At 33.7% G+C, this 64998-nt stretch overlaps 6 protein-coding genes across 10 annotated transcripts; 3 read left to right on the plus strand and 3 right to left on the minus strand.

Moving 5' to 3' along the window:
- Positions 1–232: 232 nt before the first annotated feature.
- LOC141710499 (uncharacterized) lies at positions 233–3056 on the minus strand. Of its 2 annotated transcripts, XM_074513063.1 has the most exons (6): positions 2691–3056; positions 2425–2523; positions 2294–2335; positions 2076–2205; positions 1103–1204; positions 233–969 (listed from the first exon to the last, which is right to left on the minus strand). In XM_074513063.1, the coding sequence occupies exons 1-6, from the start codon at positions 2919–2921 to the stop codon at positions 866–868; spliced, it is 708 nt and encodes a 235-aa protein (XP_074369164.1). In that variant the 5' UTR covers positions 2922–3056; the 3' UTR covers positions 233–865. The 2 variants fall into 2 exon arrangements, with proteins under 2 accessions (XP_074369164.1, XP_074369166.1); XM_074513065.1 differs by lacking the exon at positions 1103–1204.
- A 2717-nt stretch (positions 3057–5773) lies between these two features.
- Positions 5774–13054, plus strand: LOC141711353 (phosphoribosylaminoimidazole-succinocarboxamide synthase, chloroplastic). 3 transcript variants are annotated; one of them, XR_012571317.1, is made up of 13 exons: positions 5774–6140; positions 7008–7109; positions 7185–7314; positions 8775–8867; positions 8971–9059; positions 9694–9774; positions 11683–11772; positions 11901–11990; positions 12222–12272; positions 12356–12402; positions 12550–12607; positions 12676–12816; positions 12889–13054. XR_012571317.1 is itself a non-coding variant. In XM_074513752.1 (12 exons), the coding sequence occupies exons 1-12, from the start codon at positions 5844–5846 to the stop codon at positions 12733–12735; spliced, it is 1188 nt and encodes a 395-aa protein (XP_074369853.1). In that variant the 5' UTR covers positions 5774–5843; the 3' UTR covers positions 12736–13054. The 3 variants fall into 3 exon arrangements, 1 of the variants encoding a protein (XP_074369853.1); XR_012571318.1 differs by having other exon boundaries at positions 12903–13054; XM_074513752.1 differs by having other exon boundaries at positions 12676–13054.
- On the plus strand, positions 12890–16441 carry LOC141711352 (uncharacterized). 2 transcript variants are annotated; one of them, XM_074513751.1, is made up of 3 exons: positions 12890–13012; positions 13733–15831; positions 16152–16441. In XM_074513751.1, exons 2-3 carry the CDS (start codon positions 15186–15188, stop codon positions 16184–16186), a joined length of 681 nt encoding a protein of 226 aa, XP_074369852.1. In that variant the 5' UTR covers positions 12890–13012; positions 13733–15185; the 3' UTR covers positions 16187–16441. The 2 variants fall into 2 exon arrangements, with proteins under 2 accessions (XP_074369852.1, XP_074369851.1); XM_074513750.1 differs by having other exon boundaries at positions 13733–16441.
- Positions 16442–32685: 16244 nt separating this feature from the next.
- Positions 32686–34820, plus strand: LOC141711354 (uncharacterized). Its single transcript, XM_074513753.1, has 2 exons — positions 32686–32822; positions 33840–34820. Exon 2 carries the CDS (start codon positions 33852–33854, stop codon positions 34623–34625), a length of 774 nt encoding a protein of 257 aa, XP_074369854.1. The 5' UTR covers positions 32686–32822; positions 33840–33851; the 3' UTR covers positions 34626–34820.
- Positions 34821–36551: 1731 nt separating this feature from the next.
- Positions 36552–38616, minus strand: LOC141711355 (serine/threonine-protein kinase-like protein At3g51990). Its single transcript, XM_074513754.1, has one exon. The coding sequence runs from the start codon at positions 38194–38196 to the stop codon at positions 36715–36717; it is 1482 nt and encodes a 493-aa protein (XP_074369855.1). The 5' UTR covers positions 38197–38616; the 3' UTR covers positions 36552–36714.
- A 2302-nt stretch (positions 38617–40918) lies between these two features.
- On the minus strand, positions 40919–54707 carry LOC141711356 (protein ALTERED SEED GERMINATION 2). Its single transcript, XM_074513755.1, has 20 exons — positions 54512–54707; positions 53830–53898; positions 52614–52691; positions 52159–52293; positions 51952–52059; positions 51536–51664; positions 49273–49388; positions 49076–49193; positions 48345–48450; positions 47904–48049; positions 47604–47774; positions 47384–47494; positions 46777–46888; positions 45017–45366; positions 44167–44257; positions 43070–43165; positions 42905–42975; positions 42705–42832; positions 42101–42194; positions 40919–41377 (listed from the first exon to the last, which is right to left on the minus strand). The coding sequence occupies exons 1-19, from the start codon at positions 54581–54583 to the stop codon at positions 42113–42115; spliced, it is 2289 nt and encodes a 762-aa protein (XP_074369856.1). The 5' UTR covers positions 54584–54707; the 3' UTR covers positions 40919–41377; positions 42101–42112.
- Between the last annotated feature and the right edge of the window lie 10291 nt (positions 54708–64998).

The following is a 64998-nucleotide window of genomic DNA, read 5'->3' on the forward strand; positions in this document are numbered from 1 at the left end:
GAATCGTAAAAAATATTATTTTAGCGAGTTTATTATTTTTATCGATTAGTACTTCATTGAGTTTCAAATGTATTATTATTTCACTAAAAAAGATATAGTTTTTTATCTAATTATAATTATTTAAATGATTTAATTGTTAATTTTATGTGTCAATTACAGAAACAAATTTTGATAAAAAAAAATCAAAGTGCTATTTAAGAAAGAGAAAATAATTTAAATTAACGTGTAGCTTCATATGAAAAAAATTGCCCCGTTGCTGCAAAGTAAAATGGTGCTAAACTTCTTCTTTTAAAAAAAAAAAAAAAACTAAAGCAACACAAGTGCTAGTGACAGCAAAAAATGTAGGTACATTTGACAAGCCTGCACACACACTGCCTGATTCTCTGAACAGTGGAATAAGAACAAGAAGAGCAACGACATTCGACGACGGTGCTGGAGGAATTCAGTCATTTATCGACAACAGAACATATGAATTTCCATGGGCGGTTGCTGAATGTTGACATTGTCGTGGCTGATGCTAGAATAATATAAGATCCCGAAAAGGGTCATTCTCTAAGGTTTTAAAGTAACTGGTTCCTTGACATCATATTAGAGTTCAGGCTCGCAGAGTGTGAAGGTTTTTAGAGTAACCGGTTCCTTGAGAGGGTTTTAGAGTAACTGGTTCCTTGACAACTGACTCCTCTTCTTGGCAGAGACATTGATGGCCAGGTTCAGCACAAATGAGCTAATGTGTGCCTGGTGTCTCCGCCGTGATCACGGTAGTGTCTGACTTGTGTCTTGAACTCGAATTAAAATGAAATAATATATATCAGTATACAAGATATCCGTCGCAGATGGTGTAAAAGGCTTTTCAGTTGAGCTAATATCATAAAGAGCTTCTTCTAAAACTTGTTAGTTGTTTTTCCTGGCTGTTAAATTCATTATGTATCGTTTCGAGGAAGCTGAGCATCAGGTCTAATCCATTTTCATCTGAAAGAAGAAATAACCATTTGGTTAAACTAATAATTTGCTTACTCTTGACAAACAACTTTTATGAGAGACTTGAATATCTTTAGAGATCAGATTTCAGACAGCAGCTACAACACATTTTTTGAAATATTACCTAGTCTTGGTATAGTGTGCCCCTCACCATGATGAATCACTACAGGATTTACAAATGATTCTAGGAGTACAGTTCCATATGGTTTCAGGAAATCCGTCTCGCCTGAACGGAAAAAGAGACTTCTTACAGTATCAGTAGAATGCACTAAGCACAGCTAATTTTATACTTTTCTAAAAGAATGTTGAACACTTTTCGACTAATATGCATGATCAACACTTAAGACTAATGTATGCTTAAGATGATATCAGAAGTGAATTGATATGTCTGTGCAAAGGTTTACTAGATTGTGAATTGTGAATTGCTAGTTAAGGCTAAATATAACCTCTGCAGTCCATTTAAACACAGAATCTGCATATTTTTGTTTCTAAATTTCATATTCAGAAAAAGCATTAAGCTTTCGCTGAAGCACGAGAATCGACTTAATTGGAAACACTTAAACTGCTTCACGGATGCTTAAATCTCCGGAACTGCAACTTGCTAGAAGGTTAAATGACCGGTAATGCTTTTCATAAAACTGATTAAAGTTGTTTTTTGATAGTCAACACTGATTGAAATTGAGGACTTATGCTCTTGTGGTTCCATATAAATTGCTATGAACTATTCACAGGTTAAGTCTATAACAGGTGGTATCCTGACTCGTGTCTTTCATTTTCAGAATCCAGTTTATGGGGCCCTAATATACATATATCATGAAAATTCATATATATTTACTTAAAAAATTAGAAATTTTTGGGGCCCTTATGTATCGGGGGCCCTAGGCGCAAATTTTACTCGCCTATCGTCAGGTCCACCCCTACCTGAATCTACTTGCATATATTTCAGTTTAAAGGATCAGAAACATTGACTTTTTCAAGTTTTTTACATCTAGCATCAGCAATGGTGGCTAAATTATCTAGAAATTTCACATTAAACACTCAAAGTATCGAATTGTGCATAAGATAAAGTATCGAATACTAGAACAACAAAGATGTACCTAGAAAATGCAGGGACGGGCAACAAACTGCGTTAGAGAACGCTTTCTCAGCCCAAGCTTCATTCAGTAACCTAGCACCGCTGATTATGATCAAGAACTTCAGTTTTGGTACTTTTGTAAGAGCCAAACCCTACAAACAATTTCGAAAACCATAACTAATCTTCACCTTAAATCAGTGACAACAAAAAGATGGACATCAATGCAAACATATCACACACCTTGGCTTGCAATCCAGCCAATGCAGCTGCTAACATGGATCCCTTAAAATGCGCATCAAACATGTAGTTTTGGTCACAAACTAGATTTTACAAAGAAAATAAATTCCGTGATCTATAAAAAGTAAATGTACCTGCGAAAATCCAAGAAGGCCATCAATAGGTCCGTGCTTAGTTATACACTCTTGAATATACTCAACAGGCTTGTCAAAATCTACATACTCTGTGAATTCCTGCATATTTAAACATAAATAGATGATTTTCATTCTCTCGATAAAAATGTTTGAAGTAACCAGTCCATCATGTTAAGTAACCGGTCCATCTAAGGTGTTAGAGGAAGGTAACATGAATACTCTTCAATAAAATGAGCTCGGATCATATACGATACATAAATTAGTACCTTGTTAGAAGACTGGAACCACTCGTAAAAAGGAGGATCAAAGAATCCTTCAACCTGCGATTTTCCGGTAGACGTAAAAGGAGCATCTGGGAAAACCAGCTCAAGCTGATCAAGAACAGATTTCGGCCATTTTCGAAGCTGAATTTCAAGTATACAACCACTTGTTCTGAACCCATGAAGACACAACAGCTTAAGTTTTCTTTTCTGTTCGATCAAAACTCGGCTGCTCATCGTATCGAATTTTCTCGAATGCTCTGAATTTGCAGATGACTGTGTAGAGAAATCAGAGAGGAATCAGGAATGCATGATCAAGATCAAGATCATGTTTTGACTTAAATAGAAATGTTAGTGTGACTGTTAAAAACAGACAAGTAGGCCTTGTAAATCACCTAGATTGGACCATACTCAATCATGTCATGCGATAAACCCTGCTAGATACGATGGTTTAGTTCGAGATTAAGCCGTCGAAAGTCAACTTTATATTAATCTAAATTCGATTTCAACACAAGTTTAAAAAAACGTGCTAAATAATTAGTATATTTTGTACTACAGTTTAAGCTTAAAACATGGCATATTTTGAATGTAAAACGTTAATGTTACAGCCAAAAAGTAGAATATAATATTTCATATTGTGTTTGTTTACCTGCAATTTTTTTAATTTTTCCGACTTGCACATGTTTATACTCTTATTTTTTATTGCAAGTCATGTGTATACATTATATTTATTATGCTATTAGATTAAAGTATATTAATTATTTACTATAGAAATCTATCAAAACCATAATTATAATACTTATTACAAGTATCATAAAAGTTATTGTAATATTTATAATTTCTAAATTCCAGATTACTTGTAAACTTGTCAATATAAAAAATTTGAATATTCTTATTATTACCAAACAGTGATATTTATCTTTTATTTATTTTTAATTAAAATTATAAATAAAATTAATAATTTCTACGTACTTTATTTTCTCTTCCCCTATTTAATTCTGTACCTAATTCTGCACCAGACCTTATTCTATTTAAATTATAATTAAATAAAAATTTATTTGACCTTACGGTCTACTCCATTAAATATTGGGCCTACGGCCTACCATATTAAATATATAACAATATTATGACGAAAAATGATATTGACATGGCAAATAAATAAAATTGTCCGTAAATATAATTTGGACTCAGTTCGTTTAAATAAAATCAGTTCAATTTCATTAAATTAATTGATCTTGAATATAAAAATAAGTTCGGACGAGTAAACGAGCCGATCCGATTTTTTTCTATCTTTTACTCGGACTCGACTGGTGACTCGACTCGTTTAGTTCAAAATCGGCTCGGACTCGTCTCAAATGAAATTCAAATATATTACAATTAATATATTATTATTATTCACTTAAATAATTTTTTAGTAGATTTCTCTCGTCATAGATTAATAATTTAATTATTTTAGAAATTTTATTTATATATTTAAAATAAACTTTTAGTTTTTTTGTAAAGGAATTATTAAACATTATTATCACGATATATTCATTTTCAATTGTTCATATTTTCATGGCCATCATTAAATCACTTTTTTACATTGACCAAATTTAAGTTATAAATTTTCGGGATTGATGTTTTAAAAAGTAATGTACGATTTCTCAAGTTATGAATATCTTAATAATTTAAAAATAAAATTGAATATGTTCTTAAAATTCAATTTTAGAAATAAAATGATATAAATTAAGAGTGTATAGTGTAAGATTAATACTTGATCTTGATATAACTTCTAAAACTATAAAGTATATATACTTTAAGGTTAATCGAGAAAAATATATGTGTGAACTATTAACGAATAGTTCGATCGTGTTTGCACCTGACTCAATCATGTCGAACTGGTTCGAATTCAGCTCAGCTCGACTGTTTGTGAATAAACTTGTGTTTGGCTCGGTCCGGTTGGTTATAACGAGACAGAATTGAACATCACTTTCTGTTGGGTTATTAAACTCGCTTCGCTCGTTTCAAAATAAATTTCAGTTCGAGTCGTTTAAGACAAATATCGACTAGGCTATGCTGGGTTGCACCTCTAGCAAAAAGTCGTAGGGTCACGTTCGTTTCACAATTTTATAATTACACGAGAACTTGAACTTTGATAAAATTAAGATCTCGTTTGTTTCGTTAATTTTATATTTTCGTTGGGCACTTAAACTTTTTTTGTAAATAAGGTACAATTAGAGGTTCTGTGGTAAATGAAATGTTTGTGTTTATTTTGTTGCTACGTAATTATAGATTACGCAGTTAATGAATTTTTATAACTAGTTAATAATTTTATACTCAGATAATTATGTAACTTGTGGTGATATTAGTAACCAAGTTTTTATGTCACGTGATGATACAAAAATTTTGGAGCTTGAAATTTCTTTATCTAATTTAAAATACTAAAAAATAAACACCATAACTCATTTATAATTCAAAAAAATTCAAGTTTTATTGCTGGTTAGATCGAAATAAATGAGGCCTAAGTTTTTTTTTTGACAAATGCAGAAAGTTTTCATTAAATTGAATATAGTACAGCCGGGACAAACCCTCAACTGTCGATACAATCAGTTGGTAAAACAAATAACATTCTAAAAATAATTAGATAATTTATTTCCTGATCGTTTAACACATAGAATTTAAAAATTCTTGAAGCTAAAAACGAAATAAATGACATCCCAAATAATCCAAATTGCACCAGCATCTCTGCAAATAGCAATATCGCAATTGATCATATCACATAAAAACTATAGTTAACCCAATATTCAGAAACACCAAACGCATAAAATGATATTGGAGAAGCGGCACACATACCGGACACCAACTATAAACATGATGCACCCAACTATTTACGGGCTGGATATCAGAAATGAGGCTTAAGTTAATGCACTGAGAGTTTGGAAACTAACTTTCTATATTTTGCAGTAATTACAAAAACCGTTGAATTTCAATTTTCTCAATCCAATTTACAATACATCAAACAAAACATTATAATTAATTTAATATTTTATTGTTTCAAAAATAGAAACAAGAATATATTTCCTTTAATGGATACAAATTACAAATTATAGACACAAGTCATACAAGACACAAAGCCACACTCGCGTAAGAACCCAGCACAGACAGAACACAAAGCTAATGGCAACTGCAACCCCGCCTTTCTCAACAACCACAAACCCTTCAAAAACCTTAAACCCTAAAACCCTCTCATCCTTCAATTTCAACCAATCAAAACTCTCCATCTTAAAAACATCAACATCCACAAAAATCTATGCATCAACAATGTCAAACCAAGTGTGTCTCGATTCATTGAGTAACAAACAAAGAAGAGAACAAGTAATGGACGCTATTAAATCAATTGGTCTGAGTAATTGCTTGTCTGAAACTAATCTTCACTTGTCTGTTCCTTGTCTGAAATCGAAAACCCGAGGCAAGGTATATATATTCAGTTCCCTATATATATGTGTATTGTGTTATGATGTTATGAAGTTTAATTGTAGCTGCAGTTTCTTCTGATTATAATTTGTCTATGAATTTAAGCTCTGTAACATTTCGATTGTTTCATAGGACTAGATAAGATGACTAGTGCCCGATTTTATTTTATAATGTTATGTTATGTTAATGGTTAGCTTGTTCGATGTTTTAAATTTTAATGAATTTGTTGACTAGTGCCCAATTTTTTTTATAATATTATGGTATGTTAATGGTTAGGTTATTCGAGGTTTTAAATTTTAATGGATTTGTTGTTTATTTCCGTAGAATTAATGATGTCCTAGGAGAGGCTGGGAGTAATGTTTCTCTTAAAATGAAATAGGAAGTTGTCAAAAGTTATTTATGCGACTATTTCAAGGGATTGAGTGTTAGGTTTTGGGCTTATCAGAACTTATGGGTTGTAATTGCCGCCCTTTTTTTCAGAAGAAGCAATACATATCTGAAAAAGATACTTATAAATTTTAAACGCACACAAACAAAAAAAAGGTTTGAAATAGACACAGTTTGTTTTACTTATAATCAGATTTATGTATCAACATTGACCATTAGAGTACAATCTATTAATAGGAAAAAGAATTGTTAAAATAATTTTGCATGATGTGTCAAAATTATAAAATGTAACTTTAGGAAGAAATTAAATGGAAAAAGAATAACAATTAGGACGCTCGGTTCTTTAGAAGGTAGACCATGGTGTGCTTTCACTAGAATATTAAAATGTAAATTTAAAAATAAGCTGCATTTATCTCTGAATATAATAAAGCTTAATTACCTGGAGGAAGGTGAAGACGCTGACCCTGATTGATTTTGCAGGTTCGAGATATATATGATGCGGGAGATTATCTTGTTTTGGTCACAACAGATCGCCAGAGTGCATTTGATAGAGTTCTTGCTTCAATTCCCTTCAAAGGCCAGGTAATGCGATCCCTGATATCCTTTTTTTTGGGATTATGTGTGAATTCTTTCGTCAATAAACACCTAATAAATCAGGTACTCAATGAAGCAAGTTTATGGTGGTTCGGCCAAACTCAACACATAACTGCGAATGCAATAGTATCATCCCCAGATAAGAATGTCACTATTGCAAAAAAATGTTCAGTTTTTCCTGTTGAATTTGTTGGTGAGTACTTTCCATTAATTTCTTATTGTTGATTCCATAGTGATCTTTATATTGTTGTTTGTTTGCTTAAAAGAAATGCATCTTTGCATGTAAACTGCTTTTTACATTCCTTTCGTAGCTCTGATCTTCAATTTTGTAATTTCTTAGTGGTATTTTTTTAAAAGTTCAATTATTATAATGGTTTTGGCACTATATTGTCAACAATAACTGCTATTTAACTTATACGGTTTCAAGTGCAACTGTTTTTGTAGTTCAGAAATATTATGATTTGAATTTTGAAATTTATAATCTTGTGTTTTCTTCTACATTGTTAAAAGATTCAAAAGTTCTCTTACAATTGCTGATCGTATTGTATGTATCATTTGACTCTCAACTATTAGATAAGAACTTAGTAACCAGTTCTATGCTACTATGTACATCTAGACCTAACTGATGTCAATAAAGAGGAACACTTTTTCCATTTTGTAGCAAAAACTAAAACCATCTATTCTGAGGAAATGGCTTGCAAAATGTTAGGCCCGGAGCTATATGTGTAATTCGACTGCTGAAAGGACATGTCAAGACAGTTAAACAAGAGCTAGTTACACAATTTGACTCACTGGGTTGCTGTAGTCTACTACATTGATGTTAGCGTGTACTAGGCTTTTAGTTTTTCTGTAGTATATATAGCCTTGCTGAAGGTTATAATCCTCGTGGCACCAATTTTACAATAGCCATTTCAGCGATGATGTGTGATGATAAACACCTCATCATCTTCTTTATAACTTTCTTAAGCTTTATCCATCAAACCTTCTGGAGTCCGGCATTTAAAAACTAATGATACTATAAAATTAAATTCACGTTTTAATCAGTTACGTGATATATTCTTGTTGCTTCACTTTTTGTAAGCATAATCTTTTTTTCAAATTTTATTGAGCTTCCCACATCAATAATAATCAACACGAAAGTCGAAGTAGTACTCTCGTTAAACTGGAAAAGATGCCTCTGCCCTTTTGCTTTTAAAGTTGGGTACCTCTTCTATTGCTACTTCCTTAGCTGCATGAAGAGAACCCCTTTTACCGGATAAATATAATTTTTTTAATGCATGAGATACCATGTCAGCGAAAATGAGAATTATCTCACTTTCTTATGTACTTATTTTTCTGACTAAGAATTTGTGCTTGGCGAGAACCTGGAAACATGATTAGAAAGAGGAACTTGCTGGTACATCGAATCCATAATGACACGATAGATTCATTTATCACATATTGTTATGTATATTCAAATTATTAACTTCCATATCGTTGTTTTTGTCACTGTACGTGAGCAGTGTCACGTAAGTAATTGTCACGTGCATTTGATATTCACAGTTTTAGAATTTGATGATCTTGGTGTGATTTCATTAAAATTTGAGTTCTTGCATGGTTCATCAAGTTGTCAACAGTTCTGACAGTAGTCACTAAATTGCTGATAATTTGCAGTAAGAGGTTATGTGACTGGAAGTACTGATACCTCGCTATGGACGGTATACAAAAACGGAGTGAGGAATTACTGTGGAAATTTATTACCAGATGGTACACGTCATACTCACAGTGTCTTCATTTGATTATCAACTAATAATAGGATTCTGAACTAACTTTATTTTGAAGTTTAATGGCATATATTCATGTGCAACAGACTTGGTAAAAAGCCAAAGGTTACCAGCAAACATACTTACTCCGACAACTAAAGCTGCAGATCATGATGTGCCCGTTACTCCAGATGAGGTCTGCATATTTAATTGTTGTGTTGCAGTAATTTCTTTCTATTTTCCACTCATTAATGTTATTACTAATCATCATTATAAAAGAACTAAAGAAGTCTTCAGTCTTTATGCGTCTGCCAATATTAAGAAAAACATATTCCACTTGGTTTTAAACTTCTAGGCAAAGGAAATAAAAAAATAACAAGTAGAAAGGTTTGGTTGCAAGGCATGTAATATTTCGTAGATATGTTGTGTATGCACGTGTGTGTACCTAAATGTAAAAACTATCTATATGCCGACCTATGTGCTTCCGTTTAGGGCTTATTATTTTTTACTGTTAAGAGTTTTGTAGGCAACTTTCTCTATTCTGGTGATATAATCGCTGTGCTTCAGATCTTAAATGAGTCGTGTTAGTAGGGTGCACTTCTGTAAATAAATTCAAAGCAATCCCAAAATCCAAATGAGCACATAATATTTATCATCTTTTAGCTTTTCCACCACCAACTACTAGCCACTTCATACAAGTCAAAAGGGTTAGATGAAGCCAATTTTTTTATGACTTGGAATATATGGATATTTAAATGTTTATTAATCTTGTACAGGTTTTTCGTTTTTTGATGCAAACTAATGTATGTTACATATGAGCTTTCTTTCAGATAGTGAAAAGTGGGTTGATGACTCAAGACGAATATGATGAAGCCAGTAGGAAAGCATTAAGCTTGTTTGAATATGGACAGGTTAGCAGTCTTGTTTTTTTTATATTTCTCAATGCAGCTAGTGTAATACTCTAAAGACTTGGAAAGGGCAAACTTTCAGAACATCACATACCAGTATACCACCAGAGTCTTTATAATAAAGGCGTGGAACTTAAGATGGTTATATGGCTGTGTATTCTTCAAATATGGCAGACCTTGTTTACTTTATGTGTTGCGTAGTTACAGTTTAGGAGCATAAGAGTAGGCTTTACTGAAAAAATCTAATGAGCGCGATGTGATAGCTCAAGTGGTTAAGAGTTTATCTCTTGTCGTCCCAAATTCTGGGTTCGATTCTAGCTCAACCTGGAGATTTGTTAGAACGGACACTCAAATTGTAAGACATATAAGCCTAATTAGTCAAAAAAATAAAAAATCTACTTGGTCATGAGTTAGTTCGTTGAGTGGATTTATCATATATAAATATATCATTAAATCTAAACAAAGATTTAAAAATGTGAGTGGGGTCAAATAACCTCTGCCCTTAAACTTAACTGCATCCTATGAAGCATGGACTTGGATACGTCGACACGGGTACGGGGACACAGGATTCACCAATCATTGAAGAGTCTTGGATACGGGACTCGGCAAATTTTATAATAAATAAATAAACATACATATGATAGATATTCATGATAAGATTTGTATATGTAAATTGCTTAACATTTTCAATTATAAATAAAAGGTCATAACAATTAACAAGTAATGAAAGTTTAATTTTTCAAAATAAGTTGAAAACATATAAAAATCCCATTAACATTCTTTTCATCATGTGTAAAAAGAAAACACCCCATTCTTGGTTCATGTAAGTGGAGTATGTATACATAGGGGTTTCAGTTTGTATATATATAGAAATGAAGTATATATATATATATTGGCTGTCTTTAAAGTTGGGTTTAATAGATCTAGTTGGGCTGGGTTTTTTTACCTGGGCGTGGATTTTCTACGAGTTTTACATAATAACAAAAATATGTTTGGCAGTCCAAAATTTATATGAACTTGCATTCTCAGATTGTTGCTTATTATATAAATCTGTAAAATTTGTAATTCATATTAAGGAAATATACTGAAGAATATTCTAGGTTACATTTTTTTTGTTGGGTGAACAGGGTCGAGACCGTAATTGTAAAAGTAAAAGAAAAATTCCTGATATACAGGCACAGTGGACTCCCCTTGCCAAGAGAAAATCTTTTGTAAAATGCACCAAGAGTAAAAGAAATTTACAATTCGTAGAACTTTATAATTGTGAGCTAAAAAGCCTAAGGTATCCTCTGTTAAAAGTTCTCACTAATTCAAGGAAATTAGGAAACAGATCTCCTTATTTAAAACCCACCTATGTAAAAGCATACGTGACACGTCTAAATAAGAGCCCATGATACATTAGGAAGTGCAAAGCAAAAAATAGGATTAATTAGATCAAGCGAAAGTACCAACCAGCTAAGAGTCTCCGTGGGCGACTTGCCAACACATGAGCATCCAACCAAAAAGATAAGCACCAGTCTATAATAAGGGACAAAAGGTCCTATTGTCCACTTCACCAGTCACCACTGTGGCAGCGAGCGAGACTATTCTTTGCTGTATGTGGTTTCCAAATGCAGGGGCAGATGTGCTGATACAGATGCATAAGGTTGCATGGACTTAGATGGAGTGTCTAGTTAAAAATGTGTATATTGAATAGTCTGATACGGGCACCAATTAATTCTTCCTTAGTTCTGTCAATCTTGCCAATATGAGAGAGCTTTTTGGATTATTAGACTTACTTCCTTTCATTGGTAGCAAAGCTATTTGGATTTTAGTATTGTATACTTTCTCAAGTTTTCTCATGTATTTTTAGTGAAGAAAGCACAATCGTCATATTTTTGTCACCTCTATTAATATTGTTACTTGTTGCAGCGGGTGGCTTCAGAACATGGTCTAATTCTGGTAGACACGAAATACGAGTTTGGAAAGAGTAGGGATGGTACAATAATGTTGATTGATGAGGTTGGCTTACTATCTTGCTTTAGCTGTCCTTTGTCTATCTCCTCCCCTCCTGTGCTCATATTCTAGAGCATATAAAAAAATAGATAAGCGAGTTCAATGCTAAGTATACATTTCATGTTCTATATTAGGTTCATACTCCTGACTCGAGCAGATATTGGATTGCTCATTCTTATGAGGAACGCTTCAAGAATGGTCTTGAACCTGAAAATGTTGATAAGGTCTCTTAATATTATATGTGCTCCTCTTTTGTCGATTTTATTGTATTTCTTATTGTGCTTGATTTGATCTTACACTAGAAATGTCAACAACTGTAGGCATATGCCAATTTGTCCCTTCGTGTCAAGTAATATTTGTGTTAAAATCTTGCATACCCTTTTTGATAAATGATCTGTATAGACCTTGTGGCTGTTCTGCGCCTTTTTTTAACATGTTAAATATTAAAATATCAGGAATTTCTGAGGCTGTGGTTCAAGAATAATTGCAATCCCTATGAGGATGAGGTAAGTTTAAAATTGAACTTTTTATTCTTTGTGTATAAGGGTAAAGGGTTGATAAGTTTAATAATTGTTGAAATCATGTCCAGGTTCTTCCTGCTGCACCAGAAGAACTTGTTTCTGAATTGGCTTGGCGGTATGTCTCTTTAGTTTTATAACTTTTGCACATTGAAACACTCTGAAGATTGTGCTTGTTATATAGAAAAGGAAGAAAGCTATTTCTTGCTCATTTTTTTGCCTAGTATTTCTTGCTCATTTTAAATATCATCATCTCTTATTGCAGATACATTTTCTTATTTGAGACGATAACAAAAACGAAATTCCAGATTCACATGACCAAGGTAAATCCAAACGTAGGCCCCCACTTCATTTTTATATCCTGGGTCTAACATTAGTTTTACTCGTGCAGGAACCAATACATGATAGGATCTCTCGAAATGTTTCACAGGCACTGTCTTCTCTACAATAACAGCATCAAAACAAGAACTGCTGACTTTATGTGGCACATGTTGTGATTATATCAGAATGCAACTGATGACGTATTTCTCAGGTGATTAAAGCATTGCGGAATAATCTACAAGGCATCTATTGGTCGTGACGATGAAACTAATTTAAGTGGCAGAAATATTTTGTCAGGATTTATTACTGTGTTAGCCCAATTGGACCAGGAAAGAATAATACATTGGTGTGCTTCTTATGTCCGTTTCTGCAGGAGGGTGTGTATTATTGTACTACTTATGAACGAGGTTTGTTCTTCAGCATTACAAAATATCTGCAGTTTTTTTTTATTTAGTTTTTTTAACTTCTTTTTTTGACTTATATGATACATTATATTAAAACACCCAAGGGATTATGAACATAACCAACCGGACTGAATTTATTGTGTAAATTTTAAGCTCAAAAGACAGTCTATATGCTTAAAATACTAGTAATGTGTTGTTCAACTCACGTCTAAATTACTTGAAGATTAATTAGATTAGGTGTTTGATCAGGTGTTTAATTTTAAATTTTGCTACTACGTGTAGTTTAAGGCTGTCAAATGAAGTTTTTAGTTTTGGTAGGATTGTGAAAGCTGAAACTACTTCAATCCATCGGCATGAATGATAGATTAATGTGCCTCCAATTCCCAATTTTTATATTGTTCTAAAGTGTTTACAGGTATTCCATTGAAACTTATACAGTACTAGCCTTTTGCTAGTTGTTACTATTACTTATTCTTCCGCTATATAACTGTATTTGTAGAACATGTTCTATGTATGTTGCATACTTGCATTCACTTTGCAATTATGAAAGTGACGATAAGGATATGCAAATGAAGCACTGATGCTATAAACATTTGATAATCCTGAATCAGAATCACGAAAAAAGTATTAAATATTGGCGAGTGAAGGATTTGAAGGATTAATATTGATCTTCATTCTCTCTATGTTGCATTGTTGAAATAGTTGTAATTTTGTTTGTTCCAGCTGCATCCTCAAAAGTTTAAAAGCAAGGATATTAAAATTCAATTCTGCATGTACTGTATAAGAGCACCTCCAATGCAGGTCCAATTAGTAATTGGGACAAGTAAAATGGAGATGCTCTAACTGACAAGAGTGTAAGCTCTCGATCAAATCTTGCTCTTAGCATTTTTTTCCATTTTATCCAGCTAAACTTTTCATGCACTCAAATCTCTAATTTCCATCACTCTCGTCTACTTGATCTAGGACAGATTGTTAGAGATATTGATACTGACATCACTTAGTATCATTATGACACATTATTCATTGTATATAAAGATTAAAATCCACCTGTACATAGTTAGTTACATTTTTAAACAACTTTTCCCGCCATCATGATTTGTACATATACATGAACATTTCCTTCTTCTGGAAAGTAACATTTTCATAATATACAGAAATTTTCTCCCTCCCTCCCTCCCTCCCTCCCTCTGTTATTGAATCTCTGTGGTTGTTTACTAAGTTCACATGGTATCAGAGCCACGAAATCAGTGACGATCTACACTTCCGCATTCAAGTTCATCATAGCACCTCAATTGAAATCTTCTGAGAACACTAATGGCAATTTCTTTGTTATGATTCTTGTAGTGTATTCATTCAATTAGGTGTCTTCATTTTCCTTGATTAATATCTTTTACAATTCATGTTCTTGTGATTGTTTACAAACTGAGGTTCATGTTATACATGTAGAATTGATCGTATCTTTAATCAATTGATCACTTTCAGTCTGTGTTTGATCAATTTGATCGTTTCTCATCACTCTTTCAATCTATAGTTTACTCATTGATTACTGTTCGTGTTATCAATCGCTTCGATTTGCTCATAGTTCTCCTTGACAATTTATCAAACATCTTACCTTCGTAACTGTTTATCTTGACCTTCGTAACTGTTTATCTTGATTGATCATTTGTGTGCGTTATTGTTGTCACCGCGATGTCAGAAACTCCTGAACACTCTAATTCTCAACAATCATTCAATAATCATCATGATTCTACATCTCAAGATAATCCTTTTTATCTTCAATCTTCGGATAGTCCAGGGATGAAACTTGTAAGTGATCCATTCGATGGTAGTGGTTTTGGTAACTGGAGACGTTCTATGACAATTGCATTATCTGCTCGCAATAAGCTAGGGTTTGTTGATGGTACTTTACCAAAACCAGCCATCAACAGTACTTCATTCAAGAGTTGGTCAAGATGCAATGATATGGTCATATCCTGGATTCTTGGTGCATTGTCAAAATCCATTGGAAGGAGTGTGATTTATGCAGATTCTGCACATCAAATTTGGCTAGAACTGGAAGAACGATATGGTGTCTCGAACGGAACACAACTATTTGGCCTTCACAAGGAATTGAATGAACTGTCTCAGGGAAGCAACAACATTGCTGATTACTTTACCAAGCTGAAAATGCTATGGGATGGCATTGATTCTCTCACTCTCATATACTTGTGGCTGCAAGTGTGGTGCATCTCAGAAGCTATCTAAATTCCAACAAGATCAAAGAGTTATTCAATTTATGATGGGTCTCAATGACACATATTCAATCATGAGAGGTTCTATTCTGATGAGGTCTCCTTTACCTACTGTTAGTCAAGCATACAGTCTCATTTTGCAAGAAGAGTCACAAAGAGAAATTCATTCAGGAGGACACTTTAGTGCTGATTCTGCCTCATTAAATGCTAGTACTTATAAGCATCAACAATCACATCAATCTGGTGTTTCATTCCATAAGAAGTTTGCTGGTGATTCAAGGAAAGTTACTCTTCAGTGCAATTATTGCAAGAAGCCAGGCCATTCAATTGACAAATGCTACAAATTGCATGGCTTCCCACCTGATTTCAAATTTACAAAATCCAAGAGATTTGCTGCACAAGTTGAAGTCCCAGAAACATTGGTTGCTGATCAGTCTTCAAACACTGGGATTCTTAACCAAAACACTCAATATGCTAATATCAATTCTGGAGGATCTGGAGGTCTCACACCAGAAATGTATGCTCAATTAATGAGTTTCTTTAAGAACTCTCAGCCTTCAGACACTACTCCAACTTCTGCTAATTTTGCTGGTAACTCTGTTTCTACTGCTTGTCTATCTACTACTGTCAACTATAACTGGATAATAGATAGTGGAGCAAGTGACCATATGTGCGCCTATAAAACTCTTTTTTCAACTATGAAACCTCTTCTTCATCCTTTGACTGTTTCCTTACCAAATGGTCATATTATAAACATTTTTTTCATTGGTACTATTTCATTAACTCCTAACATCATTCTTCAAGATGTACTTTATGTGCCACATTTTAAACTCAATTTGTTATCCGTGCATAAGTTCATTGAACAGTTTCAATGTACCATCAACTTTACTCATTCTGGTTGTTTTATGCAGGGCTCTTCTCTGAAGATGCCACTGGCAATTGGTAAGCTTCAGAAGGGCCTCTACATTTTGCCTCATCCACATGCTTTCATGTCTACCAACTCTTCCTCAGCCATGTCTAGTCAAAATGATGTTCATGTTAATCTTTGTAATAAGGATAACTCTGTTTTACTCTGGCATACTAGATTAGGGCATTTACCCTTTTCGAAGTTGCAAACTCTGTCTCAAAATCTGCTGATAAACAAATTCTGATGACTTGTGATATTTGTGCTAAAGCAAGGAAACACAAACTCCCTTTTCCACATAGTACAATTCATACAACTAAGTGTTTTCAATTGATTCATGTTGATATTTGGGGACCATATCCTGTCCAGACTTATAATAAATATAAGTATTTCCTTACCATAGTTGATGACTTCTCTCGGGTAACATGGACTCATTTGCTTAATTCTAAGAGCAATGCTTTCAATTTTATCAAATACTTTGTTGCTATGGTTAGTACTCAATTTTCTGCTAAAGTACAAACTATCAGAAGTGACAATGCCTTAGAATTAGGTTTAAGTCATGATGCCACTAATTTCTCTCTTTCTCAAGGCATTATTCACCAAACATCTTGTGCTTACACTCCACAACAAAATGGTGTTGTGGAGAGAAAACACAAATGTGGAGAGAAAACACAAACATCTCCTAGAAACATCAAGAGCCTTATTATTCCAATCTAATCTACCTATCAAATATTGGGGGGATTGTGTGCTAACTTCTACATATTTGATCAATAGATTTCCTTCTAAACTTTTACATGGTTTGTCCCCTTATGAAATCTTATTTGGCAGTAAACCTTCCTATACTCATCTCAAGCCTTTTGGCTGTCTCGGCTACATTTCTACTGTTAGTATACACAGATCTAAACTTTCTCCTAGAGCATCCCCTTGCATTTTCTTAGGATACCCAAATGGGAAGAAAGCTTACAAATTCCTTAACATTGAAACTAATACAATTCAGATTTCTAGAGATGCTACATTTCATGAGCATATTTTCCCTTTTATTTCCAGTTCTTCTACATTCATTCCTTTATCTGTTCTTGATTCACCTAATTCACACTTTACATCTGATACTGTTTCGTCTCCATCTACACCTCAAACAGTACCTTTCTTTCCTGTTAATGATACATCATTCAGTCAGAATTATACCATTTCATCTGTTAATGATGAACAGACTGTTCAGATTACCCCACCACAACCTCTTCAGGCTATTACCACTGTTAGAAAATCATCCAGAAATACTAAACTACTCACTTACTTACAGGATTATGTTCATCCCTATTCCACACATTGTTCGAATGCTATATGTGCTTGCACTTGAACTTCATTATGTGCACAGACTGATGTGGTGGGTTCTTTCCCTACTGTCTCATGTCATAATGCTTCACAAATTACTTCATCCCCAATTCCTGAACCTACATCTTATGAAGAAGCCATTTTATATCCAGAATGGCAAAAGGCCATTGCTGCAGAATTTGCTGCTTTAGAAGCAAATAATACCTGGGAATTAGTTCCATTACCCACTGGAAAGAAAGCTATTTCTTCAAAATGGGTTTTCAAAATCAAACATAATTCTGATGGTTCTATAAAAAGGTACAAGGCTCGTCTTGTTGTTAAAGGATTTACGCAAAAACCTGGTATAGATTATACAGAAACTTTCTCTCCAGTTGTCAAGTTAACCACTATTAGAACTCTTGTCGTTGTTGCTGTCAAAAAGGGTTGGCATATGTCTCAATTGGACGTTAATAATGCATTTTTACATGGAGATTTACATGAGGACATATACATGAAGTTACCACCTGGTTTACCCAATTCTGATCTGTTGCTGGTTTGCAAGTTAATTAAGTCCCTTTATGGTTTAAAACAGGCCTCTAGAGAATGGCACTAAAAACTCAGCATTGCATTATTTTCCAGAGGTTACCGTACCTCTAAGAATGACTCTTCTCTGTTTTACAAAAGCAATGGTACTTCAATTTTGTTTTTAGTTGTTTATGTCGATGACATTCTTGTTGTTGGTAATGATCTCTCTGAGGTTCAATCTATCAAGCAATATTTAGATTCTACATTCAAAATCAAGGACTTAGGACCTCTGCACTATTTTTTGGGATTAAAATTTAACCATGTACCCAATGTAGTGGTTGTGTCTCAAAGGAAGTTTACTGTTGATCTTCTTGGTACATTTGCTGCACCCGATTCCACACCAGTTATCAGCCCTCTAGATCTCAATGTCAAACTGCTTCACAATACTGGTTCTCCATTATCAGATCCTTCGCTTTACAGGAGACTTGTGGGAAAATTAAATTTTCTTACTAATACTCGACCAGATTTATCTTTCTCGGTTCAACACTTGAGTCAGTTTATGTCAGACCCTCGACAACCCCACTGGGATGCTGCTCTCCATGTTCTTCGGTATCTTAAAAATGATCCAGCAAGGGGCTTGTTATTAAACAATTCTCCTGCCTTTGATATTGAAGCATATTGTGATGCTGATCGGGCTGCGTGTCCACAAACTAGAAGATCAGTTTCAGGGTTTGTAATTTTACTTGGCGGTAGTTTAATCTCCTGGAAATCCAAGAAACAAAATACTGTTTCTTTATCATCTGCAGAATCTGAATATCGTTCCCTTAGAAGAATAACCGCTGAACTTGCCTGGCTTTCAAGATTATTGAGTGATTTTGCAGTTCCTGATATTATTCCTATTCCGGTTAAGTGTGACAGTCAGGCAGCTATATACATAGCAAAGAATCCTGTCTTTCATGAACGAACTAAGCATATTGATCTTGATTGTCATTTTGTTAGAGAAAAACTAAGCTCTGGTTTAATATCTCTGAGCTATGTTCCTACTACTACTCAACTAGCAGATGTTCTCACTAAACCTCTCACAAGGCTGCAGCATCATTCCATTCTTGGCAAGCTGGGTGTGCATTCTTCACCCTCCATCTTGAGAGGGGCTGTTAGAGATATTGATACTGACATCATTTAGTATCATTATGACACATTATTTATTGTATATAAAGATTAAAATCCACATGTACATAGTTACATAGTTAGTTACATTTTTAAACAACTTTTCCCGTCATCATGATTTGTACATTTACATGAACATTTCCTTCTTCTGGAAAGTAACATTTTCATAATATAAAGAAATTCTCTCTCTCTCTCCCTGTCATTGAATCTCTGTGGTTGTTTACTAAGTTCACACAGATTTCAGATAATCGAGATTAATCTATATATATTGAATGAACTACATACATGAAGAGATCTTGAATTAAATAATTTAAATTGATCTATAAATATAAGATTGGATTGAAACCAATTTAGAATATATATATATATATATATATATATATATATATATATATATATAGGGCTACTCCAATAGAAACCAATTTAGAATGGAAACTAGAAATCAAAATTTTTTTGAAAAAAAAAACTAATTCGAAAGTATGCAAACCGATCGTTGAGAGATGTAGAAAAATATAATGAAATCGGATTTTAAAAAAAAACTTACGGTTTGACAGGAAAAATCAAATTAAAAATGGCGGGGAAAAGTTGAAATTGGGTGTGGGAGGGTGCAAAGTAGTTGGATGGGGTGATTTACGGAAAATCATTAGATTAAGTAGATCTAATGGCTTAGATTGGTTCATAGTTTCTATTTTAATTTTAGTTCATATTTGATCATTTCCCTATATATATAATATATAGAGTCAACTAGTCAAGTTATATGGAGACCATATTTTTGTTGAAGACCACTTATGTTCCGTAACTAAAATCTTGTATAAAAATATTGTAAAACGTATTATTTTGCGACTTATATTCTACAAAGATCATTATATAAATATATGACAATATAAATCTATAAAATATTACTATGTACCGCAAAAATATTATAAATTCGAAAAATGCCCTCTTCGACCTATATAATGTCCTGCCTCCGTCACTGCTCCGCTGTCTTCTATAAATTTATATAATCTCCTCCGTAAATCTAAATAAGCATGTCTATATAGATTGCATGTGAGATGATCATAATATGTTCATATCATGTGCATAAACACCGTCACGAAATTAAGTTCCCTAAAACATGGTTACGCGACGTCTCTTGTTCTGTTACGTATCATATACTTTATATACGATAGTCTCTTAAAATATACGCTATACTCAAATTACAAGACCTGATCTATTATTATTTTGAGTTGATTAAATAATTTGTATTTTATTATTCCTATACTTAGACTACAAGTCTTTAACAAAACATAAAAGCAAAACTTGTGCATCTAGGAATTGGCTGGATGTTGACTTATGTTAAAAACATCCGTTGACTTGAGACTGTTAAGTACAAACTAATTAATCCAGCCTTTTTTGTTGATGTATACTGGCAGATCAACTTGCAATTAAGCAATTTGTTAGGTACTTAACACTCACGGCCGGTCTTACGGAAGTCTTAATCAATACTCACTCCGTCCCTTAAAACATTTCCTAGACACGTTCGTCAATGCACACTTTTGATTGTTAATATCTTTAATTTCATATTACTATTAAATATAAAAATTTCATTGTATTAAAGTACTCATAAATACGAATTCAACAAGATCACTCATGACTATATTTGATCTTATAGATTAGATGTAAATTAATAGTCAATTGATTACCATGAATAGTGTCAAAAGTCAAAATAGAAAATGTATAATGGGGGACGGAGGGAGTATTAGTTATTTTTTTTTAATATTCATACATCTCATATTTTTTTATAAATTTACATATAAAATTTTTGAAAGTTTTGAAGTTCTTGAACGTAGGATGTTCTAAGCGTCTAAGCGTTTATTTTGTTCGACTATGATCAGAGTCACCCTATCTCATCGATGACTGTTGCCAGTTGGTGCAGTGGTTGAGCTCGTCTCCTCTTTTCGGGAGGTCTCAAGTTCGACTGCTGGTGCGTGTGTATATTAAGTATTTATAAAAAAAAAATTAGGTAAAAACAAAGCTTAATGCGCTAGTATGTTATCTAACTTAACACTAATGTATTTTAGATTATAATCAATATATAAATATATATATCAAAAGAAATGTTAAAGAAATTAAGGAACATGCATCGATCTCAATCTTTACAACTATAAAGTTACAACAGAGGGCTAATAAATACAAATAGAGTTTGTATTGTGCGACATAAAGTTAGAATAGTGGGTGAAGAAAATGACCGTAACATGGCTCCAGAAAAAAAAAGCGGTGGAAAAAAAATTAATTTATTAACGTGCCAATCAATCTTTCAATAAAAAATAGTAAAAAAACAAGAAAACAAGCAGTAGCAGGTTGTTCTTTTTTGGCCCTTTCGCCGAACAATGTTGACCTTTTTTAGCAAATTAGTCAACGTTTCAGTTTCAGTTTCGGATCAGATCATTTTTAGCTGACCATTCTTCATGCATCTCCCCCACACGAACAATGAATACATGTAAACTTATTGTAACAAAACATAATCACACAAATTAAATTAAAAATGAAGTGCCCTAAGGCTTAATTAAACCCTAGCTAGACAAAACATACGTACATTGGACTAGGAATCGAGTCGATTAGGCTCCGCCTGTTGCGAGATGATGAGATGATTCTCCGACTGCATGGTGACCGTATCCAGCTGCTGCGGCAGCTGGGATCATGACGGGCTTCTTCTTTTTCTTGTGTAAGCAAAAGAGACCTAGTGCGAGGAATGCGAGTAAGAATGCGCTTCCTAGTGTTGCGCATAATATAATGATAGTTTTGTGATTGTTGCCACCGCCTCCTCCTGAGGGTGGAGTTAAAATGTCTGAGTTTGGTGGGAGCGAGGGTGGAAATAGAGAACCACCGGGTGGTGAGGCCCCATTGGGTGGATAAATAGGTGGATACTCGTATCCACCTGGAGGTGAGGCGCCAGGTGGCATGATTGGCCAGTTAGGAGGGGCGCCTGTCTCAGGTGGATATGAGTATCCACCGGGAGGTGATGCACCCGGTGGCTTGGATGAGCCACCGGGTGGGGATGCACTTGGTGGCTTATGAGGTGTGTATGGAGTACCGGGAGGTGATGCACCGGGTGGTGATGCACTTGGTGGCTTATGAGGTGTGTATGGAGTACCGGGAGGTGATGCACCGGGTGGCGATGCACTTGGTGGCTTATGAGGCGTGTATGGAGTACCGGGAGGTGATGCCCCGGGTGGTGATGCACTTGGTGGCTTGTGAGGTGTGTATGGAGTACTACCCGGAGGTGATGCCTTTGGTGGATATGCTGTAGGTGGTGAAGCCTTTGGTGGATGCGGATATTCTGTCGGTGATGGTGGTGGAGGTGGTTGGTGGTGGTGGTGTCCCTTAGGAGGCGGAGGTGGTGGAGAATAGTAATGATAAGTTGGCGTTGGTGGTGGAGGAGAAGTAAAAATGTACGGAGGTGGTGGTGGAGGCGACGAATATAAATACTGCGGCGGAGGTGGTGGTGGCGATGAGTACAAGTAAGCCATTATAGTGTGAAGAGAGCTAGTGTGCTTAAAAGTTGGTAATTGTTGATTATGGGAGATGAAGCAAATATATAAACCCTAGAGGCGGCTTTGAAAGTCCAACTATCCAACTGTAAAGGGAGCAAGTTGAAATTAGAATAAATAGTAATCATCCCTACCTAAGGTTAAATTAACATGTAATTACATAATTAACATGTTAGGTTGATAGACTTTTGACCTTTAGTTAAGGCATTCTTACCAAAAAAACCAAATAATTAAAGGCGCAAATGTTCGTTAGACAACGCAGTTGTTGTGTCTAAATGAATGCATGTATGTGCTACCTAAAGCTGAAATACACATATATGCATGTGTGTTCACGTGTTTAAAATCAATGACGTTGCTATTCAAACAAATGCTAACGAAGGAATTGTTATTTACTATCCGATTATATGACACGGTTTATGAATCAGTCGAGTTTAGTTTAATTCCACCGATTTCCGTCGAGAAAAAACTATATATCACGGATTTTGTCCCGTGGAAATAACCCGTTTTTTTTAGTGATTGCTTTTAATTTAGGTCATGGATTAATTCTTATCATATGTAATGCATTTCGAGGATGAAATAGGCCAGTTGGTAATAGTTATCTCTCGTCGTCCCTGGTTATATGATTCGACTCTCGTTTACTTTAAAATTTATTAAAACTGATGTTAAATTATTGTAAACTGTTTAGGTGTAATTGTTCACGTAAAGATATATAATTATGCATTCTGCATGTAGTTGTAGATTTCAGAAATCAGCACTATTCGGTAGAGATACCGATTTATGATTTATTGGACAATTTTAAAAAAATCGAATAATTTATTGACGATTTATCAAAAATCGGTCAAATCGGATAAATATTTTTGACCAATCTTTGAGCGATTTTTCGACAATTTTTGCAATTTATAATTTTACTCTGAAATGTAATTTTAGAGCAGTTTCTATACTCAAATTTGCTCTCCAAAACATTGTGCTCATTTCTTCTTGGCAAAGAAACCAAGTAACGTACGTATAAATGAAACATAAATAAAATAGAGAAAAATGCATTATTTTTGTGTTACTGACTTACTGGCTTACTGCTGTTATACATGTTACATAATTTAGATAACAATAGCGTAAAATGGGTAAAACAAGATGTAAGACAACTAGGATAGACAACTCAGCATCTTACGAGTCCCATGTGCTGCCAACTAAGCAACGACTTATGTTTTACTTTATCTTGTATCAACATTACAATTTTGAATTTACATACAATTATTTGGTAGATTGGTAGTGCCTACCTAATAGGGGTGTACATAGGTTTTAAATGTTTTAGTTTATATGTTTGCGGAGACCGTTTAAATCAGCCCGAACTGACCAAATCGACCTTATTAGGTTAGAATTTTAATTTTTACGGGTTTGAGTTGAATTTTTTTAAAGTGACGTAAATAAACTGTGTTGCCAAAACGTTTTAAACCTGGTCAACTTAACCCATGTACATCGCTATTATTACCTATTATTGAACATTTTGAGAAATATGATGAAGTCCATTTATTTTTATAAAAATAGATTCTCCCTCTAAAACATTCAAAGTTTTTGTGTTTTTTTCTTCTTTGTCCGCTCAAGTACTTGACTCAGCTAACCCTTTGTCTAACAAATGCTCAATTTTTGGTGTTGTAATGTTGTTTGTACTAACAATCATGTTGTGTGAGATAAGCCATATCTAACATACTCTGTTCCAGAATTTTTAGATCAATATTTTAAAGATCTAGATGCAAGGAAATTTTTTTTAACGTTCTGTGGAAGTGTTTTTCCCCCTTCCGCGGATATTTTCCGCTGAGAGGGAAAAGTCCTTCCGTGAAAAATATTCGGGGAACGCTAAATATTTTTTTTTAAATCTGGACCCTTAAAATATAAATTCGACGCTCCTGAAGTAGTATGTTAGATAAAATTTATATAACCCACAGGACCCTCGTTCTAATACATTTTGCGAACTATATACACACACTTGCGGGTTTAACCCTTTATTTCCGAGTTTTTGAGTTGAAAAAAAAAAGAAAGGGATTAAATATCATAGAAAATAGAAGAAAAAATTTGATAATTAATTTTCTTTTTTGTATTCCTAAGTTTTTGGAGAAAATAAAATAAAGAAGATATATTTTAAAATATTTAATATAATTGTTACTACAACTTATCTTTCTCCGTCAATCATCCCACTTTTATAAGAAATTGATTCATAGTTAAATTTTCTTTCTTTTACTTTTTTTTTCAAAATTTCCGGAACACACGTAAATCTTTTATCTTCTCTTCAAATTTGAACTCAAAAATAAGATGACTTCAAAATACTAATATAAGCACTCTGTTTCATTTTAGTTGTTTCTTAATTTTTTTATCAAAATACTTAAAAATAAGCGGAGAAAAGTAAAACGTCTATTAAAAAAAAAAGGAATGTTTGGATATTCAGACTTCTGACTTATTTGGGCCATACAGCCCATTCTGTACATTACGCTCGGCCTTTTTCGTTTTCTTGAATATTCAAATTGATATAAAATTTTGTAATTTTTACTTTACAAATATTTTATTATTTTGTAAAATTGTATATTTGTCATATTATGTGAATTTTTTAATTTTTGCTTTACATTTTTTCTTTTACCAATTTGTAGTTCAAAATTCTTATTTTTTATTTTATAAACATGGTAATTAAATTCTTATATTATAAATTTTATTTTATTTTGAAAAATATAACTTATAAGTTATGATTATCCAAACACATAACTAACTATAAGTAATAAGTTGCATATCACGACATTATTATATTTTAAGTCATAAATTACGTTTTTTGAAAATTCCAAACATGCCTCTAATTATAACTTATGTGTTCATTATTTGAAAGTTAGGAGGTCTTTACGTTTAAATTCAAGTTTTTACGCATTACTTTGCTAGCTGGACAACAAAAATTAGATTGAAGACACTCTTTTTAGGCCGATATAAAAATCAAAATCTAACTTACTTGATTCAGTTATCAAAATTCAATTGTAAATCGATTTTTAAAATAATGATTAATTATAATAAATTACTTTAAAGTTAAATAGTCTGTTATAATATATCTTATATTTCTTTTAATTAATCCCTAAATCGATAACTCGGTTGATTAATTACTTGTGATTTACGATAAACCTTACAAGTTGTAATTATCAAACGCATTATTAACTTATAACTAAAATTATCCAAACACCTAAATAACATATAAGTAATAATTTACGTGATCCAAAACGATTTGGCCCGTTGTTTCCACTATTCCTCCTCAATTGATCCAAAACGATTTGGTTCATGGACGGTGATTCTAACACAAGATTTTTTCATGCTTATGCAACACACAGAAAAAGGTGAAGTAATATAACTCACTTTAGGAATGATAACGATGCAATAGTTTCAGACCATGATGATATGTGCAACATTGTTCGGTCTTATTTTGCAACTCTGTTTGGTGAAGGGAGTGATACGCAGGAAAACAATTTTTTGGTGAGTGTAACTGAAATCTCAGAGGAACAAAACTCGATGCTAGTGAAGGAATTTACAGAAGTTGTGAAGCAGATGCATTCAGAGAAAAGTGCAGGGCCGGATGGATTAAACCCTGCTTTTTATCAAAATTTCTGGAAGCTATTTGGGCAAGAGGTGTTTAAGTGTTGTGTGGACTGGCTGACAGAAGTGTCAATTTCGGCGAGTCTAAATAAAACCACTTTGGTATTAATTCCTAAGAAGGAAGGTGCAGCCACGATGCAGGATTTGAGGCCAATGGCCATGTGTAATGTATTATATAAAATCATAGCTAAAGTCTTGGCTAATCGTCTTCGGAGGGTATTGCCCAACATAATTACTGAAAACCAGCCTGCATTTGTCCCATGGAGGAATATCACTGATAACGTCTTGGTGGCCTTTATATTGCTGTATTACATGAAGCAGAAAAAACGAGACGGTGAAGGTGACTTGGCCCTAAAATTAGATGTCAACAAGGCTTATGACAAAGTGTGTTGGCGATTGTTAAGACGACAAATATATCAAATGGGGTTTTCAAACAAATGGATCTCGTGGATTATGTTATGTGTCTCTACGGTCTCGTATTTAATAAGTTTCAATGGTTCGATGATAGGACTAGTGATCCCGTCAAGGGGGTTAAGACAAGGTGGCCCCTTGTCACCCTACCTTTTCCTGATATGTGTGGAAGACATATCGTTAGCAATCAAAAAGCCAGCCGAGGAAAGGAAAATATCAGGCTGTAAAATTCATGCTCGAGCTCCATAGGCAACATACTTATTATTTGCAGATGATGATTTTCTATTTTGCAAAGCAGCATTGGAAGAGGCTGGTCAAGTAAAGAGAATTCTACAGCTCTATGAGAAGCATTCAGGTCAGAAAATTAATTTTTAAAAATCAGGGATCTTTTTTAGCTCGAATGTAAGATTGAACAAACAATAGGTTATTAAACAGATTTTGGAAGTGCGGAATGATTTGAGTCAGGGGAAATATTTAGGTTTGCCATCCCTTATTGGGAGATCCAAAAAGCAAGTTTTTAATTTCTTGAAGGAGAGGATGTGGAACAAATTGAAAGGATGGAGTGTGAAATGTCTGTCAAAAACGGTAAAGGCAGTTTTATTGTGCAATGTAGCCCAAGCAGTTTTGTCTTATTTAATGTCTTGCTTTCTATTACCTAAATCATTATGCCAGGAGTTGGAAAAAATGATGAATAGCTTCTGGTGGGGCTCGAAGGAGGGGAACAGAAAAAGGATAAAGTGGTTATCATGGTCGACCATGAGTATGTCGAAAAAATTAGGAACGTCAAATGAGCCACAATAATAAAGCCCAAGCTTATACGGCCTGGGATTTAAAGATATGTACGGATTCAATTTAGCATTATTGGGGAAATTATGCCGGAAATTTATTAGTAAGCCGGTATCATTAGTTGTCAGAGTGTTCAAAGCCCGCTATTGTGCTACATCGAGCCTGTTTGAAGCGAGCTGAGGAGGGGGATCAAGCTTATTATGGTCTGGCATTTGGCAAGCCAAAGAAGCTCTGAAAAATGGGTTTAAATGGACGGTGGGTGATGAGGAAAGCATTACGATCTTTGACGATCATTGGTTGAGGGGCAAAAGTATTTACAAGGTTGATAACACATTTACGGACACATCTGGTGTTCACAAGGTACGCGGTCTGTTTATTCCTGATATGAAAATATGGGATGTTATGAAGGCAAATAACCTCTTCACGAGGTGTGATGTCAAGGCTATATTGGCTATATCAATCCCTATGCATCAGGTTCCCGATCGAATAGCTTGGGTGTTCCCTAAAGATGGAAGTATATTGTCAAATATGGTTACATATATTGGCATGACAATTTCAGCACATGTACCAGGGTGCCAAACAGACCTGGTTGGGAGAGAATATGGCAACTGGATGTCCCTCAAAAGGTTAGGATATTTATTTGGCGCATGTGCAGAAATAACATACATGTTATAAATTTTTTACGCAGCAAAGGGGTTAAGACTACAAAATTATATGTCCTATGTGTCTCAATGATGTCGAGTACATTCGCCAAATGTACCTATGCTAGGGAGTGCTGAAGGTGGATGCAGGTCGAAGCGGATTTTGCAGACGTGGAGATATGCTCAGAATGGGTTTTACAGCAACTCGAGACAGCTATCAAAAAAGATTTGATAAAACTGGCGACAGGGTTATGGTCTATCTGGTCAGCCAGAAATCTGAAGGTATGGGAGAATAAATTGTTAAAACCAGAAGTGGCAGTTAGCTGGGGTGTCCAACAGGTTGAGGAATGGAGGAAAGTACTATAAACTACTGTAAGAGAGTAGAAGGAGCGGATACACCTTTTCAAAAGGCTACCGAGGCAGTTGCCAACATCATAATGGAGATCTTGACAAACGATTGGTAGGATAAGAGGACCAAGGCCAAACCAGGAGAGAGCACAATGAAAACCTCCAAATCCTGGTGCAATAAAGATAAATGTGGATGCCTCTGTGATACCGGGGTTGGACAGCTTCTCAGTTGGGATGGTGTTGCGTAATGAAAAAGGAGAGTTCTGCAAAGTTAGAACATCTAGATTTTATGGGGGAGTCACTGTTTTGGAGAGGAAGAAGCACAAGGAGTGCTGCTAGCGCTGCGATGGATAGCAGAGTCGGGAATCAGGGATGTCGAGTTGGAATGCGATTCTATGATTGCAGTGCAAGCTATAAGCAGATGAACGGAGAATCTGTTTGAAGTGGGAAACATATTCCAAGATTGTCGGATGATATTGATTAATCGACCAGATGTAACTATTCAGTATGTTAAAAAGCAAGCCAACAAAGTGGCTCATTTGTTAGCAAGAGTCTATTGTGAGGCTAGTAAATTTTTTGATTTTATACATCCTCCACAGTTTGTGTTGGAGAGTATCATGTATGATGCTTTGCTTATTTAATGGAAAATTTAACTTATTCAAAAAAAATAAAATTATGTGGTACTTTCCACTTTAAGTCAACTATCCTTCAACGTTACTTAAATTATTTTTCAAATATCAAATGAAAAAGTCATTGGACGAAGAACAAAGACAATTCACATAAAATTTCCTTTAATTAATAATATCGAGATATACAAATCTATACTATATTATAATAGACGAAACATTAAAAGTTTGGTAGTCGATCGGTCGGTATTTGCTAAAATTACCTAATTATCCTTACTTAATTAATTTATTGCTTCGACATAACTATCTTATATATAATATTATAGATCTCGTCAAACGTATAAAACCATGAAACAAACCCGAATACATTAGGCAGAGTAGGATAACCATCCTTATTAGCTATTGTCTGACTCTCTTCGAACATCTTGCATTTATGCAAAGTTATCTTATTGCATCCTGATTTGCTTCCATAAATTTTTACATTCAAAAATTTATTGCTTCTATCCATCTATCTATCTTTTTTTTATATTATTAATATTTTATTTTTCATTTTTAATATACAAAATATTAAAAATTTGATGGGTCGATCGATCAGTCAATTATAATTCTAATTGATATTTAAGTCAACTCTCTCTAACAATTTAAATTCTAATTCATATCAATTATATAACATTATAATTAAAGTCAACTTCTTTTACAAATTTAAATTCTAATTTATATTGAGATTTACATTATCTAATTGATATTAAGTCAACTTATTTTACTAATTTAATTTTTATTAAATTAAATTTTAAAATAATTTTTACTTTATATTATAATAGGGGAAATATTAAAATTTTGGTTGATCGGTCAATTATGCTTTTAATTGATATTGAAAATAATTTGTTACTCGGTATGATGTTCTCGAGATAAAACAAAATAATCTACACTTTTTATTCAGACTAAAACACAATTATATTATTGAAGGACTATAATAAAACTTAAAACAAACCAAAAATAATTAAACGAAATATTAAAAATTTAGTTAGTCTGTTAGTTAATTAGTCAATTTTAATTATAAAAGACAAAAAATTTGAAAGTTTTGTAAATTTGCTTTGACAATTTTCGATCATTTATTAACAATATTAGTACAATAACTAACAATTACCTTTTTTTCCAACTAAAACACCATTTATCATTTTACACTACAACACGTTATATTTTCTATTTCATTTTCTATTTCATTTTCCAACTAAAGCATCTCATCTCCAAATATCTAATCAATTATCTTTATCAACTAAAACACATTATTTTTTACAAATCTCTTAACTAAAAATCTCTTTTTCACGAAATATGACGGGAAAGTATATTTAATAAAATAGATTAATAATACCATAATTATTGGTGACTAACTAATTATCAGCTAAAAACACATTATCTTTTCTAATTTTTCCTAATCAATCCCTCTTATTTTTCAAAAATAATTTGGATAATTTTATTTAATATAATAACAATGTTATAACTATAAAAAACAATCAATTACCTTTATCAACTTAAATGCATCATTGATTCAATTGAAAGAAATGATATATTATTAAAATTTTCAACTTAGATTAAAAATCTTACAATATTGAAGAATATCTTTGCATGACACGGGTTTTAAACTAATTATATTAATTTATCAAAATTTAAAATATTTATTACTATTTTGTCGAGACCAATTTTTTATCATTAATTTATCGAAGTTTTTGCAGCATACTAAAAAGCCCAACTGGATCCTAATATTTATTTCCATAACCCAACCCAACAAAACTACGTAATTAGGCTTGTCAGCGGGTCGGATTTGACTAAATCTATATCCATATCCATTTAAATTTGTTGAATCAGATTCGGATCACATCGCTTTCAGATTTTTAATAACAAAATTCATATCCAAATCCATTAGGATTTCGAATTATCGGACCAGACTCCGGATCCATTTAAGTTTTGTGATATGAATAATATTAATTTAACACAGTTCAATAATTAAAAAAACTTAAGAACAAAAAGCTATTTTATAGTTAGAGATATTGTGAAAAAAATGAAAATATGTGAAAAGAGTTCAGTTCAAAATAATTATGACATAAATAAATAAAAATAAAATAATGTAGTTGGATAAATATCTGAAAATAAATATATATGTCAATTTCAAAATTAAAATAAAAAAAATTGTGAATAAAATATTATGTATAAAAATAATTTCCGACACACATGATACTTATTAGAATATGATGACACATGATGTGTACAAGAAATTTTAATATGATGAGATAACAATTAAATTAATTATAAAATTAATATAATTCAAATTGATTCATATAAAATTAATTATATTGATTTATTATAGTTAATATATATGTACAAGATTAATATAATTAACATCGATACATGTAAAATTAATTATATTTATTTATTATAGTATATATATATATATATTAATATATAATATATATGAGTAAAGTTCTATGGAGTCCACTTTTTTGTCGGAGTACTCGGAGTCCATCTTCGTTCTGCAAAAAAAATATCTTGTAAAACCTGTTATTTTGCAAAACATGTTACACAAATAGCCTAACTTCAACAAAATCATGCAAATCTCATATATTTACAGTACAATATGTACGTTCAGCAATATGTTCCGCAAACTAAACATATTTTGTAGAATAATATATTTTGCAATGTTCTGCTTGTAAAATATATGCAATCTACAAGATTTTTAATAGAATTGTGATGTTTGTCGAAAAATAATATGTTTTGCAATATTTTAAGCTATATTTTACTTGCAGAACATATATGGACTCTGGAAATAGTGTACTTCATAGAACTTAACCATATATATATATTTTAGAGTATATATATTTTATATATTAATATATATATATATATATTAATATAGTATATATATATTAATCATACTTATTTATTATAGTATATATATATTTATAATTATATAACTTTAGTATTTCAGATCGGGTTTTTAGAATCTCCAATGCTAAAAAACCCTTAGTTAAAAATATAGGTGGCATATCATAATTATCAATTATAAAGATTTTGTAAAAAAGTATTCACACCAATGGTAAATCTCGGTTAGCTAAAAATATAGTCAACCTCCTCACGTTGACCAAATTTGCTGAACATCTACAAACTTGTAGCCAAATGTCACATCATTGGTTACCATATCAAAATAAAATATTTCATTTATAACAACTTCAAATAATGATAACATACTATTTTTAAAATATAGCTAATTATTATAGTCAACTGCATTCAACAAAAATTTCTTACAGATTCAATAAATTTTAGATAATCAATATTTCACACTATTTAGCCAATCATTTTAACCAACAAGCATTGAAGATGCTCTTATGAGATAGATTAATGAAAATTCATATCAGCTTCTTAATGGATGGGATCTTTATCGGATCAGATTATTATCAGATCGGTTTTATTTTTATACAATCCATATTCATTTATTAAAGCTCGCGTCGGATCGGATCGGACCTCCGCTCAATTGACAAGCTATACATAATAAACATTTGATTTGGGCTTTTATATTGACCCGAAAAGATTACAAAAAAGATTAACTTAGCAAATGACAATTATACCCTCCACAAAGATGTGCTTGCCGTTTTGATAATTGAGGGGTTAGGGTTTTGACCATTATACTCATAGCTTCATCGTCATCGTATTAATCTAATTTACGGTAATTTTCCTCATTTTATTTCATTTAATTCTTCATTTTTTTGTAATTAATTTATATTCAGATGCAGATATGTATAGTCTTGTTTGTTTGTATATAGTTTTGAAAGTCTGAGATTAAATTTGTGGTTTTAAGTAATTAGTAATGTGAAATTACCAACATTGCTGAAAAGTTGTTGTGATTAGCTAGTGAATATACTTGAAATGATGCTTTCGTGATTCGAGATCTACGATAAATTGGATCGTGTATTATCTTAACAATGTTTTAATTGGAATTATGAGATTTGATTGGTTTAGGTAGCTTTGCAAGTTTAGGCACATTGTGGTATGTTGAGGGGAATATTAGTCGTGTTGAGTGATATTATGTTGTTTACGTAAGTGATATAAATGTAGCGGCCCTTTGTGATATGATTTTGTAAGTTTATGTTTTGTTTGTGTTGGAAAGTATTAGCGTGTGTAAGCTGGAGTTGAAGTTGCTAATGATTATGTATAGATTGTTGAAAATGAAGTTAATGTTGGTAATTATGTGATTTTGTGTTTTTGTTATCGTGCTTTGATGGAAGTTCTTGTAGTGTTTTGTCATAGTGATTCTTAGTTTTAATCTACTGAGCTTGGATACGTCATTATAATACCGTACTGTGAATATGCAAGTTTTAATGTACAAGAGGTGGATTATACTTCTAAAGCTCAGCTGCAAAACTTTGATCAGCCACTAACTGCTTATGAGGCAGCCAATGAAGTTTCTGCATCTCGATTCTACACGAGTTAATTTCATTTGTGTGTTTGTTTTGTGATTTTAACAAATTGTGTCGGTTTAGGATGCAAGGTAGTGTTTCAAGTGTATGTGTGCAATGTATAATTGGTCAGCCTGCCTATAGGAGAATATATCATAAGATGTCATTTGGTATCTAGGTGTTTAAGCAACTTTGTTATGCATTGTGTAGTCTTATTCTTGCATCTCGACCTTGTTATTTTCTTTGCTCATAGCATTATTCATTGTTTTGATGTTTATGTTCTCAAGGCTTGACCCATCATGGTCACCTTGGGAAATATATCGGCTATATCTCAGTCCTCTGTTTTGCTGCCTCAAGTTCAATTCCAAGCTTCTATCCGAGGGCGGGCTTTTCTTCCTCGCAATGTGACTTATGCAGGAGCATATACTGATTGTGCATCTGTATGTTTCTTGAAGACCAGGTCCTACGGACAGTCTCGCACAGTTTCTGCTTTGCATCAACAAGAAAAGCGTGCAACTTGGGAGATTAAAGCCAGTGTGATCCCTGAATCTGTAGTTCAAACCTCATCATCAACTGTAAATTCAGCTAGTGAAGGTGTTGGGATTGAACCAGATACAACTGGAGGTGGAGGTGATATTGGCAGTGCAAACGGAGGCGGTGATAGTGGAGGCGGAGGCAACAATTGGGATAATAATAACGAAGGTGAAGGAGAGTCTGAACCAAGTGGGGATAGCAACAAGAAGATGGCCATGTCAATGTCCCAGAAGTTAACATTGGGTTATGCCGCCCTGGTTGGATTGGGTGGGCTAATGGGTTATGTGAAAAGTGGCAGTCAAAAGTCAATGATCTCTGGAGGAATATCTGCTGCAATACTGCTTTTCGTTTACACTCAGCTGCCCACAAATCCTGTTTTTGCATCATCAATTGGTTTTGGCATGTCTGCTGCTCTTTTGGGAGTAATGGGTACTCGCTTTAAGAAGTCCGGTAAAATATTTCCAGCCGGTGTTGTGTCTTTGGTCTCCTTTGTGATGACTGCCGGGTACCTTCATGGTATTATGCGTGGTATGCACTGATGATGTTTAGAATTGCCCAGATGGATATGTTAACTGTACTTTTATGTGATCAGTTACCACCGGCTACTAAATTATGTTTAATTTGGGTACTTTGAATAAATGTAATGCTAGCAGTACTATCAATCTGTAATCTCTTTATCTAAACTTTCTGCACAAGCATTTGTTTGATGCATTGTGTGGCTTTTATTCTGTTCACCTTGTTTGTTGAAGAGCTTAGATTTTACGGTCAAGTCTACTTTTTGTTGAGAACTAAATTTGGCGATTATGTTCTGTAATTGCAGTTAGATTGAGATTTGATCGTCTTTTCAGTAGCACTGTTGTGATATCCTCTCCTCACCACCGCTGTGTTGCTCATGGTGCTGAACATCCATGGATCATGATTGTGCCAGTTATACTAATTTCTGTACTATTGTCACTAGGAATCATAAGAGCATATTATTTCCTACATATAGATCTTTGACCAGGGTCCATAATTTTATTTATATTGTGCGACTGTGCGTTACTTAAATTTGTTGCACATCATATTAAAGACACTGTCAAGTTCCAATACAAGTGTGATGAATTTGTTGAATTTAATTTGACGGACTTAAAAATCGCATGTTTGTTGAAACTTAGAACTTGTTCGATGATAGTGGTAAAGAGGGTACCTATGTGCTTTAGATGATAGAGAGAACATGCCAATGCTAATGAGGGTACCTATGTGCTATGTTATATGCTTTATATGATAGACAATTGCATATTTGTTAGAACATGTCTAATGATAGTGATAACGAGGGCTTGGGTGCTACATTGTAATATGAATAGAGTTAAATATCAAAGTGGTCCAACTGAACGTCATATATCAGTTTAATCATCAAAATTAACGGAGTATCATTTGAATCACTAAAGTCATAATAAATATCATACATATACCTCAAAATATGTATTCGAGAATTAAAATTTATTTTATGGAATTCTATATATTTTTCTTGAATCCTATTACAACCAAATGAAAATGTATGAATTCTAGTATTTTCTATAATATAATAAGATTTTTTAAAATTTATCTACTATTTATTTTTAATTTTGTAGTCATTTGCTTTATTTAAATAAAAATAATTAGTAGATAAATTTTTAAAAATCTCAAAAAATCATCTAAAATATTATGAAGTCATAACTTTTCATTTGGTTATAATAAAATTTAAAAAAAATGTTTAGAACTCCATAAAATAAATTTTAATTCTTGAGCACACATTTTGAGGTATCTGCTTGATATTTATTATTAGTTTAGTGATCCAAATGATACACCGTTAAGTTTCATAATTAAATTAATATATAACCTTCAGTTGAGTGAGTGACCACTTTGATATTTAACCCAATATAAATATATGACAGAGAGATCATCATATGAGAATGAGGGGAGTGTTGTGACAACTAGGCAAGGGTGTACCCAAGTACTATGCTTTCGGTGAACTTCCATCAAAGTGCCCGTTTGCGCTCAACTTATAAATTGATTATATGTAAGAACTATATATATTTTTTAACTTATACTATCTCTGTTTTTTTTATTTGTCGTTTTGATTTTTGCACACATTTCAATATTTTTTGACCGGCTAGTTAAAATTATCATTTATAAAATTTTCTTTTTATAAATAAAAGTAGACAACTTATATTTAAATTCACAAAAATAAATTTTTTAAAATCATATTTATAACTAGCCGGTCAAATCACATTGAAATACGTGTAAAAGTCAAAGCGACAAATAAAAAACAGAGGGAGTAAGTTTTTTTAAAATGATTTGAAATTTAACTTATTTTTGTTTATTGGAGTAATTTGATTATTTAGATAGGAGGTAGTACCCTAGCCAAACAAGTTCTGCACAAAATTCTTTCATAAATGAGAAGCTAAAAATGTAAAACATACATAAAAACAAATTACTCAGCCAAAAAAAAAAAAATTAAGTATTCATTTATAATGTCAAGATTTGCAATTTGAATCTTCTAGTCAGTCCAAAGGACAAACAAGATTCAATTCAATAGATCATGCTTTTTTTCATGAAACCAAGTACACAAACTGAGAATTGACAATGACAGTGCTGTATTATCATCTCTCAATTCTCAAGTTTCTTGAGTTGTTTCCCTAAACTATCAATCAACAATTTAGACACTTCTAATTCTCTATTGTTTGCTCTTCTCACATTCTTCTCTACTCCCTCTTCTTTATTATTCTCAACCAATTCTCTTTCTCTCCCTTGCAACACACTCGTTGACCTTGACTTTCTCAATCCTCTCGCACTATATTTCTTTCTAACCACATTCTCATTCAAAAGAGCCGTCTCGATCTCATTAATCGAACCAATCGACTTCGATTTTAACCTAACCCGACCCGAACCAGACCGCGAAGTAAAGTTCGTATTTAAATCCGTATCCAAACCCGAATCCGAGGGGACCGTTTCACTTTCCAACTCGGCACTAGCAACACTAGACACTTTCCTATTCCTCCTATTCCCGCCTCTCGAGGCTTTGACCACATCACTACTAGTCCCGCTACATTTACATTCCTCCAGCGCTTCATACATCACGCGCCGAGGTGAGCACCCCACGCGCCACCCCAAACCAGTCCAAATCTTCGATGAAGACGAAAACACTCCTTTTCTCGCCGCTTTTAACCACTCCACTACCTCTACCATCTCCGGCCGCTTCTCCGCTTTCGATCTCACGCACTTCGCAGCCACAATCACAATCTCTTTCACCACCGCCTCATTCTCCGGCCGTTTAATTCTCCGATCACAAATTCCGAGATGATCTCCGGATTTTATGATCGGAATCGCCCAATCCACCACTGACGGCGGACTAAAACTCATATCGATCGCTTTTCTGCCGCTAATCATCTCTAATAACAATATTCCGAAGCTAAACACATCGCTTTTTGTACTGAGATCACACGGCGCAAGATAGCACGGATCTAAGTAACCGAACGTGCCTGCCGGAGGCGTGCACTTCACTCGCGCATCATCCACGTGTCCTCGCAACGCTAAACCGAAATCACTGAGTCGAGCGCTCCGATTCGAATCGATCAACACGTTCGCCGATTTAATATCGCGGTGAATTACAGGCGGACTTAACGAATGTAAATACGCAACGCTTTTCGCGATTTGAATCGCGAGTCTGAGTCGCCGATTCCAACTCGGTGCGGAATCGGTGACGTGGAGATGGTCGTGTAGAGTGCCGTTGGGCATGAATTCGACTACGATGAGACGGCGATTATTCGACTCGATTGAAATACCGAGTAAATTGACGATTCTAGGGCTCCGAATGCGAGACAGGATCTCAATTTCGTTGTCAGCAGAGGAGATTGATGTCAATTTGACTGCGGCGATGAGTTTGCCGTCATAAAGCGCGGCTTTGTAGACGGTGCTTTGGCTGCCTTTACCGAGAAAATTCGAAGAAGAGAATGCATTAGTTGAAGAATGTAGAAGAGAGTATGATAAGTGTTTGATGTGAAAATTATCAGGTATTGTTTGATTAGATGATGGAATGCATGTCGAAATCGAGATAGAGGAGTCTGCATTGCAAGAGGAAAGGTATCCCATAGTAACCGTATTTCGACGATTAGACTCGATTACCGATTTTTACAACTATGTTATGTGAGAGTACAATGACGAGTAGATCATTCAGAGTAGTATGTTGTATGAGAGTACAATGACAATTAGACTCGATTACCGATTTTTACGGACTAGTATGTTGTGTGTATATAGAGAGAGTACGATAACGATTAGATTCGATTACCGATTTTTACGACATTCAGAGTAGAAATTTGGAATAAATGAGATTTGGAGAAAGTAGTTTGGTGGTGTAAAGTGGTAAAAGAGAGGAGTAGAGAACCGACAGGCCGTTGCAATGTACAGGCCTCTTTATTTCTTTGTGTTCCTACTTATTACTCCCATGCTGAAGGACGCATAACTTCCCTCTAGTTTTTTTCAAAGCTTATAAACATAAAGTCCATATATGCAAATGTGTTATACAAAGTCAAGACTTAGGCCGTGTTTGGCAAATCGTTTAAGTCAGCTTATTGATTTATAAGTCCGCAACAGTTTATAAGCTGATAAGTTGAATCTTAATAACGACCTACTTTTTTTCATCTTATTTTTTATTTTTTGTTTTTTATTAATTTTATTTTTAAAATATATTTTCTAAATGTTAATCTAACTTAAAATATAAGAATTAAGATAATTATATTTAAAAAAATTTTATTTTAGTTTATTTAAATAAAAAAAATTCTAACTTATAAGTTAAATTATCTAAACAATTGTATAACTTATAAGCATTTATCAACTTATCACTTATCAGTCACTTATAAGTATTTAAGTCATAAATTATCTATTTTAAAATTTACCAAACGGACACTTAAGTAAGGTTGAATATTTAAGAGTTTATCCTCTGTCATTTTTGGGTTCGTTCGTGGGTTCGATCCTTACTTGTTCCGAAAATTTATGAGAACTGATACTCATTTATAAAATTATAAGTCGTATTTGTCAAAAAAAAGTCAAAGATTTGAGATGAGCAAATAAATAAAATTCCGTGAATCAAGGTCTTGTTTGCTTAAATCTCCGTTTTTATTGTGAGTTTTTTAGCATTAGCTGTTGACACTAGTACTGCTTTGGACGACGTGCGAAGAAAGCTGTGCAAGGCTTAATTAAAGAAAGGATAAGAAAAAGAAGATAAGGAATAGAGAATGTGTATGAAATTGATGTGTGATGTATTAGTGGGTGTAACGTAATTAAAGAAGGGTGGAGGAGGGTCTTAAATTGAGGTAAGGTCAGGGTGGGTGGGTGGTTATTTAAATTGAGGCTTAAGTTGTTCAGAGTCAAGAAATTGTAAGTTCTGATATTCAGAAGAAGCAAGTAACCTCTGACAGTGCTCAAGTTAACTTGATATCAGAAAATAGATCTAAAACACTCCTACCAGGATTCACTAAAGTAAAACAGACTCAATCTTTGAAGACTACTCCAAGTGGTTTTGAAGCAAGAGTAGTTACTGGAAAGGAAGCTAGAGATAAAACTGGATTGGGAAGTGCTGATGAAAGAAGAGTACACAACACTACCGATGATCCGACTTCCTTGAGTGAACCAGGTATTGGAGCAACTCCTGAGAGATTGAATCAACTAGAATCTGTACAGATGGTTTACCATACCTACTTGAAAGAATACATTGTATTTCATGACAGATGGTAGGGTTTATCATATAAGACAAAATGTCATTCCTTTGAAGTATTTTGAAGAATTGGAGCATGTACTTTTCTTACTTCAAGTGGATGACAGAATAACAGAGACTGCTGCAAACTACTTAAAAGAACAAATTCAGAGACAGAAAAGGCTTTGTTCTGTTAAGTCTGACAACAGATATGTTCCAAAGTACAGAGATCACAATAGGGATATTGTTGATATGAAGCCTAATACTGCACATATCAGAACGTATCTTGGTATTAAGGGACTTGAATTCAATCTTGAATCTTGAATCTGACAAAGCTTATGTCATAAAATTGCTAAAATTCCTCGTGAGCTTAATAGATTCATTGTAAATCTGTTTCCTCCGCTTTATTTAGTGGAGACATTATTGTCATATATTTTGGTGATTTAATGAAAGTTGATTTTCTCAGGGAAAAAAACATTTGCCCATTCTTTATTTAGCAAAAAAAAAAAGATCGAAACATTTTCCCCAACTAGGATTCCAGGAATCTATGTCATACATTCATACTCAATCACAGTAAGTTGGAGTGTAATTTTCTGGTCAAGGCCATGATTTATGACTAATCGTTTTACATACAAACCATGTGCACAATGCATTAAGAACTCAAAATCAACAAGAAAAGAAAAGATCTCGTTCAAACAGATGTTTCTTTTTGGTATATCCACACCCTAGAGTTATTTGTGCAGGGAACGAAGTATAAATGCAAAAGTCTTGTATATTCTAGATTACTTCCACCGCACGAACTATGACCTAGCCAATTCATTAATCCAGTGGTAATTTCCTGCTTAGTATTTAGCTAAACACTTTTAACCCCATTCTTAAAACACTAATTAGAGAGTCTCAGGAGCCAGGGCAGAAATTAATCAATTAGCTGTAATTAAAGTTCAGCAGAAAATTGATATAAACCTATCTTTATATTTTATTTTTTTAATATGAATTATTTTACACTATAATTTCCAACACCAAATTTTCAATAAAACCGCCTCTGATTTCTGCACAAGACATGATTTACGGTTGCACACATTTTACATACTAATTGTGTACATGCATTAAGAACCCACAAGGAAGAGATTAGGTCCCCCATTATTATTTCCGGACCGCATCTAGTTCAAACTGTTGATCTGTAACTGAAAAACTTAAGATCTCTATACAAGTTTATCAAATGCAGGAGGGTAGTTCCGGGGTAGCTCATCCACCCAGAAGACTGCAAAGCCAACACTTGTACACTTAAAAAAAAGGAAACACACTTCAGGGTAAAAGTACTGAAGTTCATTGAGGGTACGGAGTATTGTAGGCTGAAACTGAAAGGGGACAATTAGCTACTAACTCACAAACTCTATAAACTATGTACTAGAACGGACTACCATGAACTATTTGATATGAAAAGATGAAACGAAACTATACACTCTTGATTTACTCCACTTTCAACTATACAATAGGGCATCAACAGATCACGTTGAATCTGCAACAGCATTTAGCAACTCTCACATCCACTTCCGAGCAATATCAAATACATGTATTTCTCTGCAAAAAAAAAACAAATTCAGACAAGGACAAATGCCAAAGGAAGATCAATCATTCACTGATTCACAGTACATTCGCCACAAACAAAAAAAGTCAAATCTGAAAGAAGGAAAACTTTAAAAATAATGATACGCAGAATTATCTCAGTTCCTAGCGAAGTTCTCTGTCACCCACTAATCACCATTACTTTCTATGACACTATGATTTTGACAGAAAAAATAAGCCTGCCTCTACTTATACAAGAACTCTCGAGTCTGGTCAATCTTTACTTGATCAAATGCCAGGCACAGTTATACAATATTTCTATGTTACTCGGACTCTTCATTTTACCTTGGGAGTACCCTTGTTGGACGCTTGACACTCGGACATGGATACTCGGACGTGTACACTTATTCTAAACCAAAAACATGTACATTTTTCAAAATGTTGCCGAGTCTGACACTTGGACACGTATCCATGTCGTACTTGTAGCCGAGTCCGAGTAACATAGCAATATTTTTCTAGACAGTCAACCCGAAAGAACTTTTTAGACTTGTGCAAGTACACTAGATTAACATTCGAATCACAAACTAATCATGGGAAAAATATGATAGCAACATCAATCACTCGTTTGAAAAATGTACTCGGATAATAGGAGTGATTTATAGAGATCAGAGGCTTGCCGTAGATGCAAGATACAAAGTTATCACAGAAATCATCAACTCGCAAGATCGTGTCAGGTACCTGTTTATAGGCTCAGCTTTGTGTACACTCAAACGGATGAAGGGGCCCTTCTGTAAACTCATGCATCCGAAACCTCTCCAAAAGCTCAAACGGTCTGGAAAGTGAACCATTAAAACACAAATAAACGTGCAACAGGAATTTGAAAATAAATACACAATAGGACTACAATTTACAGTGATAATAATGTCAAACAGCAAACAGGGATCATATATAAATTATGTTCTGCACAGCGGACGAAGTTTAATTCGTACTTGTAGTTAATTTTTGGGCCAAGTTTAAACGTACTGAAGCATATATAGTTTTCTAGAAAAAGTAAAGATATGGTACATTAAAATCACCAGCAAAACCCAATTCATGCAAGTTGCAACCTCTGCTATTCCGGGAAACAGTCATCTAAATCATATCACTGTAAGATTTGGTGACCATATATAAATACTAGTTCCAGATCTCAATTCTGCACATCATTTTATGTGGCTTCGTGCACATCATTTTATCATCTTTGAGGACAATATGAATAAGGGTGTTAATCATGTTATCAGACTTGGACATGTTTAATCATAAATTTATATTTGGCACTAGCAAGAAAAAAATATACAGTCCTTACAGCATGGCTTCACGATTACGACACAGCCTCCGCTGATTACTTTCCATGACATCCAAGACATCTGCAGTCTCTGGTCCAGCTGCTCCACCAGCCACAATGGATGGGACTGAAGCACTAGGCTTCCAAATCTATTTTTAAGATGAACCCCTGGTCAAATACTTCCCTTGGTAAAAACTTTTAACCGATCTAAAAATCTTTACCTTGATAGTATTATCAATCCCACTAGTAGCAATGGCGCAATCAAACGGATGGCACTGCACACAGTTCACAACTGGGAGGAAAAGATTAACATATAAATATATATAATGGCCTCGACAGAGAGAAATATATTTTAAAATTATAGAATAAGTTTACAAAAGACTTACCAGCTTCATCGCCAACAAGCACTTTTATCAGTCTACCGGTTCTTTTTTCCCAAATAAACCATCTACCATCATCACTTCCACTAGCAACATAATCTCCTGCACTTTCAACAGAAATTTAATTACATATTTACTTACAGTGATCATACATATATACGATATCTCATTACAGATCATAATTACAGTGTAAGTTCATAAAAAGATTATTCATTAACATACATATAGTAGTATCGTATTTACTCATTTGATTATTATTCAGTGAACAGTTATACAGTCATACCTTTTTTTGAAGTGAATGTATACCGAACAATTCAGAATGGTAATATAACATATCAATACAAATACTTAAGTTCATTTAAACTTTTGTAGAATATTTCATGGCTGCTAGACTGGAATGTGAAAGTATAAGCAAGGAAATTGATCCAAATGACTTCCAATAAAGTATACTATAACATAGATTAATATATGGAAAAAGTTTTGCTAAAGTTCACTACGAAAACTTCTCTACTTGTTCACCTTAATTAATATAAATTTAATCATTTTAGATAATTCAACCATATTAGATAATTCAACCATACCGATTTTAATACCTTGCCGACATGATATCATATACAAAATTTTAATGTCTAATATAGTGGAGTGTCATTTTTATAAAACTTTTAGCTAATTTTATATTTTTAAATGATATAGATTTGTTGCTGTTGTATTTGTGTTACAGATTCATTGTTGTAAGACACTATATCGGCTGAAAATTTGACATTTACTTATTTTTTATATAATCTTTACATCTGTACCTTCAGATTGTTTAGGGAAACAAATGAATTTATAAACTTCTAAGCCACATTGAAATAACACTTTTCTAAATTGAACTTATACATATATGTTAATTTATAGCTGAAACTCTTTATATAGAGTATAGACATAGCGAGCGCCATATGGACACTGGTTACAGACTGTCAGGTGCCATCATAATACATCATTCTCGAGGTCCACAATCCTCACACAAGTATGTATGTCGAAAAGTAGGCACAATAGAAAGGACATACAAGACACAAGACAACCGAGTGAAATTCCTTCCAAAGTTATAATGACATAATTACCTCGTTGACCAAGAAAGCTCGCTTGCTTTATGTCGGTCCCCATATTACAGTGGCCGGCGTATCTCTGCTTCATATCTATGACAGCCTCAGGCTGCAACAGCAGATGGAAGCACAAAACAGATGAGCATGAAAATTGAGAAAATTTTAGATCATTTAAGCAAGGATATGCCAAAAAACTACTCATAATATCCGTAGTTTGCTTGGCATTAAATTTCCTCAATATCTCCACACTTTATGAAGTATTAATAAAACAAATTATTAAAAGATAGCAAATTCAACATTCAATTTGGACCAATAAACCATCCCTTTCAATAGATAATCATAGAGCATAATTGCATAACTGCCAAATTTGCAATAAGCAACTGCACCCTTAAATTGAAACTCCTGTGGTAACATATAAAATAGCTATATCCAGTGCCAAACTTTGCTTCTCAATAATCAGTACTTTAAAAGAATTATTTGGTCAATTCATCTAAAAAAATAAGAACTTCTTATTATTCAATATTATGCCTCCAAGTGTAAGCAGAAACAGCACAGCTATTTAACCTATTCTACTAAAGAAAATAGCATATTTGACACTAGTTTTGTGTCCTGAAACATCTCAATCCAACAACATAGACATTAGAATTCCTTTTGGCAGATACTACAAAGATCCTAATTGTAACATAATAGAAATATAGTCAAAATAAGGTTCGAGAACATATGTGTGTATGACAAATCACACATACAGAATATCAGGACTTGTTGGAGTAATTTCAGAAGCAACAGAAGTTAGTTATAGAAGAGATACTGAGGTCATAAAGAAAACATTTTTAATCCTTACAGCTACAGAAAACAGTGCATACTCAACCTGGTAAGTCCTTCCATCATTTTGAGATGTAGGGGATCCAAAAGAACCATTTGAGTGATCTGCACTAATTGCTGATTCATCTTTGCCGGGTATTCTGAAATTTATACTTTGTTGGACCACATCTGCTTCAGTATCATGTCCTTCATCACCCGAGATTGATGTTTCGAAATCCGATTCCAATTCCTCGTCATAATCGGAATCTTCTCCCTCTGACCTTGGATCATCTGGTGAAGAATCAATATATGCTTCAGAACGATAGAGGATATCACTTAATGACAGAGTTCCTTTAGCTCGAGATTCGGTTGTAGGAGCGCCATTACCCGATTTGTTTTTCTCGGATTCAGCTGACACTGCAACAGTATAGCATACTTATTATGTGAGAGTATCACTATGATCACTGCAACAATAACAAATACTGGTACAGACCAGAATACAGAGTATCCAAGGATGAGGGAATTAAGAAAGCAATCTTCTCATAAAGACGGGAAATCTGAAACTAGTACGCTAATAACTTGTGCATTTGATATTTCTATTTACTCGACAGTGGCTCTCGATCCAGTGCTGTACAGAAATGTGAATGTGTGTGCGCGCGCACGTGGAGAGCGCGATTGAAGAAATTAAGTGACACTGTGACAGTAATTCATGTACTCCTTATTGTCAGCACCGACTCATAGATTCCTTCAAAAAAGGTGAAGATTCTTGCAATGAGGATGAATAGCCAGCACTAAAAGATCAATTTTGGGAACATACCTACAATACTAGAAAGTCTTATTTCAGTCTCGTTTTTTAATTAGTAATTTACTAATTACATATAGTAATATTTAAGGTCTTTTTTTGCAAGTATGTTTTTGTTATTTTAAATCCGGACCAAAATACCAACAGATGAACAATATATCTCCCCGACCCACGGTCCCGCCCACTTCCATATACTCTCCTCTTAAATATGTCTCATCTATTTTTTAACAATTCCTATGGTACACTAACTTTTAACTATTTTCTTCACTTCTCTCATTCTCCTTTCCCAGCCCAAATGTTAACAATTGGGTGGGACAGGGAGTAATATATATGATTTTTATTTCTAAAATTATAACTCGGTCCCAAAAGAACAATACTGTAGGTCCAAATATTTACTATTTAAACCCAGCCAAAAAGATCGACGACCAAACTACTAGGGACATAATATATTGGCTTTAATAGTATAGTATAGATGTACCAAGAGTGCTAAGCACCGATTGGATATTTAATCTCACATTGAAAGAACGTAATCCTCGAGTTTCTAGGGTTACTTGATCATATTTTTCTGTAAAACTAAACCTAAAGAAAGAGTACAGAAGTTTGGACCTGATTCCGAATTCCCTTAAATAATTCTCAGCTGACACTGATTATCAATATACAAGTTGCTTCATTTAACTGAAGTGTTTTCTTATTCGAATTTCAAGTTGTCACTCATTATTCATTAATCTAATACCTCAACACTCAGACCCTCTCATTTAAATTGTTTTGTAGAAGATAGGTGATGACCAATTACCATGGTTATCAGGATTAAATATAAGCAACTAATAATACTTAAGTAAGCATTTAAATGTGCACATTCGAGCATCATGGTTCAGTAGTAAGGAAGACAGGGTGCTTCGACATTTGAAATACGGCACCAACTTGAAATTGAATATTTCAAGTATTCATCCATAGCGTACATTCAGTTGATATAGTTAAGACCACATGAATAAAGAATATGATGACATGATACATTGTCCACTAACCTGCAGCGAGCTCCTGTCGTATGGACTCCACTGTTCTTCCGATTTCTGAATCTGATGGAGCTAGTGCTTCAGCCGCAATAGCAAAGTCTAGAGCTTCTTTATGCTTTCTTAACTGCCCAACGGTAACAAAAGAAATTAAGTAAGAATCCATAATACAGCCTTAAAATTAATAAAGTTGCAAGTAAATGATAACTGCTAGTTGGTGGAGTGTGCTTTCGTGTAGATTCAATAGAACAAAACTATGACTATATTTTTTAGTCCGGTTCAATTATCGATAAGATTCTCAAGTTTTACATACCCATTGCATATGCGGGTATTTACATATATCTATTCTTTTTATAAACAGACACACACTGACACACACACAAACACATCATTTCCAAAGTATCTCAAGTAAAATGTGAAGTCAAATTTTATCCTGTCCAACAAGCATCATAAAATAACATACACTATCACCAGCTTACAGAAGCAATTCTTATATTGTATAAGATTAAATTTATCCACTAAGAGGTAGATCTACCAATATCTGATGTAGTCTTACCAAGATGATTGCACGAAACAGCTAAAGAGAAAATATAATATGTTTTAAAGAAAATCTTACACATACCAGAGACAAGGCCTTAGAGATACAATGGAGTGCCCTAAACGAAGAAGAATCAATCTTTCTAGCCCTCTGACAATCTCGTATTGCCATATGAGCATCGTTTTTCCAGTTTCGCTATATTGAAAGACAGAATTTGATCAATCAGAGATGTTCATTCAAAGGAACAATAATATAGATAAATAAAGAATGCTACAATCCTAAAGACAACTGATTACAAATAAACCTTCAGAAGTAAGGCTGCACGTATACATAGACATTCATGCATCAACATAGATCCAATCTCGTCCCCATGCCCATCCAAGACTTCACTGCAAGCTTCAATAGCATAATAACAGTTTGTCCCCTCTTTTAAAGATTTTTCTGCAATCTGGACTAATTTCCGGCACTTGTCAAGCTGCATTAATGGCGGTAAACTTCGAGGTTAAGTAGGAGAAACACTAACTAAGACATTCTTTAGCTGTCCAACTAAGAACAGTTGACAAAATACTATTATACATGTTCAGGGGGAACAAAGATCACATACCCCAGAAACGACATTTCTTTTTCTAGCGAAACCATTTGGGAAGACCCTAGACACTGAAGACTTTAAGTCCGCTCCATTAAGAATGGGATTTAAACTCATAAGCTTCATGGCATCTTCAGACGTATATCGCATAGCACTCCCACTGGCTGCCAAAACATACAATGCCAAAAATGAACATGATGTCTTCTTATTGCTAAGTGTACCCTGTTTGGATAAAAAACAATAATGTTATCTCTCTTTCATTATATATTAATGTAATACTTATTTCTCTCCCTTCGGCACGAATCCATCCTACCCCAATTCCCACACCCACCATACATTTTCTACAATATTCAAGCTTGCATGTTAATCAGTCATGTATCATGTATCGAGGAAGTATATTAATATGTCAAACAACCTAGTTATACAAAAAATAAATGGAAGCTTTTAAAAAATGCATACAAGGATTCATATCCATTAAATAAACATGCTCTCCACTATAGTTAAGAAGCACTTCATCTCCATCTGGACTAAATGCAACATGGGTCAGGTGCAAGCTAGAGAACCCCTGAAAGAAGAGAAGCTTATTAGAACTTTTACAATTTCGAAAAGTAAAAAATAAAATAGACCAAGGAAATTTATACTTACTATTAAGGAAGAAAAAGAGACCTTTTACTCCTGTTTTACAACAGGGTCATTTCAGCAATTTCAGTGTGTTTATGTAATTTTTTCTATTTCTAATATTTGCAACATTTTAATGGTTTATTTGTTGGTAATGGAATCTTATTAAGTATGCTATCCACTGCACTACATATGGCTAAATGATTTGTTCTCAAGCCTTTTATACCGTTATAAAGTCTTAAGTCAAAAAATTGCAATATATACATGCCTGAAGTTGTGGTTAGCATTTTGGTGGCCTCTTCCATTTTAACCATACCCATACTAGACTGGTTTAATCTTTCAAGACAAAAACTGCTTTCAACATATAGAGGAAATTAGATTTATTTAAGCTTTGGATAAATACCACACCATCTTCTTCGTCTTTAAAAAGTAAAAAGTTACAAGTCACTTAACTTTTTACTAGTACACTTCCGAATTGCTAAAATAATGGATTACTACAAATAACAATACCTGCACAAGTATATTATATACAAGACACAAAGAGGTAGAAACTGTAAGGAAGTGTTACTGACACGATCTGAAAGATGCATTGGGCAGAAGTAGTTGACACATGGAGGCGCTGACAATTTTTTCATAGAAGAAGATAGTGGCGGCAGCATCCGTCTATCATATAAACGAGCAAAGGCATCACTGCAGTCATAATGACGGATCGGAAATGAGGCATAGCATAACACCATAATAAAACACTTGCATAACATATATAAAGTACCTCCCACCGACAACGAGCAAATGAGGCCTAGTAGAACATATATCAAATGATTTCAGTGCGAGATTTTGCTTAGGAGTATCAGATAAAGACTTTTTAGCCCCACATCGCAAATCAAGCTGGGATCAAGCACAAAATATATTACAATCACATAACATTTATCAATTCAGTAAAACATGAACATGGAAACAGATGCAAAATCAGAAACCAGAAAACATTTAGATTAAAAATATATTATATAAGTTAGAGCAGATTTAATGTGCAGTCCGTCCAATAGAAAACAGATTTGTGTATGTATTTACTGTATGTGAAAGTGAGAGTGAGGGGGTGTGTGCGTCGACAAAACATTCCTGTTCAGCTCGCCAGAGAAACTAATATAAAGTCCTGGAAAATGAAACAGTAATACAAGAATTCACAAAATGTCACTGAAAACCCAATTCAAAGATCCAAGACAGTATTTAAACTGCAGAAAAACCAGGTTCCACATATGCCTCGTACTAAATTATGTGATAAGACTCAGTTTCATAATGATTTGGTGGAAGTAAAATCGACAATTCTTCATTCACCAATAAAAACACAAAAAGAAAATAACCAAAAAGAAAATAACTAAAAGTAGAAACTAACAAAAAAGCGTTCAACATACAACATAAGAATCTCATAGACTTCTGATACAATAGAAAAATAAAATTCGTACACAACCATCATGTGAATTTTGTTACATTTGTTCAAGCCTTCACAATGAAGTCAATATCTTAATCCAGTCTATATTTATTTTAAGAAAAAGCATAAGTATATTTTAGGCTTGACTTCACTGGATTACCAATCAAATTGCCAATACTTAAATCAATATAAACCTAAAACAAGTGCAAACATCATTAAATTTTAGGCTTAATTTTACTAGATTGTCAACCAAATCAATTGAAGTTTTACAAAATTTGGGATGGAGATAAAAAGAAGTAAAGCGTCCTCTCGTTCTGAAATTGAGTTCCAGTGTACAAATCAAATAGATCTGCATTTTCGTTTAAGTTTAGCTTCTGAGGCTGTTGCCGGATTCATGAATGCTTAACGACCACGATCTTTTACATATTGAATAAGAGTCGCTAATTTATAAATAAACCAAACATCAGCATGAAGATTTAAATCCTCAAACAAGGATGATGAGAAATTAGATAATTTTTTACATTTATAATATATCGGAGTACTAGTAAAAACTTTATGCCAACATTACGTGATATTTGAGTCAACCGTATTAAACCAGATGGATGAGCCAGGGACAGACGTAGGAATTAAACATAGCGGGAGCAAAGAAAAATCATACCAGCAAAAGGCCAGAATACAGAAAGAAACAAACTCACATGCCATGAGTATTTTTGGCAATAAATGAAAGTTATAGTGTAATACAAACATGAAACATATCTTAAAAACAACCTAGATCACTCCTCCATAATCTCAACCTAGATCACTCCTCCATAATCTCATTGATTATACATGACTAAATAGCTAAAAGAAATAAGCATAAATAACATGCACCTAGCTATCTATTATCATACACTAACAAATTAAATCTGTTCACTGTCCTATAATTTCTTCTATCATCTTAGTTGGTGGTGGTCTTTCTCAGCAATCCATCATTACTAAAAAGAGTTCCTTCAAGATCTAGTCTGCAAATTAGCATCACGTCATTACATGCATTTTGTGGAAAATATATTAAACTTGTGATGTGATAGAACTTTCCAAAAACATGGAGGAACAAATATGCACTTTACTCACCTTCACTGTTTGCATATAGAGTGCGGTGATCTACAGTCTTAAATGCAATACACTGAGAGCAAGTGGATCTTCTGCATGTGTCCATATATTTTCATACCCTGACCTATGAATTTAATCATTTTTCACTCCTGACATGTAGTTTAATGTATTCACGTTATTATTTCATGTCTTCTCCTCTGAATTGTCATACTAAACTCTTCTTTTCCCTTTATCTCCACACATCTTCCATGTAATTATTATAGAATCCTTATTTATCATATATACTACATCACCCATAAAACGATATAAACGACGATTACAAAGGCTGTACCTGCTACTATGAGCAAACACTTGCAAGTCGGTCATTCTTTTATTTCAAAACTATGGAAATTCCTCAGCTCTTAAGCCTAAATCCCAACTAATCATACCCAGCGACTTCATTCTATTCACAATTGTTTCTGAATTCTAGCAACAATAAATGGTCGCCAAGCCTGAGAAATATAATACTGATACTTACTAGAATGTTGCGACATTCTTGATGAGCAGATCCAATAGGAGGACAGGACGCACCTTCCCGAAGATCATGCTGCCTCAAAGTGCCATCTTCACTGGCACTCCAAACCACATGGGGATTTCCAGCTTCCACCTAAATAAAGAACATATTTAAGATGGGCAGATATCTTGGTTTCCAAGTAGTTGCTAACCAAACCTTCGGCCGACCTCTTCCTTCAGTGTACACCTTAAGAGAAAAATTCTAGCACAACAGTTTTCACTAAAATGCTCACAGTACTAATTTGTATTAATAAAATTGGACTTGCAATGTGAATCAGTTATGTTTTTTGACTTCCTCCCAAAACCCTTATTTTATTACTTCCAAATATTTCCAAACATTATTATTACAGTGTTTCAAACAGAAGAGAATAGACATCTTACTGCTAGTTTTTTTACTCTTCTGGTGTGACATTGAAAGACTGCTGATGGGTTTATAGCATTCTCTTCCTGTCCACCGCCACCCAAACGACACAAATTAAAGAGGCGGACCTGTCAGAAACCAAAACTTTCAGTTGACCTAAATAAGCATAATCCACTAGTACAAAGAGAAAGCCATGAAAAACAAAGGTGAAACCATGAAGACATTACTTCAGCATCTCCAGCACCAGAAACTACTAGGTCATCTGAAGTTTCAGGAACAAATTTTGTGCAAAATATATTAGCAGTATGACCAGTTTCCACAGATTGTAAAAGCTTATGGCCTGAATAACTCCAAACGTTAATCTGCAGAAAACACAAATATCCTTGAATCATAGGTTTTTAAAATATAGCAAAACAAGTAAAAATATACATATATTAACTTCTGTCCAACTCAGAGACTCTTTAAAAAATTTCAATGGTTTTAACTATTAAAGATTTTTCAAAACTTATCAAGAAGTTTTTTCTTTAAACCTGAAAATTTCTACTCCAAAGAGTAGGGTAAAGGTCTACATGCACCTTATCCTTCCCAGTGCAAATAAGACATGCTAAGTATGTTATGTTCAGTTTAGACCATATTTCAACAATTCGTTCATTTTAAATCAACAAGTGGTACGAAGGTATACTCGTGTATCATCTGATCCGGATATTAAAAGAGATCCACTTGGGTTCCAAGAAACAGCATTCACACAACCCTGGTGCCCCTGCATATGAATAGAAAACATAATTATTGTAGATGGAGCTTAAAAGTATCTAAACATGATTACAGTATGACACATATGTATGGCATCCTTATTTCAACAAATAAATAATCCGATAGGAACCGCAAACATGAATAGGTCATTCTACTTGAAGGCCATGATCTTCAACACCTGTAGAAAAAATGAGAGTCGCATGGGCATAAAACAACCTACCCATTAAGACGTTTTGCACATGTCTGAGAAGTGAATCTTCAACTCCCCTCTCTTTCCAGGTCTAATTCTCAATTGAGCACAAAAATGTAAATTATTACTGCCAAGATGTGACGCCATACCAGGAAGTAAAAAAATGTACTTATTCAAATCATGTTGGACCCGATCCAAAATACTATTTTGCAAACCAGCAAAACTCGAATGCATGTTTAAAATGTTCTGTCTGATGGAATATACAACAAAACAATTTTCGAGATGCCTTGAAATTTCAAACTAGATGACCAAAGAAGTATAAAGCACTGCATTGTAAGTTGCCACGCAAGCTCAAATCAAGAAATCTCAATGTATTTGGCTAAAGGTTGACTACTTAGTGTCTAAAGTTCTAAACTAGGCCCAGCAAGCTCGAGAAGCTCCTAGCCAATCGCAAATGTGGGGTTTTGATGGGTTTGAACGTGTTTGGCTCAAGGTTGACTCGTGAGTGTCTGAACTAGGCCTAGCAACTCGAGCAGCTCTGACTCGTTTGTGAATGTAAGATTTTCTATCAGGCAACCGGAATACATTGCAATCATATTTCTAGTTAGTCTCAATTTCCATCTTTTGCTAAAACTTAATATTGTATAAACAACAAAACCAGAACAAGGGCAATACCAAAAATGAAGAGCAGTCTATATTAGCTGGGCAAAGAAATAATAGTGGTGTACCGTATACCAAAGCAAACTTAACAGTTGAAACTTGAAAGTAAAGTCAAATAAAGAAAAAAGAAGATTAAACTGGGTAAAAATAATACCGAGACAGAAGAATGGAAGAGATAAATAAAAGAATATAAACTATGAATATTAAGAAATTAAAAACTTTCATTTCCCTTTCTACATTTTGTCCAGGAAGCGCTGACACACAACTGATATTAATTTAGGTTTAATGTGGCACAAACCTCCAATTCGGTTTCCTGGGAGAGTCTGCGTACTAACGACGAATGCATTTGCAATCCATGATTAATATCCTGCAAGAAACATATTACAAAACATAATAATTCAGCTGACGGTTGATGGTAACTAATAGCAATTAGTACAAAAGTTTGCATAGAAATTACGACTTCGAAAGAGAGTAAATGCTAAACAAAATATAAAAATTCCTCCTAGTAGTCTGCAGTGTACTTTTTGATCAGAAATTAAGTTAATTAGTTCCACATTCTATCATTCAAAACACGTATTATTGAACACAATCATCATATATCAACAGTCAATTAGCAATAACTAAACACTAGCAACATCGAAAAGAAACATAGATTCGTGATCAGCAGAGAGAGAGGGGGAAGGGGAGAGAGAGAGGGAGAGAGGGAGTAAGGAGAGAGAGAGAGAGGGGGGGAGGGAGAGGTAGAGAGGAAGAGAGAGATTGCCGGGAGAGAGAGAAAGAGAGAGAGAGAGAGAGAGAGAGAGAGAGAGAGAGATTGCCGGGAGAGAGAGAGAGAGTGAGAGATTGCCGAGAGAGAGGGAGAGAGAGGGAGAGGGAGAGAGAGGGAGAGGGAGAGGGAGAGAGAGAGAGAGAGAGAGAGAGAGAGAGAGAGAGAGAGAGAGAGAGAGAGAGAGAGAGAGAGAGAGAGAGAGGGGACATACAGAGCGAACGTCGAGAGAGCGATGGTCGATGAATTGAGAAATATTGCCATCGTGAAAAGGAAAGGAGTTCATTGATGATCAACACAAAACCCGAGAGTGTAATTTTCAGTAATCTATTGTATCTCTATCGCGGAAAGAAATTGATAGAGATAGAAAGGGGAAAGAAAGAGTCGGTTGTTTTGTAAATCCAGGTGAAATGTGAATGAGTCGGTTATTACCGCCTTGAGCTACAAAATGTGTTGATAGGGTAAAACTGTAAATTTTATTTTGGTGCTATTCGAGTTGCCTTTCTAAAATACTTGGACTAAAATTTGATAGTATTTGAGTATTTCGTTTTATCAAATTAATTTTTGGAATAATTATCAAGTTGACCGGCTATGTAATTAGCAAAATTTCAATTTTATCACCAGCAAATTTAGACTTAAATTGGTCACTTTCAGGTGGGAGCCCGATCGGTCATAACTTAATGAGTAATGACACGTCAAATTTATCACCGAAAATTAGCAATTTTGTGTGAAAATGGTCAATACGTGACCCTAAATTAATTGGTGCTAAATTTAATATTTCGTTAATTATATAGTGGTAAATTATCTAGAAGAAATTTTGACAAAGTCTCATACCAGGCTCTAGGTACTTATTTTAGTCCATAGAGTGCTTTCAACAGATAATACACATAGTCTGGAAAATTTGGATCTTCAAATCTTGGAGGTTGGCTTACATAAACTTCTTCCTCCAATTCTCCATTCAGAAATGCACTCTTGACATCCATTTGACAGACTTTAAAATTGGCATGGGCTGCATAGGCTAGAAAGATTATGATGGCTTCAAGTCTTGCAACTGGAGCAAATGTCTCATCAATATCTATTCCATCTTGTTGAGAATAGCCCTTGGCAACCAATCTGGCTTTATTCCTTATGACAATGTCATTTTCATCCATCTTGTTCTTGAATACCCATTTTGTGTCAATAGAGCTATTGTTCTTTGGCTTGGGTACCAGCTTCCATACCTTGTTCCTCTCAAATTGGTTTAGCTCATCTTGCATTGCTAAGATCCAATCTGGATCCAATAGAGCTTCTTCCAATCTCTTAGGTTCCTCCTGTGATAGAAAACTACTGTATAGACATTCATCTTGAGTAGCCCTTCTAGTCTGCACCTTAGATGTTGCATCACCAATAATCAATTCAAAAGGATGATTCTTGGTCCATTTCCTTTGAGGTGGTAGATTAGCTCTTGATGAGGTTGCCTCGGTATTGTCCTGATGTGAGATAGAGTGTTGATTGGTTGAAATTCCCCTGAGTTACTGATCCTTTGAAAAGAACTTGGAGTTCTATCAACTGATGAAGTGAATTGATTATCCGTTGATAGACTATGATCAATAGATGCTTCATTCTTTTCTTCAACGGATGATGCACTTTGTCTTTCAACGGATGCTGCATTACTTCTATCAACGGATGCTGAATTATGACTTTCAACCGATGCAGCATTTTGTGCATTATCCAAAGGAAGATTTTGAATTCTTTTCGAGGTGCCTTCTCCATCATTCTCATTTTCACCATCATCACAATATATCTCAATGTTGTCAAATTTGAGTCCTTCACGATGTCCCTCATCTGTTAGTCCATCAATCTTTTTTATCATCAAACACAACATGCACAGATTCCATAACAATGTTGGTTCTAAGATTGTAGACTCTATATGATTTTCCAGCAGAATAACAAACAAATATTCCTTCATCAGCCTTTGCATCAAACTTCCCTTTGTGATCAGGTTGATTCCTTAGAATGTAGCATTTGCAACCAAAGATATGAAGAAAGTTTAAAGTTGGTTTTCTTCTCTTGAACAATTGATAGGGAGTCATGCCTTTTGCCTGATTGATTAGAGAAATATTCTGAGTGTAACATGCACAGTTAACAGCCTCAGCCCAAAAATATGTTGGGAGTTTTGACTCTTCAAGCATTGTTCTTGCAGCTTCAATTAGTGATCTGTTCTTCCTTTCCACCACACCATTTTGTTGTGGATTCCTTGGAGCCGAGAACTCATGCATGATCCCATTTTCTTCACAGAACAACCTCATGGTAGAATTCCTGAACTCAGTTCCATTATCACTCATGATATTCCTTACTTTGAAATCTGGATGATTGTTGACTTGCTTGATGTGATTGATAATGATTTCACTAGCTTCATCCTTTGATCCAAGAAAGTAGCTCCATGAAAATTTAGAGAAGCCATCTACAATCACTAGGCAATATATTTTCCTTGAAATTGGCAATACATTGACTGGTCCAAAAAGATCCATGTATAGCAGTTGTAATGGTTCATCAATTGCTGATTCAAGCTTCTTACTGAATGATGCTCTCTTTTGCTTTTCTTTTTGACAAACATCACATAGCTCATCCCTTGAGAATTCCACTAGAGGCATTCCTCTAACTAAGTCCTTTTTGACTAGATCATTCATTGTCTTGAAATTCAAATGGGACAGCTTCTTGTGACATAGCCAACTTTCATCTGGACTTGCTTTGCTGAAAAGACAAGTAATTGATTCTGCATCTGTAGAGTTGAAGTCATCCAAGTACACATTCCCTTTTCCAACTCCAGTTAGAACCACTTTGTTGTCCTTCTTACTTGTGACAACACAGGGTTCAAAATTAAAGGAAACAGTATTCCCTCTGTCACATAGTTGACTGATGCTCAATAGATTGTGTTTGAGACCATCAACTAATGCAACTTCATCAATGATGACATTTTCTTTTGAAATCAGGTCATATCCCATAGTAAACCCTTTGTTGTCATCTCCAAAGGTTATGCTAGGGCCAACTCTCTCCTTGAACTCTATGAGCAGGGTGAAATCTCCTGTCATGTGTCTTGGACAACCACTGTCCAAGTACCATAGATTCCTTCTTTTTCCCTGCACACAACAAAATCAAATCAAGTTGATTTTGGTACCCAAGTTTTCTTGGGTCCAGCCTTGTTAGTCTTTTTCCTAGACTTCATACCTCCTGCATCTTTTGACTTAGGTAACTTTGGGTCATTCTTGATTTCAGATGTAGTTGGTTGAAGTGTAGGGTCAGTCACAGAATCATTTAGCATATTTGGTTGAATTTGATAATGCATAGATTGTGCAAACACATTATTCCACATAGGCATGTTGTATGGCATTTGAGGCATACTGAATGCAGCAAAATAAGGATTATTAACATATGACATGTTTGCAAAATGTGCATGAGGATTCTGTTGAGACATAACAAGCATAGTATGCAGAGGTGACATAGACATGTTAGGCATGGAAGGAGTTAAAGGCATGGGAGCATTCTTGACAGACTTGCAGTTAACAGATAGATGACTAACACTTTTACAATGCACACAACTTTTTCTAGGAGCATACTTATCAAGTGTGTAATTGTTGTGTTTGTTAATCCCTACATTCCCATTTCTGCTAGATTTCCTTTTAGTTTCCTTTTTATCCTCAACCATCGTAAGCCTATTTTTCAACTGATCTAAAGTCATGTGTCCTATATTCACCTTATTGGCATCTTTGGATATGCTAGCTTCTTCTTTGAAAAAGTTCTTGGAAGTTGAACCTAACTTCTTATTGAGATTTTTCAAATTGTTCTTTTTAGAATCACTTGTCTGTTTTGATTGATGAGCCCTCAACGGATGCTCATTTTCTTCCTTCAACGGATAACTTTAATCATCCGTTGATTTTAATATCCGTTGACAATCTTTCAATTAATTCTACTTCCTTTTTATTTTTCTTCCAGGCATTCTCATAGAGTGATTCAATTCCCTGAACCTTGACAATCTGAGCACTAACATCCCTAGATGTTTTCCAAGCCTTGATTACATCTTGTTCACGTTCTAATTGTTTAGAAAGAAATTCAACTTTCTTAACAGATTCTTCTAGTTCACTCTTAATAGATAAGCATTTGATTTTAATCTTTTCAAGCTCAATTACCTTACCCTCTAACACATCATTCCTATCACTTAAAAACAAATTATTCTCTTTAATTCTTGTGTTTTCTTTACCTAGTGATTTAAGGGAAACACGCAAATGATATAATTCATTGGACATATCATTTATAGCTTCATTGCATTCAATCTTAGAAAGCTGAGAGAGGTCAGTAGTAATTACCTGGTTGCTTGATGAACTAGTTTCATTTTCATCAGAATTAGCAGTAGTAATTACCTGGTTGCTTGATTAACTAGTTTCATTTTCATCAGAATTAGCCATCAGGGCTAGGTTGACATATTCCATATCATCATCTTCATTGGCTCTATCCGCTGCCCAGTCATCCTGAGTCATAAAAGCTCTTTCCTTTTGTTTGAGCAAATCGAAATATTTCTTTTTGTAATCCACTTGCTCAAATTTCTTCTTATCAGAGGTTAGCTTTCTGCACTCATTTGCAAAGTGTCCACTTATGCCACAGTTATAACATTTGAACTTAGATTTGTCCACCATGTTCTTGTTTGACTTAGTAAATTTAGCATTTTTCTTGAATTTCATCTTTGCAAACCTCCTGGACAGAAAAGCCAGATGTTTATCAACATCATCAGAGTCATCTTGACTGGAACTATCTTCAATCTCAGCTACTTGCTCCTTTCCCTTGCTTGATTCTGATTTGCTTGTGCCAATTTTGAGACTTGACATTGTCTTTTCTTCATTCATGGCTTCAGTCTTCTCATTGTCAGCTACAAGTGCAACTGATCCACCTTTTCTCTTTCCCTTTTCCAACAGCTCATCTTGCTCCATCTCAAGTTCATAGGTCTTCAAAATTCCATATAATCTTTCAAGTGTGAAGTCCTTATAATCTTGAGAATTCCTTAGTGAAACAGTCATAGGCTTCCATTCCTTTGGTAGAGACCTCGGAAATTTTAAGCTGGAATCCTTGACTTGGCACACTCTGTCATACAGTTTCAATCCATTCAACAGTTTCTGAAATCTATTGAAGGTATCATTCAGTGATTCTCCTTCTTCAAAATGAAAGTATTCATACTGTTGAATGAGAAGCTGCATTTTGTTTTCTCTGACTTGTTCAGTACCTTCACAGATAAGTTGCACAGTATCCCAAATTTCCTTAGCAGTTTGGCTGTTAATGACATTATCAAACATATCTTGATCTAGGCCATTAAACAGAATGTTCATGGCTTTCTTGTCCTTGTGAACCTCTTCAATATCTTCATCATTCCATTCTGCTTTTGGCTTGAGAATAGACTGTCCAATAGCAACTGTGGCAGCTGCAGCTGTGGCTACCTTGTGAGGGATGTGAGGACCATTTTCAATGCAGTTGATGTAGCTTTCATCTTGAGAGAGAAGATGTAGATGCATCTTCACTTTCCAGTGATGATAATTATCTCTTTTCAGGATTGGAATCTTTACACCAATATCCTTCTTACTCATGATGTTAATAGAATAGATCTTTAAACTCTTTGTAAGTTAAGAGCCTGCTCTGATACCAATTGTTATTCCCAAGGAACTAACAATGAGATTTACAGAAGGGGTGTTGAATGTAAATCTCAAAACTTTTTCAAGTTTTGAGCAGTTTCAAAGGCTAAGTGTTTTGATGAACAGTTGTGTGTGAATTGCTTTGAGCAGGTGCAGACATATATATATTCAAAACACAAATGTAAAGAACACAAAGGCTTTAAAAACTTTTTCTGGTGGATTTGTTGTTCCACCAGAGATGTGTATTTCAGAAAATCTGTGATTCAAAAGAATTGATCACAGCTGCGTCCTTGTACAAACTAGATGATTTTCTCTCTATATTTTTCCAAACAACTCTGAAAAATTCACCATCTAATTACTAGCTGCAACTTGGTTTATATATCACCAAGTTTACAAGTGAAGACAAAAATACAAATATAATTAAAAAATTTATTCACATGTTTCTTCTTCATTTCTCTATCCAATGCAATCTAGGATAATCTGTGAATCTTTGAATACTTCCTTGTTTGCACTAGGATGAAAATGCTGCATTTTCTTGATTCCTCCAAGAGGCTACCACATTCCAATTGTCTCTGTCAACCCATGTGCCTCTACCAGCTTATGAATTGTCACTGTCAACTGCTATTGAACTGAGCATCCGTTGAAGCTTTCATCCGTTGATGGCTTTATCCGTTGATGCATTAGCAGTTGAAGTTTTATCAGTTGATGCACTCATCCGTTGAAGCTTTAGAGACATCCGTTGAAGCTTTGTTTCTCATCCGTTGAAGGCCTTTAATTTATCAGTTGATACTACTTCACTTATACAAAATTACAAGGCAAGAAATATTTACAATTAGCCCTCCTATTTGTATATCCACTAGTAGTCAACATGACTTATAATTTCCCACAATCATCTAAGAATTATAACTTAAATACAGAAACTGAAATGTGCTACAATACTAAACTTATTTCTAAGTAAAGCTACTTCATCAACGGATAGCCAGAATGGTCTTATCCGTTGAGATTACAAACATTAGATTTCTACTAAAGTGTTTTGTTTAACTTATCATCAAATTAATACACATATTCCTAACAAACTTAATGTTACTTTGGTAACCGTAGTGTAAATAAAAAACTGACATTTTTCTATGCATACATAAGTTGAATTTCAAAAACTAACATTTTTCATTAAAATCAACTTTTATATTAACGATAGTGTAAATTTTAGATTATTGTATATTATGATTACAAGTCATCCTGACCTGAATTATGCATTTTTTATATTTTTAAATTGAGTAAGTTAATTTTAAGTTAGTAGTGAAATCAATAATAATATAGAGCAGTACATATAGTTTATTTAAATAAAATTCAAATTTTTTTGTTAACTCTGTGTTCAACATAAATGTTATTTTTTAACTTTTTATTTGCCAACATACTAACGACATTCTACAGATTAAGTATAATCGTTTCGTTTTAAACGTATACTGACTACCCTATTTATATGCATTCATTAAATACAAACTATACAACACAAACAGGAATATATATATATATATATATATATATTACATAACTTTCCAAATATAACTCATTAAGCAATATATATATATATATATACATATATATAATTTGGTTTTGTCTTTTATGAAAATAATACAAATTGATAAACAATCAACTTGTATTTGATATACATTAGACATTGTACAACATTTACAAATAAGAAAACAGTTAAGATAATTATAATTGTATTTGATATACGTTAGACATTGTACAACATTTACAAATAAGAAAACAATTAAGAACATTATAATTGCATGATGCATAAAAAAATTTAGAAAATGACCCGTATCTCGCACGGTTTATTATGCTAGTTGCAGGTTTAGCGCCAACAAAATATTGGTGTAGTACTTGATTTTTTATTCCTTTGTCAAAGATCATGAGTTCGACTCAACTCGTGGTGTTGATCGATACGTGCATTTGTGATTAATTATTAAAAAGACCTCCAAGTTTGGCATAATAGTATCTCGAATAATAGGATTTGCAATTGAATTTTTACCAGATGACGTGGGTGACATATGACTTATTTTTGGTTCGTGAACGCATATGAATGTACGCGTGATCCTATATTATCATTAGGTAGGTTGTCGACTATCGGTTTGGAAAAAATTTTGGAGTAAATATTTGGGGTCTCTAATACAGGTTTTTCTTCAAGAGAGAATCTTATATAGAGAACCGTATAGAACTCTGAATTCTATTATAAAATTTCATCAAATTCGTTGCTAATGTAGAATAATAATTATATTTAAATATAATAAAATGTTTAACAACTGAAATTTGAAAAAAATAAATTGATTTTAAATTTGATTATATTGTGGAATAATTTTGGATAAGTGTGAGTGTGAGTTTATTGTGATTTTACTGCAGAACCACTTTAAACTATTTTATCAAATTTAAATGATTTTTTAAATAAAAAAATTGTGCGACTTCTTTTTTAATTTGGTAATTAAAATTTGTAACTATATATGATGAAAAATGAAATAAATTATGTATTTATATATTTTTAAATAATGGTTACCTCCCTGGATTGCAACCCCTCTAATATATTACTTGAAACAAAATATGGGACGCAATCTAATTATATCTGCTTACCCTGTATGCATGTACTTATATCAATATATCCCCTGTTTACGTAATTTTTCCTTGTGATACATTTTAAGACTATTATAAAATATGGTTTTATAATTTATTTAAAAAAATTATAAAAATTTAAATATTATATTTTTATTTTAAAAAATATTAAAAATGATTTAAAAAACCACTTTAAAATATGTGTCGAATATCCAACAGCTTCTAGTTTATTCCTAAATTTAATATAAAATATTTGATTTTAGTAATTTAAAACATCAATAGTTATTCTCATCTCCAACAATATTCCCTACATTTATTCCTTATACAATATTTAATCATTAAAAAATAACATTATTACATAAAGTTAAAAAAGAGAAAGTATTTTTTTCAAATATATATTATAAAATAAAAGTTAAAAGAGCAGAAATGTTAGCTTAAGATAAAGAATGTGAATAATATCTTAGTGGATCTTAGTGATTTAAGGAATCACTAGCATAGTAGTTTTTTTTCTCCGTGTTCCTTATATTTGACTTTAAGATTCAAAATAACTAAGCTATGGGAGTTGCTCTCCTTCCCGTTTATAAGGTCAATACCGCATTTCAATTATAATTTGAAAAATTAGAATTATATGTCTCACAAACGAGTGTTCAAATAAATTTTATGGACGAAAATATATAAATCTAACTTGAACTTTCTTATCATATAATTTGATAAACGTAAACCTGACTGAGGGAGCATTATGGCCCTAATATTTTATGGACACATTTTTTAAAATATGAGTGTATATAGTTTCAAATAGATAAATAATTTGTTTATTTTGAAAAAAAATATTATGCAAATAGAAAAACTAGTAATTGTTAGTATAATAAAGTATTACCTTAAGCAAAATTCAAATCTTTCATACTAATCTCAAAATTTACGTAAATCAAAAACCCGTTATAAACTAAATAATAAGCAAAGCATGTTAAGTTTTTGATAAGCCTTTTAAATTATTAATCTTAATAATTTCATTAAAGTTAATTAAATAAAATGGTATGATATGCTAGTACTTTCTTTTTTGAAACTTTTACAATATTGTATGATTTTATTATCATGTGATTAACTTACTTGAAATTATATGCATAATTTTTTATATTCACATATCAAGCAGGAGAAGTTAATTTAAAATTAATTATATATATAGTTTATATTTAAATTAGTTTAGATGATTATTTTTGTTTAATTCAAAAAGTTATTATAATACATAAAGTTATAGTTAAATTTATATATTAATTTACATATAAGTTAGTTTTATATGATTGTTTTTCAGCTTATAATTATTATATAAATTGCTATTTTATTATGATTTAAACATGATTTATTAAAATTTTATACCTAGGGCTGTAATTCGGACCGAGCGAACCGAGTTTCGAGCCGAGATTAATCGAGTCGAACCGAGCCGGCTCGTTTAGTTAAACGAGCCTAAACATCTGCCCGAACTTGACTCGTTTAATTTCACGAGTCGAGTCGAGCCAGCTCGTTTAGCTAAACAAGCTGATTTTAACGAGTCGGGCGAGCCGGCTCGTTTAATTTTACACTTAATCTAGTCTAAACCTCTACATGAACTCGACTCGTTTAATTTCACGAGACGAGCCGAGCCGGCTCGAGTAATTAAACGAGCCGGAATCTCTACCCGAACTCGGCTCGTTTTGTTAAACGAGCCGAGTCGAGCCCATTTAAACGAGTTCGAGCCGGGCGAGCTCGCGAGCCACCCAACTCAAATTACAGCCATATTCATACCTATATTTATATATTTTAATTTCAGTTTTTATCTTCTAATAATGTTCAAATATTTATTAAGTCTTTAAGTTATTAAAATTATTTTATTTTTTATTATAATAATTATTATTAGGGGCACATTTTTTTACGTTGCACATGGCACATCAATTTTCAGGCCGCTGTGAGAGTGCACAACATTTTCTCTTTTCTCTAAAAAAAATCTAAACTTTCCACGTTTTGACTTTCAAGATCAAAATAAATTCAAAGACTAAGAAACACTCCTATTACAGACATTGAAAAAAGAAGAGCACAAGTGAATCTCAGTACTTTTAATAGTACAAAAGGTGGTCCCTTTTAAGTCACGCCTGAGATTTGCACCATTTCAAGGACCAAGAAGTCAGCACACAACCTCCATCACTCACTATCTCAAACTATATATAAATATATTCTACAAACAAATGCATGCATGCCAACATGTTGCTAGTGCCTGATACCATTTTAACAAGCAACAACACAATCAAAAGCATATTTGACAACAACATTCCACCAACAATGTAATTACAAACTCATCCACCAAGTGGTTACAATGTTACATTCACATATTATAAATAGGCCTACATGTTCCGGTCCAAAACAAACGATTATCTCAGCATACAACACTTAATTAGCGCGCTATGATCAT

Source organism: Apium graveolens, chromosome 3, assembly GCF_009905375.1.
Source record: "Apium graveolens cultivar Ventura chromosome 3, ASM990537v1, whole genome shotgun sequence".
Classification (NCBI taxonomy): domain Eukaryota; kingdom Viridiplantae; phylum Streptophyta; class Magnoliopsida; order Apiales; family Apiaceae; genus Apium; species Apium graveolens.

Bases quoted from the DNA above. Each gene is read 5' to 3' on its own strand.
- LOC141711356 (XM_074513755.1), bottom strand. From the start codon at position 54,583: ATGAACTCCTTTCCTTTTCACGATGGCAATATTTCTCAATTCATCGAC. The intron at 42,976-43,069 runs GTAAGTCTTTTG...TTTTCCTCCCAG, and splicing joins GCTTGTTGGCGATGAAGCTG to TTGTGAACTGTGTGCAGTGC. The intron at 42,833-42,904 runs GTAAAGATTTTT...TCTTAAAAATAG, and splicing joins GGATTGATAATACTATCAAG to ATTTGGAAGCCTAGTGCTTC.
- LOC141711354 (XM_074513753.1), top strand. From the start codon at position 33,852: ATGGTCACCTTGGGAAATATATCGGCTATATCTCAGTCCTCTGTTTTG.
- LOC141711352 (XM_074513750.1), top strand. From the start codon at position 15,186: ATGGCATTGATTCTCTCACTCTCATATACTTGTGGCTGCAAGTGTGGT.
- LOC141710499 (XM_074513063.1), bottom strand. From the start codon at position 2,921: ATGAGCAGCCGAGTTTTGATCGAACAGAAAAGAAAACTTAAGCTGTTG. The intron at 2,524-2,690 runs GTACTAATTTAT...TTAAATATGCAG, and splicing joins GGTTCCAGTCTTCTAACAAG to GAATTCACAGAGTATGTAGA. The intron at 1,205-2,075 runs GTACATCTTTGT...TTTTCCGTTCAG, and splicing joins CCCGTCCCTGCATTTTCTAG to GCGAGACGGATTTCCTGAAA.
- LOC141711353 (XM_074513752.1), top strand. From the start codon at position 5,844: ATGGCAACTGCAACCCCGCCTTTCTCAACAACCACAAACCCTTCAAAA. The intron at 6,141-7,007 runs GTATATATATTC...TTGATTTTGCAG, and splicing joins AATCGAAAACCCGAGGCAAG to GTTCGAGATATATATGATGC. The intron at 7,315-8,774 runs GTGAGTACTTTC...GATAATTTGCAG, and splicing joins TTTTCCTGTTGAATTTGTTG to TAAGAGGTTATGTGACTGGA.
- LOC141711355 (XM_074513754.1), bottom strand. From the start codon at position 38,196: ATGGGATACCTTTCCTCTTGCAATGCAGACTCCTCTATCTCGATTTCG.